General features: G+C 36.5%; 1 long non-coding RNA gene across 1 annotated transcript; it reads left to right on the forward strand.

Annotated features, from left to right (window-relative positions):
• The first annotated feature begins 30976 nt into the window (after positions 1 to 30976).
• On the forward strand, positions 30977 to 43707 carry LOC134477760 (uncharacterized). Its single transcript, XR_010049956.1, has 5 exons — positions 30977 to 31165; positions 32457 to 32576; positions 34254 to 34322; positions 37184 to 37289; positions 43482 to 43707. It is a non-coding gene; the product is annotated as an uncharacterized LOC134477760 (long non-coding RNA).
• Positions 43708 to 72089: the final 28382 nt, after the last annotated feature.

The following is a 72089-nucleotide window of genomic DNA, read 5'->3' on the forward strand; positions in this document are numbered from 1 at the left end:
GCCCTGCTATCTCTGTAAATCTTTACCTGTTTCAGCATCAGCTCTCAATCCAAATTTTCATCTAAATCATCAAATATTTGGGTAATATTCAAGGGACAGTTTTGGGAAAAAATTCTTCAATATTGAGCAATAAATCTTCTATTTATGAACTTCATTGATTCCAAAAGAAATTAATCACAATAGTTCCTGCAAGCAGCAAGTGTGAGCAGGGAGACAACCAGATCCACCTCTGCTTGCCAGCTAATGCCTTTGGATGGCTTTCTTTCTGCAAACAGCCAAGGGGCAAAGGGAGATGCAGCCAGATAAACCCCATTGGAGATCCTTGCTTTCTTTGAGCAGCCAGTACCCACTGGGAGAATCAGACAAACACACTCCTGCTTCTATTTGGGAGAGTCCCAGTACAGACACACAGGCCAAGAGAAGAAGCAGCCCCACACACATCCCTAGACACTGGGGTAGCACCAGCATAGCTGCAACACTCTGGAGAAGCCTGTTCACTGGGAACGTGCGGTCAGAGGGAACCCATTCCCCTTTAGAGGCAGCCAATGTGGGAAGTGCCTCAGAGCCCACAACTGGCTTGTTGGGAGGAATAAAGGAGACTGTCAAGATGAAGGAGCAATCTCAGACCTCCAGCCCACACAGAACAAGTCTGGGAGATATAGACATGGAAGAAAATGAAAGTTACACACCTAAAATCTCCAAAAGGATAGCAACTGAAATACATACACAACTTTGTGAGACTATAAAAGTAATCAGATCAGAAATAATGTCTCATGTTAATAGAAGAAATCAAAAGCTTCATGAAATGATTTCTGAGGATATCTAAAGAAGACAGATAAAAAATGAGGAACATAGGAAAATGTTGGAAACCTTGAATGAATAATATAGGAAGAAATTACCGTGCATGAAACAGATTCAACGAGATATCCGAGAAATTAAAAAGTCAATTGAAAGCTGGCAAAACTGCTTGAAAGAGGCTGAAGATAGACTTTCTGACTTTGAAGAGGATCACAGCTAGTGACTGTGAAAAGAAACCAGAAAATAACAATTCAATGGCTATAAGGTGATGCAAAGAAAAATAATTTAAGAGTGACAGAGATCAATAAAGAAGCAGGAGTCAAAACACATGACACAAAAAAGCTATTTACAGAAGTAAGAGCAGAAAACTTCTTAAACATGGGAAAAAGATCTGCCTACGCAAGGCATTTACAATGCCAGTTAGCCATAACCAAAGTAAATCTACACCTAGACGTATGATAATCAAGATCTTAGAAATTCATCAAAATAGCGGAATTAAAAGCTGTTAGAGAAAAAGAAAAATATCACCTATGAAGGAAAACCAATCAGAATCACAGCAGACTTGTCAACTGTGATCAAGAAGATTTTGGAGTAAAGTGTTTCAAATCCTGAAAGAAAATAACTTCCAACCCATATTATGTACCCTGAAAAACTATTTTTCAAAATTGATGGAAAAATAATATACTTCCATGATAAAGAACAACTGAAGGAATTCATGACCACCAAACCAACACTACAGAGAGGACATTCTAGAGACAGATAAACATGATCATGTTTCCAAAGAGAGCAGCAGAGGAGGATCACCAAACAGGACAAGACAGGCAATTGAATGAAGGGGAAAAGTGGAAGGCCAACAGCAGGAGGTTTGCATGGCAAAGATGAACCGATAAATGCTGGTTGTAACCATTAATGTAGATGGCCTCAATTCAACAGTAAAAATAAACACAGGAAGAATGGATCAAGAAACAACATCCATCAATATACTGTAAACAAGAAACACATATAACTCAAAAGGAAATTCAAAGACTGAAAATCAAAAGAGATAAAACAACGTTGTATGCAACAGGAGACCAGAAAAAAGTAAGGGTAACTTGCTCACCAACTGCAGAATGGGTAAGAAAGACATGGTATTTTCATACAATGGAAAGCTACCCAGCTATAAAGTAGGGTAATCTTGAGGCTCTTATAGATAAATGGATGCAACTGGAGATCATGTTCCTGGGCAAAATAGTTTAAGCTCATATGAGTGAACACCAAGTTATCTCCATAGCATAAAAAACTGAAGGATTTAGTGGGATCCAAAAAGCGCAATAGATATTATGAAAGTGATAGGGGAGAAAACGCCTAGGAGGGGATTGGTAATCACTGTTAATTTCTTATTGTCTTGTCTTTAACTCTTGTATTGTTTTCACAATTTTGCTAATTTGATTTTATTCTATCTTGTTTTGTTAGATTTTACTGTGTCTGATGGTATTACTATTTTGAACATAATAGGATGTATTATTGTAACCATCATTGGTTTCCTATTATCTTGTTTTGAATTCTATAATACTTTCATTCTTTTGTTTAAATTGGTTTTATTCTGTTTTGTTCTGTTTGACTTTAATATGTGTGATGGTATGGACAACTATTTTGAAGAAAATAAGAGACACTATGGTAGCCATTATTGATTTTCTATCCTCTTGTTTTGAAGTGTAAAATTCTTTCATTCTTTTGATTGGTTTTATTCTATTCTGTTTTGTTTGATTTTACTGTGTGCAATGGTATGGACAGCTATTTTGAAGAAAATGAGAGACATTGTTTTAGATATTGTAGATTTTCTATTGTTTTGAAGTCCTGTATTGCTTGCCTTGCTCTGTTTTGATTTGCTTCATTATGTTCTGTTTTGATTTACTCTCTTTAAAATAGAACTTAAAACATTAATCACCGTGAAAAAGAAGACCATGGGTCCCAAAGAGCTCCAAGATAAATTTCATTTTATTTTAACATGTGGAAAGTTCTGTCTCATATGCCCATCAGCATGGTGACCCAGCCCTCTGGTCTCTGCACAGTGGCTCCAAAGTCTACAAATGATGAGGTGATTAAGCCTCTTGGACCGAGGAGGACTCAGTCCTTAAACCACTTTTGGTTTTATTATTCTTTCCATTTGTCCCAGTCTCTCTCCCTTACCAGCTAGGCTGGCTATTCTTTGGTGATATAAAATTCTCAAAAATTGTGTTGGTCTTTTGTGCAATTCACAGCAACCCTCAGATAAGAGTCCTTTACAGATTTCCCCTGGATAACTCATTTCTGTTTTTGGCTTCTGCTGAGATGGCTGATGGGATTAATGATTTGCTTGCCTAATTTCTTTAGCAAATCACTGTCTAGTCACATCCTTGACATTCATTCCAAAGCAAACTTCCTAATTTTCTGCAATATGGCCAGTTTGAGATTTTTCCAAATCCTCAAGTATTTATTCTTTGTTGCTTAATGACCTCTTGTTCAATTCTCTATTCTTTCACACTTTAATATAAGCAGCAATCAGAAGCCAGGATATACTTTCAACATTACTTAGAAATCTCAGTTAAAAACTAAGGTTTGAGGGTCAGGGGTTTAGCTCAGCAGCTCAAGCACCTACCTGGCAAGCATGAGGTTGTGAGTTAAAAAAAAAAAAAAAACAAAAAAAAAACCCCAAAAAACAAAAAACAAACGAAAAACCAAAGTTTGAAATTAATAAGGCCTTTTCCCCCACAAAACAGATCTTCACTTTATAACAAGGGTCAAATTCTACTTGATAAAAAGAATCATTTTATAGCCAGTTTCTAGTAACATGTGATTTATTTCTATGAGAGATCTCACCAGAAGTACCACTAAAATCCACATTTATACAACTAGCCTCTAAGATTTTTCTATCATGTACTTCCAAACCTTTGTGTCTTTCCCCAAATCCAAAGCCACCTATTCATTATTAGTTGCTTTTTTACAGTAGCATTCTTTTCCCAGTAGAGAAATCTGCATTAATGTATCCATACCAAAGTACCACAAACTGGATGGCTTAAAAGTAGAAATTAGGTTCATAATACTAGAATCTAGAAGTTCAAAATCAAGGTGCAATATTGGCAGAATTGGTTCCTTTTGAAGATTTTAAGAGAGGCGTCTGTCCCAGATATTGTATCTTTAAAGATAGTCATCTCGATGCTTATGTGGCATTCTCCCAGTACATGTCCTGATGTCTAATTTTTATTCTTTTATGTTGAATTTGGAGCACATATTCTTAAATATGACCTCATAATAACTAATTACATTTGCAACGTCACTATTTTCAAATAAGATCACATTATGAGATGGCTAGATCTTCTTTTCAGTATACAAATTTTGCAGGAGACATAATTACAACTGCAACAATATTGATGACTGAAACTGTGGAGATAGTTTGTAAAAACCACCCAATAATTCAGGTTACCTTATCCAGATACGTGGCAGGATGGTCCATCTACTCCCTTTTGAATGGGAAGGTGGTAGCTTGTACTAGCCTATGAATTTTGAGGGATTTGTATAACTCTTTGACTGAACATATAATTTCTGATGCAAAAATACTCAAGATTTTTCTTTTCCTTTGGGTAAAGCAACCAGTATGTTGCAGAAAAGGGCTATATGGCTGCTTAGGTTCCTGAGTAACTTTTATAAGCAGAAGACCTCCACTCACATAAAATCAATACTTGGGTGAATGCAAAATAAAGCTTATGTGTTTTAAATTCCTGGGACTTATCAGTTATTTGTAAGTGCAATAGAAATTGACGCAGCCTCACTAATGCCAACTATTTATAGCCTATCATGGATCGTACAGTGAAGATTAGGTGTTTCATTAAAACATCAAACTCTTTTCAAGTGCCTTCTAGGAGTAAGAAGCTATTAAGCATTGATGATACAAAGATAATTCTTGCTTCTGCCTTCAAAGAATTTAGGAATAGTGAGTAAGGGAGAGAGAAAGGGACAGAGAAAGCGAGACACAGAAAGAGAGGGGAGAGGGCGAGTGAGAATAGGTAAGTATTTCAGCGTAGGTATAGTCTGATAAAGGCAAGCACAGATTACAGAAAAATGACATAAATAAGGTAGTGTAATGTATTTTTGGGAAAGTAAAAAAGGGGTAGTCAGCCACCTAACACTTCTAATGATACTCAGAGTGAACTAGGAAAGTCTCAGCCTTCTAAGTGCTGGGGTTACAGGTGTGTATCACCGTGCCTAGATCTTTTCCCCTCTGTAAGTCTATTGTTTCAGGTATTTGTTACAGTAATGAAATGCTGACTAATGTATCTCCCAATAAACATTTGCAACCAAATTTGTGCTTCAATCTCTGTTTTCTGGGGAAACTAAATTAAGATGTGTGCCAACACCAAAGATAGATGTATCAAAGATTTTTAAAGTTAAATCACAACTCTTAACAAATATAAAATGAACATATGTCAAATATTTTATTTAAGTTATTAATCAGGGAATCAGTAAGATATTATAACTGGTTCAACGGAGAATGAAAAGTGCTACAAAAAATTAGCTGTCATGAATACTGAACTAGATTTGTACTTCATACGGGAAAAACAGAGGGAAACCGTTCTTTCCCAGAGTAGAATTCATTTGTGTGCATTGACTGTATCCATTTGTAATGCTACTGGTTATCTATCATTTACAGAGTTTTAAATAAGTAAAAAATTGTGGGAAACAGCAATAATCTGGGGTGGCTGCTAGGCAGGACATTTGTTTGCTTAGTAATTTTCAAATACTTTTTCAATTTCTCACAGATAAGGTAGGAAGGATCAGCGGAAGAACTCCATTAGGAATGCATGCAAGAGCCAAATGGCAAATTGTGAGCACCTAACCTAATGGGGAAGAAAGATAAACTAAGGGCACTGCTGCAAGATAGAGAAGTACTTGCCCCTCGATTGGATGTGGGGAGCATGACATGCAGAACAGAAGATCATACCCTGTTTACAAGGGCAACTGAATGCTTCCACTGATTGAACCTTGGTGGTGGGTGGAAGAGGAGCTGTCAGTGACCAAATTTAGTATTGCAAACATCTTACTGCTTTCATCTAGAGGCAGACGTTAAAAAGGAGGAGGAGGCAGTATAGCTTAGTAGTTAAGAGCACGGGCCTGGAGTCAATCGAACAAGAATGAAATCATGATTTACCACTTCCTGGCTGCGTTAAGAAGTTATGTAGCCATTTGGAGGTGAAGTAGGTTGTTTTTTGCAAAGTTGATGTGAGGACTCAGTGACCTATTTTTTGTAAAGATCTTGTTTTATCTCTTAATACATAGGAGCTATTACTATGTAATCAGAATGAGAGCAGTAGTTTGGGCTCTGCCTTTAAGCACTGAAGGCCTGGAATTGTATTGCTACAGGAATAACTATAGTAAGCCCTCCAGGAGTATTTCTCTATCTATTAAACAGGGCACAGTTATTACCTGTGCTACCTTTGTCTTTGAATGTGTTTTAATTCTTATTAATTAAATGGAATTTATATAAACTTAGCAGTTACCTGAAAATAGGGTAAAGACACACCAGCAATATGCTTACTTTACTGTGGGTTGTTCACTTTCAATAGCTCATGGGAAAAAGCTATTAGCATTTTAAAATTCAAGTTGAAATGTCAGTAGAGAGCTGACTTAGTCATTACTGATAATACTCCTCTTTCTTCCATGCATCAGGATAGTGTGTAGTTTTGTGTTCAAAAGAGGTTAGATTTCATGAAATGATTATGTAAAAGAGATTCTTGATGCCTCTACAGGCTTTGGTAAAAGTGAATGCCTTTGAGGACCGGAGTGTTGCATGGTCCTATATGTGCCTTTCTTCACAAGGGTAACAGAGTTTCCCATGATTGTAAATTTGACTCATCTTACTGTTTTTATAAGAACTGCCAAGTCATGACCCTAGAAAAGGAGTTCTTGGATTTGGTGAACTGAGTAACGAAGATTATAATGGTACTGCTACTGGAACTGGTACTGGTGCTGGTACTGGTGTTGGTAATTGCGGCAGAGAATGATTACACCATGTCACTGTGTACACATACTCATTTTCACATGTCAAGCATGAACTGACAAGCATGAACTTGAATGTAAAAGAAAATGGAAAAGAGAAAGAAAGAGAAAATATTCTCTGGCTAGAAATAGGTTAATGATGGGCAGGTCTCCAGAGAATGTGTGACAAGTTATTCCTCAGCAATCCTTCTACCTCCAGAGGCAGGATGACACTAGAGTACACTCCAAGACCCAGATTTCTGATTCTCAAAAAAAAATCCAATGACCAGAATCGGCAGAGCCATTGGACCAAAAAGATATCAGAGATCTGAGAGAATCAGTGACTGCTGATCACCAAAAAAGGAAGGATTTTTCTAATGATTTAGTTTTGGGAAGATTAAGAATCTTCATGTGCCATGTTTTGAGTGTGTGTGTGTGTGTGTGTGTGTGTGTGTGTGTGTGTGTGTGTCTGTGTGCGTGAGTACATATGAACCAAAACAATAAGCAAAACAGAATTCTGAGTTCATCTAAACAAAATAGAGAAATGTGACATTCTTGGAGTCTTGAAGCTTGTAGTGAGAATCAAGTGAATCTATGAAGATGATAACAATGATAATGATCATAACAAAAAGAAGATAAGATTGGTTTGGGGATTATTTATATCAGGAAATTTTCATATACTTACAATAACTCCAGCATAGATACTATGTACAAATACCAGAAAGCAGGAAAGTTAGTAAGTTGTGCATGGCAGAGAAGCAAAAGATTTGCACACCCAGAACTAAAGCATAGGTTTCAAAGCTCATCTTTTAATGGCCATAGCAGCAACTTTCACATGCAATATAAAAAATAATGCTCTGGGGAAGAAAAACCAGATGCCTGGCATGCAGCAGGGATTTAGAAATTGAGAAAAGATACCTATGCAGAAAAAGTCCCTCCTTCAAGGACATTCAAAGAGGAGGAGAGGGTGAGATGCTTTTTTCTAACTAGCCAAAAGTCAAGTGGAGATGGACATCACTAGGGATAAGGAGTAGGCGTTTGTAATCCCAACAGAAGGGTGGTCTGGGAGAAAATGAGGGAATGGGCTGGAGTAAAGGAGGGTCTGAAGCAGAAGGTTGTTGGGAAAAACTCTGAAGCAGGATTATGTGTCTACCTCATGGTCTTCACAAAAGTCAACTTTACCGCCTTAACCACCTTGAAATTTCCTGGCACCTTAGGCTAGCTGAAAGTCTGCCAGACTGAAGTGTGGGAGAAGGTGGCAACTTCCAAGATGTAACATGAGAGCTCGGAAAAAAGTCAAAAGGTCATTGTCCCCAAGGGTGTGCCAAGTTAGAAGCAGGGTGTGCCAAAGAGAAAAAAGAGCTCCCTTGGTTGAGTTGAGTTGGAAGATTAGTGTACTGCATGTTTTTTCCTCCCTTTTCCTAGTGTGGGTCTGTTTGACTTCAAAAGGTAACTAGTGCTGGAAAGGAAAACTTTAAAAAAAGTAAAACCAGGAGTCTTAACACCTCATTGCATTGACAAGCAAAGCTAATGCTAAAAAGATGAAGTCCATAGCAGATGGTCTTGACCCAATATCTCTTGTTCCTTAAGTCAATATTTTTATTTTCCTTTTCACTAGGCAGATTTTCTATATCTTATCTATCTAATCTCTCAGGAGCCCCTTAGAATTGACAAGTTAAGTAGATGCTGCCAGTTCTACAGGAACCACAGTGAATTAGCCAGTCTCTCCTATTGCCAGGATATGGAAGACAGTTTAAGACAACCTTTATCATAAACTCACAAGCAAATTAAGAACGAAATTTTATTCCCATTTTGTGGATGGGTAATGTGAAGTTTAAGTAAATTTACGCTGAAGATTGTGAAGTAAATCAGATCAGGGGCCAGAATTCGAATACAATCTATCTGACTCTACAAATCCTCATTCTTCCCCGGGTGTTTCCCTTAGATCAGCAGGGAGGCTATTTCCCTTGGTGATTCTGCTTTACCTTCTCCAAAGTCTACTTGAATGAAGAGTAACCTAAAATTCTGAAACTCCATCCATGCTAAACACAGAAACACACACACATACACACCCACAGTAATCATGCAAGGCTATCCATGGTCTATAAAACAAATTTAACAGTTAAGTTTTCCTTAGCTGAATCACGAGATTAGAAAAACAAAATTGTACAATATTGCCATGAAAGAATGCTTCAGTCTCTGGATGGACAGCGTATCACATCCGGTGGAGGCGAAGGACAGGGCAGAGGAAGGGAGGGAGAACACTGCCTTTGAAAACATCGCACTTCTGAGCTTACTCCACAGGGGTGCCGAGCAAGATGAGAAACTGACCCTATATGTTCAGTGGGAAAATCAAAAAGTAGGCCAAGTGCACATTAGTTAATATTAAAGTGAGAGTCTCTGGAATTGTTTCTGCAAATCCCTCACTCACTGGTCTAATTAGGGAAAATGGAGGATCCCAATGTATCAGTAATTTCACACCAGTGTAAAGTGTTGGAGTTATATAAAAGTTTACCTCAATAATCCAGGCGTGGGGTTATGCTTGCCTCTGAAGAGTTTGTGAAGGAGGAGGGGACATGAGTGACTGAAGCTAACAAAGTCGCTCTCAAATATAAGAAATTAAAATTTGACCAATGATCAGTGTCAGAGTATGACACTCACAAATTCCATTTTCTGGTCGCTTTTAGCAGGCTCCGATCCAACATAGAACCCATGCTCAGTTGGTCAGAGGCATAAAGGTAAACAGGGATCATCTGTCATTTTTGGCTAGGTAGCCCAAGATGGAGGAAATGAATCTCGTCGCCATCCCTTTCTCCTTATTTAAAAAACACCAATGGAAACACAAGTGACAAGTGACTACAGGAAGCAGCATCACTCATCATCCTAGTGCCTTTGTCCTGGCTCGGTGCAGTAATTAAGCCACTTGCATGGCTCGTCACAGTTTATGCAATTCCTTCACCAGTACCCATCAATTACATTCTCATACAAAAACTGCTGGAATGACCAGAGACTTTCAGCTGGAAATGAAGAGACCGACTCGCAGACCAGCTCAGCAGCTTTCCCAGGATCACACAGTAAGAAGTTATGAAGCCAGAGTTAGAAACCGGGTCTTTTGATTTCTAAATCAGCTGCATTGCCCTTCTTTCCCTCTCGAACTGTCACCTGAATGCCAGTGTTGTCAGTTTTCCTATTAATCGTGTCTCTCCTCATGAATCTCTCTCTCTCCCAGCAAATGATAACACAGTACAATTTTTTTCCAATCCTAACTGAGTGATTTTCCAATAATTTTTAAATACTCATCAGTAAAACATTTCTACAAGGTTATTAAGTCCTTCACAAGCCTGTTAGAGGGCCACTTTACCAGCAGCCAAAAAATGCATTAATACATTCTTATGTGTGAAGTAGGTCAAAAATAATATGTACACCAGAGATAATGGAAACATGTTGACATTATTAAGGTTATAACACATTTGAAGTTACCTTAATTGTAATATCGAGCAAATTAAAGATTATCAAGTACAGTGTCCCTGAACATACGGGAGCAGCATCCTTCCCCATCTGACTAATTGCTGTGACACTTGAGATCTCAGTGTGATGTTTTCCTCCACATAAGAGCACAAGTGGAGGCCACAGCACCTCTTTAAATAAAAAGGCAGATGTGCTTAAATAAAAAATTAATTTATCTACGGAAGCCAGAGTCGCAGCCTCAGTCCTTGGGCTCTGCTATAAACATCTTCTGCCAGCTGAACAAAAGAGGTGACTGAGAGTTTTGCTCCTTTGAGCATGTGTCAGAGGGAGAGAGAGAGTGTGTTCTCACTGCCCTTCCTGTAAGTGAGCCCGTAGGCAACGGTGCCTCCAACACTACCACGATGAGGTGCAGGGATCCGCAGACTCTGGCTCTCAGGTAGTAAATATTTGAGGGTCTCTGTCACCACTACTCAGGTTTGCTGAGGAAATGAGGAGGCAGCTAAAAACAAGAGGCAAATGAATGGGCATAGATGTTATTTCACAAAAAGATAGTGGCTGAATCTGGCAGCTAGAAGCGCTGTAGATTGCCTGCTCTTGAAGTAGCAGAGGGAATGTTGGATGCAGGCCCTGGAGAGAGAGGCAAGTCTGTGGTGTAGCCTCTGACAACTCAGTGGTCTCCAAAATGATTGCTGTTTCTCACACTCTGAGATGATGAAATATTTTTGTAGAGCAGTTAGGGCCCAGAAGACAGTAAAATCAGTGATGACAGAACTAGTTGCATGGAGGTCCTGTCTTAGTTTGAGTTTTTCCCCCACAAAGATCTCAAGATAAGAGTTTAAATGCAAGTAGCTTATTTTGGAGATGATCCTGGAAAGCATGTGTGGGGACAGAGTAGAGAGTTAGCAAAGCAGAGACAGTTACTAAAGCACGTGCAGTGGGAAGTGGGAGTCTAACCTGATGGGAACTCAAACACCACACGGAAATGCTGCAGAATAGTCATGCAGAGGTGGCTGAAACTGGAGTACCCAGCATAGGACTCCCGTTCCACATTGGCTGAGGTTACTGGCCTTGTCCACACACTTGTGCAGAGTACTCCAGCAGGAAAAGGAAAAAACCACCTTAGGCAGAGAGGCATAAGAGCTGCCTGGGGTAGGACTTCCAGAGCACCCATGAAGTCCCAAGAGCGAGAATGAGGGAAATTGTCCTGTTGATGAGGCACAAGTCCGTGGTGGGGATTTTGTCAATTTAGAGATGAGTCATCAACTTTAAAGAGACTGTTGATTTGGGGGGCACTGGTAAATGTGTCAGTCTTTCAGTAGTATTGTGAAATGCTTATTTTTATGTAGTCTTTGCATTTTTACATCTTAGAAACTAATTCAAAATTTTCCACACACAATTCCCTGAGATCAAAAAACATGTCAAGGCTATCATGATGACAAGACCCATCCTACAACAATCTAAAAACAAAAGACCAAAGATCCAAAATGAATAAATGAATGCATATCAGTTTAGCTACCGCAGAACTATTTCCTTCAGACTTTGCAAATGTTCTGTTACTTATTTTTTTGAGCAGTTGGTCCCAATCTTACCAATCCAGTTACAAAGAACACAGAGAGATATTTTACATTTTCTCCAAATCATTTTCTTTTTACCATTTATTTTCTTTCCCCCTTGACTGTTCCTTACATCCTTTTCTTTCTCTATTTCTCTCTCTCTTTCTTTCTTTTCTTCCTCTCTCTTTCATTCTTTCTTTTTCCCCCTCTCTCTTTTCCTTTCTTCCTTCCTTCCATCCTTTCTGTTCCCTTCCTACCACTCCCCTTTCTTTCTTCTTCTCTCCTTCCTTCCTTCTTTTGTTGTTTTCTGGAAGCTCACAAACTGTTTGCTATCACTTACCTTCCCAATGTCTCTTATCTTGCTTCAAAATCTCTTTGTTTTTTCTACTTTATGGTCTCATCACCTTTTTTACTGGCATACCCTGCAGTTAATATTGTTGACTTCAGCCTATTTCAAACTTCAAGTGCATTACTCTCTCTAAAATGTTGGTCTGACAATATGAGTTTTCAATTGAAAACCAAGGGAGAGATTTTCATTGTTGAATAATAAGCCTGGGATGCATTATGGTTTGTCACAGGCAGCAGCATGTTTGGCACCATTGCTGCCCCTCTGCCATTATGAAGGGTCGTATCAAGCCAGCTGTTATCCGCCACATTCCTTTGCCCTGTGTCTTCAACCTGTTCTAGAACCAACAGGCCTTCAAGCTTCCTCTTGTTGAGGACATATGCACATGTGCCTCCCCTCAGGCTTTCTTGCTGCCAGAAAGGAGAAAGACTGGAGTGCTCTGTAGAACTGGAAGATAGATGATGCCTCCATTCCCCATTGGCTTATAGAATAGAATATCCCAAGTCAAGCTCAAAGAAATAGTTTTCTTCAAGTTTGGATGTGCCAGGTCCCCTTTCCACACCCCATACCTCTCCTAAATTAACCCTGTCCACCATGGCTTCTACTTTTAATAATAAACAAATAGGACAAAGATATCCTTCAATGCTTCTTTTTGGGGGTCCTCTAAAAAGATGGCTATTCCTTGAAGCTCAGGAGGTCTTCGTACTTGCAATATGCAACACCTGACAATTAGTTCTGTGACAGTCCCCAGATGAACCCAGGTGCTCAGACTTCGAGGCACCCAGTGTATCACTTGAATCTGTGAGTGTCTCCTCCTAATTTCCAGCGTCCACACATCAAATTAAGAAAAGCATTACAGTTACATAAATTTGATACAATAAATGTGTACAGAGAGAAAAATCTCTTTTATTTGCTTATATTCTAATAATAAAAGAGATTATTCAAACAAACCAAGTCAAAAGGAAATGCAGAATGCAGTCAGATATGTAGATTTATTAAGTTCTCTTAAGGTTTAAGAGAACTGTAGTCTGTTATTAAGGCTATAACTAGGGTCCCCAGGGTGCAGAGCACAGTCTAAAAAAGAGGAGACAGCTTAAAAGCATTTAAGACTTTAAGAACTGCATATGAGTGTGTACCCAGGGACATAGGCTTTCTCTCAAGGAGGCAGGCCTGAAGTCCTCTGCCCCTGAGCATGGGGCTCACTAGGTTTCAGGTTTCTCTAAGCATCTCCTACCTTAGAAGACTCAAAGCTGTATCTTAACCCATGGCTCCCTGCCCATTGTTTTGCTTTCCAAGGTTTCACTTTCTTATGGGCAGTGTGGTCTAAGAACATGAAGTACACAGTTCCAGAAATTAGTAATTTGCAAGTTTCCGATTGTGTGCCATCCTGAGTAGAATAATGAAATCTCATGCTGCTTCACTTGGGATGTGAATCATCCCTTTGTCCAGAATTATTCATCTGGTTTATGTTGTCTGCCTTTTAATCACGTGGTAGTCTTCTGGGCTGTCAAGTCCACTGTGGCGATATCAAAGTGCTGGTGGTCAAGGAACCAGCCTTTTACTTAATAATGGCCCCAAAGTACTACAAGAGCGGTGATGCTGCTAACTCAGTTATACCAAAATGAAGTCTTCATGAAGTGCTGAGTTTAAGAGAAAAAGTGAAAGTTGGTAGAATGAACCAGAAAACAATTCAGTAGGTGAGAGTCTACCAGGCGACCAGGCTCAGATAACCCATGGAAAGCAAGAACTCGTTTTAGATCCCTACAAAGTAGAGGGACCAAAAAATGTGACAAAATCCTTTGAAATATTTTATTTATTTCCTTAGAAAGTACCAGTAACCTCAGACTTACTGGGTTTCCTTAGTTTTGCTTTACAGTTCAAAATTGCTTTTATATTATTTTGAATTACATAGGGAAGCCCATATTTTTTCAGAATTTAGGGACTAAAAAATCTAAATGTATCCCTCTCTGTTTGTTTTTCTTTCAACAGTTTAATTCATCCACAAGTATTAAGCAACTACTGGGTGCGAAGACTTATGCTAAATGCTGGAAATTTAAAGAAAAATTTTGTTCATACTTTTCCTCTATATCTATTTCAATATTGTTCTTCAGCTTACTTTTCTTTTTCCTGTCCAATATTTCTAAGAAGACCTTCAGTCTGGTTTTCTTGGGAGTTCTAATCTCAAGAGTTGCTTATAGCCCTAAACTTTTGTCTTATAAAGAATTCAGCCCTATCTGGAGTCTGTTGGTACATGCCTGTAATCTCAGGTACTCAGGAAGCTGAAGCAGGAGGATCAAAAATTCAAGGTAAGCCTGGGTAACTTAGTGAGATCCTTCTGCAAAAGAAATACTAAAAAGACATCACCGAGTAGCAAAGTGCCCCTGGATTTGATCCCTAAGTGTCACAAAACAAAATAATCATCCAGCCCTAACTCAGCAGGTATTGAAAGTTTTTAACATATTGATAGTGAACCCAACCTATCCTAGATATGGAATACAGTTGTCATAGTGAAAATACTTGGAAACTCACTTTGACTCTCTGAAGTATTTATAGTAGTAAACCCAAACTTGTCTAAATTTTTACTTTTAATTTTCTTCCCAAGCATTATAACTGTTGCCTGTTACCACGGTGGTGTTTGCTCAGGTGCCTCCAGCAATGAAAGGTAAATGGGACCACAGTGCTCTTCAGCCAGCTTGTGAAAACTGTTTGCAGCTTCTTCAGCCTCGGTTGATTAATGGACCAAGCCCTTTGGTTGTTATTCTTGCTTAAAATGTGCAAGTGTTTTGATATGGAAAGTGGTTGATTTTGGTACAAGAGGAAGTAGCTCAGAGCAGTCCCTCGCCCCTTAATAATGTGACAGAAGACACCTGTGAGAAAGGGGCACTCAATCTTACTCTTTTTTTTCCTAACAAAGGGACCTGGGGGTATGAGCCTGGAGGTTCAGTCATTGGTTGACCACTGTGTGGAAGTCTGGTTGGTTTTACTCAATGATCCTGTGCCTTTTAACCTTAGCTCAGTTTCAACTGGTTCATTTATAAGTGTTAAAGAGCCAGGAGCCGGAAGGATGTACATTCAAACTATCCAAGGTTGGGGACAATAAGGCCCAAGTCATAGCCTAATGCTTTTTAAAAGTGAAATCCTGTACCCAACACTGATTAATGGAACACATACACGATAAAGTGGGGAAAAAGTAATAGGTGTTTATCTATAATTCCACTTATGGTAAAAGTTGGTAGCTTTGTGTTACAACTTTTATGCTCGTCAAATTTGCTGGTCTGAAGACATAGATAAGGAAAATGTGAAACTTATGTTGACAGGAGTTTTTTTTAAACTTTAAGTAAAGATTAAATTTTAGATATTGTTTTATGTGGTTGCTCCCTTGATAGTGAGAGGATGACTAACCTGGGAAAGTGCTAAGAGTGGGCATGGAAGAAAGAAATGAAACATTTTGAAGTGCTTGCTATGTGCTAGGAACCACCCTTTCATATTCTTCTAACCGATCTGCAGTCAAACTAACTCCCATTATCCTGATAGAAAACTGATACTGTTAGGAAGTAACTTAATCAGAGGCAGAATATCCATCACACTTCTCTGCATCACTATCACCTGCGCTGAGCCACAGGGACAATAGTGCTTCTGATATTTACTGCAGCACAACCAACAAAAAGCAACCTTACACCTAGAGTCTTTTTCCTCTCTTTTCCTTCTCCATCTTTCTTCTCCTGATGTATTATATTTAATACACACATTGCTGTTATAAATTCCTATCATAGACCAAGAACTCCCACTGTATTCTCTTTTTTTCTAATAGATGGTTAAGTAACTTATTTTGTTGGTGACCTTAAGTTGAAGGCCCAGCGGACAGGACAAGTCACATAGGATTTCATGAGCTAAGAAAAACTGTAATTACCGTATGTCTTTAGTACAGTATAGTGTGTATGTGTATTCATATACCAATGTATGTATAAATATGTGATCCTATATATATATTCATTTGGGAGATGTTACATGTCAACAGCTCCTTTTAGAATGGCATTGCTGTGCTAACATGCTTTCTCCAAAATTTAAGGTTTCTATCCTAACGTGCTTGGCAGGAAGGGTAATTTCGCATGCCATTAACAAAAATGTGTTGGTCAAGATCACAGAACTAGCAAATGGCAAAGCCAAAGACTGGAATTGAGGTCTGCCTTACTCTCTAAAGATATGCTCTTAACCTATTTTCTATGTTGATGATAAACTGGAAATGAACCAACTGTAACACACACATATGCAGATTTTTTTTTCTTCTGAAAAACATCCAAAAGCAGTATATTTTTCAGCTTTTCCTGGGGATGTCTCTAGACCTATACTATCCAATAAATAAGTAATATTTGTCTGTGTAAATTTGAATTTATTAAAAAGTGAAACTTTAAATGAAGTTGCAGCTTCTCAATCACACTAGCCAAGTGTTAACTCTTCAGTAGCCATGTCGGCTGGTGGCCAGGGTGCTGGGTGGTACAGATGTAGAATACGTCCACAAGTTCTACTGGACTGTACTGCTCTAATCCTGCCACCTGCCATTCTGTGTGCAGAGGACTAGTAGCAAAAGATCATGTAATGTATCCTCAGTAGGGTCCCTTATTTAAATACAGCTCCTTTCCTTATTAAGTATGCACCTGCTTTTGTTGGAAGAGTTTTAATTAATTCATGTGAATCTATTCATTTATCATTTTTCTTGAATAGTTACTCTTTGCTTGTAACTGTGCAAAATCAATTGAATAAAAAGCATAATACCTTTCCTATGAGTAGCACAGAGACAGATGTGGAATAAGACCATTTTTTTCATAGCCTGGAGAGGGTTGCACCAGAAGTGAATGTAATGGGAGTGGAACGCCAGTGGAACTGTGGTTGGTCCTCACTTCTCTGACAATTCAACACAACTGTCTTTCAGAAAAACACCTTCATGGAAGTTGCATAAATATCCATTGTAGTTGGTGAGATAGTCACTGTCCTCAGACTTGACTCTTCCCTTTCGTTGCTGCTGAAGATGGCACCAGGCACCCGCATGACACAGCAGTGAGCACTAGCTGTACAGCAGGTGGGCACTGTTCTTTTCCTATTTCTGTTTTACGCATAAGATATCACCTCAAAATCACTCTGAGACGTGGGAAGCCAGAAATGAACAGACTTAGATCAGGCGGCCTTCCCACTCGTCCCCAATAAATCATTTGAAATTAAGAGCACTTCCATTTGGAGCCAAGCAACATGGAAACACTAGAGGGCAAATGCTAGGGTACACGGGAGGAAGTAATAGCTGGCCCACAGGCAAGGTGCGGGTGCCGCATGGCTCTCCATTAAGATGCCACTTTTGTTATAAGGGAGAACAAGCAATCTTTATCTAGAGTCTGCATGTGTTGGCTTGTAGCTTTAAATAAATAATTTCTAACTCAGTGTTTCATTCTCCCTGGTCTAGTTAGAGTTGCAAAGGGGAAAATAAAATGGCAAAGTTGTACCATTGAATTACCCCAAGGAGTGTGCCTAATATTTGACTTGCAAGCGCTGATTAATACTGCATAGGTAATGCTTTTCGTGGAAGGCAGGAATAGTGGTCCACATGTTGTTTGGAGAAAGTTGAAGCCTGTTACACAGAAAAGAAATCTGAAGCATTCATCCTGGGGATCAAAGAGTCACTCAGAAGATATCTAAGGATTCGCAAACTCTTCCCTTGAGAGAAGGGAGCCTTGGGTAGCACGGAGAAGGGAATGATCCCCTTGTTTAGGAAAAGTCTCAGGTGGGAGTATTTCCTATAACACACCATGGTGTCAGCTTCACATTTTAGTTGCCACCAATTCTGAGTCTCATTTACATATAAAGCATCTGGAATAAGCAGAACTAATTTGAATTTTCTTTTTATAAAATGTTAGCTGGATTAAAGGATCAGATAGCTGGTTCCTCTACAAGATTCACTGGAGAGAAGTCAGATGGAGAATGAGAAAAAATCATTAGGCCAATCCCACACTGGTAACTGTTCCTGTGTACACTCAGTCTCTAAAAAGAGTATATGGATCTGGTGGCCCCTCCTCCCCCTATCCAGACTCCATTTTACAGTGCAGAACTCTGTAGCTGTAGCTGCACCTGTGATCACTCTTACCCAGATTCCTTTGTTCCTCTAATCTTTGACTACATCACCGAGATGTGGGTGCACCTAGAAGATGTCCCACTTTAAACATCTGCTGGGGTCATTGCAGTCTCTACCGGAGCCTGTGTTCTCCAGGGTTGCTTTCCACCCCAAGCTTGTGGCAAAGATAAGATCTGGCAAAACGACAAAATGGCACCACTCATGTGTAAAAAGGTGAAGTCATTTTGAAGATTTATTTTAAAATTCATAACAAAACACAGACACATAGCTGGAAGGAATTTTAGACATCACAATTCATTCCAACTCATACATTTAACAGAGACAAAAACGGAAATACAAAAAGGCCGAGACTTTGAAAAAGTCGTATGTATAGTTAATGACAGAGTCAGGCTTAGAATTCAAGGCTTCTTATGTAGAGTTCATGGTTTTGTCCCTTACATGTAGCTTTATTCAATTTTTATTCAACAAGTAGTTGTTCAGAAATGTTTCTGGGCTGAATGTGGTGGTGCCCAGTCACAATGCCAGAACCATGTGAGGCTGAGGCACAAGAAGATTGCAAGTTTCAGCCCAGCCTGGACACTTGGTAACTGTCTGTCTCAAAATAAAAGATGATGTTGTAACTCAGTGGGAAGGCTCTGGGGGTGGAGCGGGAGAGAGGAAGAGAGGGAGAGAGGCAATGTGGGGCTGAGTAGGACAGCGAAATGACTGACAGAAATAAAAACCAGAAAAATAAGACAAAGAAATAAAAATGCTATTGATACTTAGAAGTAAGAGATTAGGGATAGAGTTCTAGGGTTATAGAGAGCCTTTAAACACGGAAATTAGCTATTCATTGTGATAATGGGTGGTTTTAAAATACCGTTTCAATCCACGAGGCCAGGCTTTCTACTTCAAAAATTAACTTATTGGCCTGGAGTTTTGGAGGTGAGAACGGTTCTGCACACCTCTTGAATCTGCCCTTCCTTTCTGCCTCCTTCCTTGTGTTATGCTTCATGAATTCTCATGAGCATTTCTCTGGAACCATCTAAGAAACTGCCTCATGGAAGATTTCTTCTATTTTATTTGCTAAGCATTTTATTTTGAGTGGGTGTTAGAGTTTGTTAAGTGACTTACTTTGCTGTGTCTATTAAACTGATATAGTCAAATGGTTGGATTTTTTTGTTTGTTTGTTTTTTGGTCTGGTTGGTTGTTTTTGCTTTTTTAATGAGATGAGTTACACCGGTTGTTTGGGATGCTAAGTCATGAAGAATAAATTTTCACAGTTCTTTTTGTGAGCTGTTCTCCTCATTCCCTCCCTCTCTTCTTTGGCTCTCTCTCTTTCCTCTTCTTATTCTCACTTCCTTCCTTTTCCTCCTCTTTTTCTTCCTATTGTATCCTTTCAGACTGCTGCTCATACCATTAGCTTTCATATCATTCCTTAGCATTTCTCTCAAGAGCTTTTCATTATCATGGTTTCTTTCTCTCTATTGCTATTATCTACGTGGTATCAGGAAATGAATCACTTCACTCTTCACCTCTTACCTGGCCCAACGGAGGCAACTTACCAAACTGGTGAGACCTTGTCTCAAAAAGGTGGAGGGGCAAGGATGTAGCTCAGCGTGGAGGCCTCGGGTTCAATTAATTCCCAGCACCAGAAAGAACAAAAAATAAGCATAAAAACACCATGTGATTTGGAGAAATAACACTGAACTTTGACTTTTTCACCCATTTCAACATGGATGTTTTAATAGTGGTGAATCAGATGGCTTTTGATGCTAGAATGACAGAAGAGCCTCTGTTCATGGGAGCTGGCTCTTCGTGGTGGCCTGGGGTCTCTGTGCAGCTTCCTGCTGTACAGTTTTTCCCTTTGGGACTGCAAGTTAGAAGGGGAGACATTGAGGCTTGAGACAAATTTACAATGATTTTCCGATTCAAGTTCTTACATTAATAATGCTTATGAAATTTGTGAGGATTGGAAAACAGATTGGGAGATAAATCAAACTAGATCACACCGTAATTTCCTTGACTGCCCCTTTTATTCCTCTCCTCCCCTCCCCTCTCCTCCCCTCTCCTCCCCTCTCCTCTCCTCTCCTCTCCTCTCCTCTCCTCTCCTCTCCTCCCCTCCCCTCTCCTCCCCTCTCCTCCCCTCTCCTCTCTTTTCTTTCCTCTCCTCTCCTCTCCTTTCTTCCCCTCTCCTCTCCTCTCCTCTCTTCTCTCCCTCTCTCTCTCTCAGTTTTGGGGATTGAATACACAGCTTCATGCACACTAGGCAAGGGTTCTATCCCTGAATGATACCTTTCTTTCTTGATGATTTGATAGACTGGATTATTTTCTTCCAAATTTTAAATGACTCCATTATGTTTTGAGAGCAATAAATTCTGTGATTAAATTCTACTCTGACTTTTTTGTGGTTCATGGAACTTTATACTATTTTTAAGAATAACAAGCAGAAGCACACACACTTTAAAAATAAGTTCCTGTACTTAATTCGAAGTAATACATGCACATTACTAATGAGAACAGAAGGTCTTATAATGAAAAAGTAGGTGTTTCTACTCTACAATCTAAGAGGTAAGATTTCAAACAAATTTCTACACTTACTTATTGATTTTGTAATCTTAAATAGTACTCTTCTATTGCTATTTTGACTTGCTAAATTTAAATAATCTATTGATTCTCCTTTCTTAATTAACCACTAAAAAGAGATTATTTCCTAATGCCAGTGTCTAATAGCATCTTGTCTTAGTCTCAGTTCCCTAGGAAAAAATTCTGGAAACAAATCTGTATGCAGGAATGCTATTGGAGAGTGTTCTCAGGAGCATGTGCCACCTGCAAGGGTGTGAGACAGGCAAGATGGGGCACAGGGAGACATTTGCAGAAACGAAGCATCATCTCTGAAATTGAAATGGCCTTTTAGAGTTGCATTGAATGATAACAAGGAGACTGAGCATTTTTAGATTCACCTAGACCAGGAGTTTTCTGTGAGCTGCCTTTGAAGAAGAGGTCTATTGCTGGTTGGAGCAGCTACATTTGGCAGAAGAGAGTTCTTAAGGAGAATTCATGGTGAGTCATCTGAACGCAGCCCTGCTGTGCAGGAGTGAAATCCATGGACCTAAAGAGATGTCTGGATGGTACACCACAGCACTCATTTCAATGTTGTTGTTTTAATACACGAAGTCATAGTTAGAACATCCATTTCTTCTGCATACTTGACTTTCCTGTAGTTTCTAATTGACTTAATTTTTTGATGATAAAAAATGTACATACTCACTTTACCACAATATAATACAGTCTCATCTGAGATTAGGAAATCACATTTTCATTGGTGAAAAGTTACTCCTTATGAAACAGAAACCCCGGTAGTATTGATATCTGGCATGAAGTATCATTTCATCACTGAGCTCATTTTCATGAGAATGAAAATGGTTTCACTAATGGTTCAGTTTGAGGACTAATGTGGTTATTCCAAAACTGACTAATGCTTGCAAATAATCTTTTTAGCCAAGAAAGAAGAGACACACAGATCATGCCCATAGTTCACTTTCATTTCTTTTTTTTTTTTTTTTTTGTCTTTTTCCTTTTTATCGGTACCGGGAATCGAACTCACGACTGCCTGCTTGCAAGGCAGGCGCATATGCCGCTGAGCTAAATCCCCAGCCCCTTTCATTTCGTTCTTTATATTTTAAAGTATTAAGACAGACTCTCCCTAGTAGTTCAAGCAGTACTCTAACTTGTAATCCTCCTACCTCAGCCTCCCCGAGTACTAAGATTACGAGTGTACACCACCCTTCCTGGCCCAACTTTCTCAATTTTTAAAACATAGGTGGTCTTATTTTAAGGTGATTGAGACATCGTAAAGTCTTTGTAAGGCATATCAGAAAGGTAATTATTCCTACGTTTTAGATGAAGAAAATGAGAAATAGGGAGACTGTGAGACAAAAGTCAGGTCGAAATGAGTAACCAGTATTTCAATTACATTTTTGCTTTGTTTTTTAAAAAAACTATAGCCATAACTCATAATCTACTTTTTTAAAAAAGTAGATTAAAAACCAGCCCTGCTTAAAATCATTGAAAGCGAAGTCTCCTTGCTGAATAGCTTGTCAGTCCCCATCAAGGACTTCTGTATCTTGTTAAGTTAATCAGCATTCTTTGGGCACCCAACACCTGGCAGCTCATGTCTATTTTGCTTTCCTTCTTTATAAATATAGTAGTATTTTAACATGATTAATTAAAAAGCTGAAAATTCCATATTGATGTAAAGGATCAATAACTGTAAAAATTTTTTTCCTAATTTTTTAGCAGAAGTAACTGACAAAGACCAAGACACTTCAAACTAAAGTTAAAGTCCCTTACCCCAGTATCTATAGCCTCTACTTTGCACCATTTTATTCTCAGGTTCTGTAAAATTGTTTTTTTTTTTTTTTAGGTTCTGTATTTAGTGAGATCATATGGAACCTGTCTTTCTGTGCCCCACTTACTGCATTTAAGTATCTCCAAATCTACCCAGGTTGTTGCAAAGAACAGAATCCTATCCTTTTTAATGGTCAAGTAGAGTTCCATTGTATATGGACCCCATTTTCTTTATCCACCCATCAGCTGAGGGACAGTCAGGTTGCTCCCACTGCTCAAGCATTATGTGTGCCACAGCAATCAATGTGAGAGTGCAGGTGCTTCTTCCACACACTGATATGAATCAGTATGATGCCTTTGAACATGTACCCCATAGAGGGATTGCTAGATCATATGGTAGTTTTATACTAAATTTTTGAGCAAATTTCATACTGTTTTCCAAAGTAGCTATGTTAATTTACATTCTGCCCAACAGTGTATAAGAATTCTCTTTTCTCTATGTCCTCAGAAACACATTATCTTTAGTGGTTTTGATAGTAGGCATTTTTATTGGAGTAGGATGGCATTGCATTTTGGTTTTGATTTATATTTCCTTGATGGTTTGTGATGATGGGAATTTTTTTTCCATGTACCTATCAGTTAGTATGTCTTCTTCTGAAATGTGTCAGTGTAGATCTATTTACTATTTTTAATTGTTTTGCTTTATTATTTAAGTTTTAGGGTCTCTTCTATGTATTCTGGATATCAACTTGTTAGATGTATGCACCACAAGTAGCTTCTTCCATTCTGTAGATTGTCTCTGTATCGTGAGTGTTTCCTTGGCTATGCAGATTTCAGATTTATGTAATTGTGTTTATCTTTTGTTGTCTTGTCCAAAAAATCAGTGCCTATTCAACTATGAAGAATTTCTCTTATATTCTCCCAGAAGTTTCATACTTTCAGTTTATACATTTGTCTATAATTAATTGAGTTGATTTGGAACTGGCAAAGGATAGGGGTTTAGCTTCACTTGCTGCATGTGAGTATTTATTTTGACCAACACCATTTGTTGAAATGGCAGTCCTTTCTCCAATGCATGTTCTCACCACCTTGTCAGAAACCACTTGGCTATTGATATGTGGGTTTCTCCATGCTCTCTGTTTCTGTCTTTTCAGATTTAAAAAAAAAATATTGCCTTTGCCCTGCTTATTGTTTCCACCATTAATCTTAAGGAGTAAAGAGTAAATTGGAAAAATATTCATGAGCTATTTTTCCATATATCACTGTATTTATCTTTGCAGAAAAACATCTGAGCAGCTGTACATTAGACTACTTATTCCATATTTTGAGCTCTTCAATCTTCCATTTTATACTTTGAATGTCAATTTTGTGGGTATATATGCTTGTTATATGATCACTGAGGTACTCTAATTTATTGTCCCTGAGCTGTGAAAGACAATAATTGGGTAAGCTGGATAACTGTTTGTTTTGCTAAGTTTGCACAAACAATAGATGGTGACTGTCTCGTTCTAAAGTGAAACATGAGATCATTTTGACCAGTTTCACATGAATATTCAAAAATATTTCTTAGTCATGTGATTTGTCCAATTTAAATTTGACATTTTTCTTTGTATCATTCTACCTCTGCAACTTTCTCTTTCAAAAAGTAATAAAAATATTGCAGTTGGATTATGAAAATGGCTTTGTAGTTACAGATATTTGTCCCAGTTGGGTTTGACTGTTTTTCCTAATACTTAAGAAAGTTTGGTGCTCTCACCATGCATTTGATCATGAACAGAATTTAAAGAGGAAAAACAGAATGCTGTTAAGAAAATGTACTAGATTTTAAAGCCAAATCCGGCCATTGCCTTCTTATAGGATAGCCTTTCATGCTAATTTTATATTTGACATACTTCCAATTACCACAAGGTGGCAAAACTTGTAATTGACTTAGATCATTAAAATCTCATGAGATTTGGCTTTTGCTAGCCAAAGGCCTTAACATAAAAAAAGTGAATTTTGGTGGCCTTTTACTTTAAGGGATACTTCATGTCCTTGGATTGCTTCTTTTTTAAAGAAAAACAATAAAATCTATCATTAAAAGTTGATTCTTAACAAGGCACTACATCCTTTAAAATAGTTAATTGTTTATAGTGGATATTACTATAGAAATCAGATCTTCTGATTAACAAGTAAATTTACAAAATATTTCCAAAGGTTTTTTCATAAATCTGCTAAAATTCCATTTAGCTTTGGAAATCCCTCCAGATCTGGAAGTTATTCTGAAACCTCTAATATAATCCCCTTGAGCACGCTCTTAAGACCCTCAGCTTGCATTGGTACTTATCAAATGTATTTAAATATTTGGCAATAAAATTAAAATGTGAAAACTAATATAGCAATTGCCCTGAAACAGTGTTTTCCAAAGAGACTTTGATCATCCAGAAATAAATCTATGGAGACTTTTTGATATTTATATAAAAAGGTTGTGTTCTGAAATCGCTTCTTATAAAAATAGCCTAAGAATATAATAAAAATAATCTGTATAAATTAGCTATATTCCATCAGAAAAACAGGGAACAGGGAGAGTAAATTCGCCTTCAGGGCTATCTTCTATTTTTTGTAAAGTTGATGTAGAAAATTCATTTTACAAATCAAGGCTTTAATGGAGTATTTATTCACTTTACAAAATAACCTTCCATAGAATATTTTATTAAGTAACTGTTCTCAGTGCATTTAAAATATGATTCATTCCTGTAACCCCAGCACTCCAGAGGCTGAGGCAAAAGCATGTTGTAAGTTCGAGATCAGCCAGGGCAACAGAATCAGCCTACATTGTATAGCAAGACATTGCCTCAAAAAGACCAAAAAAAAAAAAAAATTCAATTAGCAGAAAAATAAAGTTCAACTTTTAAAGAATATAAATATTATATAAAAATAAGTACATATAATTATTTTAGGCAGTAATTTTCAATTAAACTGCTGCACACACATAGATGTATGCATATGTGCTATGTATAGATTTGTGGAAATAGTTATGTTTATGTTATTAGTCATCAGATAAAGTATATCTTTGATGTATTAATTTATGTGACTATAATATACATGTTAGTTATGACTGTACAACAGATAGTTTGTTTTTTTAAAAAAAAATAAAATTTAAGTGAAAATTTTTAATTTTAAAAATTAATTTTTATTACAGTGTTACTTCAGTATATGTAAAAATATAGATAGAATTATAAAATGCTTTTTAAAAATTTTATTTTTTTGGTACTGGGGATTGAACTCATGGCTTTGCACTTGCAAGAAAGGCACACAGGATGCTGAGCTAATAACTTCTGATATATTCTCTAAGGATAAACAATTGTTTTTTCATTGAATTGATTTGGTACCAGTATTTCTTCTATCTATTCAAACATGGTATAGATAGCTTGTTATGTCGCTTTATTTTGTGAATTTTTAAAATGATGTAGTATCAGGCATGTCCTCCGTAGCTTAATTTTGCCACTCAGCAAAGTGTCTGTTTTAGCTACTTTTCTCTTGTTGATGACACAAAATATCTGACACCCAAAATTAAAGGGGCAAAGGGTTTTTTTAGCTCATGTTTTGTGTAAGTTTCAGTCCGTAATCTGCTATAATCAAGGCAGGGTGGCAGAGGAGACAGACATTGCAGTGAAGAAATAGTTCATGTCAGGCAAAAGACAGCACAAACAAATGGGGGACAAGACAAACCTCTTTTGTTCCTAATACTGTGTGCAGGCTACTGGATTAGGGCAGTGCCAAGCTAATCAGTGGACTGCTTTATTAATCAAATACCATCATCCTAGCATTGGACACTCTACATGCAGCCTCCTCTGTAAAAGCCCCACCCATGACTGCATAAGGTTTTGGGGGGATGTCTAGACACAAGCCGTAGCAATGTCCTGATACTTCATTCACATCATTTATGTGAATTTGTTGTTTTTTGTCCAAATTATGCATAGAGCACATTGTACAGATACATCTTCTTTTTTCATTCTGATGAACCTTTTCACTATTAATTTTGTTATTCCTGCAGTGCTGCGAGAACCATCATGCTGTATGTCTTCATGCACAGATCTTCGTGTTGCCCAAGACTAAATAACAAGAAACATAGTCCATAGACAAAAGGAAATTCATTCATCTATTTCATTTTACAGTACTCAGATATCCTGTTAAAATGACTACAGATATTTATTTTCCACCAGCAATATCTAAAAAAGATACAGTCTGCTGAGAAAACAGAGTATCATGAGTAACATTTAAGAACTGCCATTCCTTCCCATTTTCATCACTTTTTAAGATTATGAAGTATTGTATTTATCCAGGCTTGAATTCTTTGATATTTGTCTGGCTTCTAGTGCAACTTTGAAATGTTTATCACTTGTGTGTATTTCTAGTTCTATAAATAATCTGATCGATATAGGCATTTTTCAGCTTGCCTATATTTCAGTTGGGTTTAGAAGTCTCTTTTAAAATAAACTTTAAGAGTTTTAAGATATATTCTGAGTTTTAGTCCTTCTCAGTTATAAACAATGCAAACATATCCAAATTAATGCTATGTGAATTTTTCTTGGTATCACTTGTCTTACTGGCATTTTCTTCAAGTATAAAATATTTTGGCCTTTTTCATGTATTATTCTTTAAGAAGATATGACCTATCCCAAATTTCTAAAAACACTTTGCCTACATTCCTTTGAATAGATTTTAAAATGCCTTAGCAAATTTAGAGCTTTAATTCACTTTAGATTTTATTATATTTATTTAAAGATAAATGACAGAAATCTAGAATCATAACAGCACCTTTTTCGCTGCATATAAAACATACATTTCTTTGTGTGTGATAGGTCTATATCTGGGATTTTTACTTTTTTTCTGCTAATGGATGTTTTTATACATCTATCTCACCCTTTTGTAATTACCACAATTTTAAAAGAAATCAGAGCTTCTGGAGAAAAACCTTGTTCCAGAGCTAGGACAGCAAAAGTATAAAGCGAGTCAAGCATATCTTGGGCCAGAAAGTAGTATTACAAAATTATGGAGTCATGTCCAAGAGACCAAGGAGATGGCCTGAAGGAGCTTGTGCCAGCCAAATTTGCACCAATTTTTAGTTCAAAATAAGTGACAGTTGCAACATATTACATCCTCTTGACTACAGTTAGAATACATCTTTTAATGTAGCTATGAATCGATATGGGAAAAGGAAGCCCTTAAAAAACAGTGCCATTTGTTGTTAAATTATTTGCAATGTGAATCTCATTTTTTCCTTAATTCAAGATTTCTTAGAAGTTGTGATTTTAAATTACCAGTTAAATAGATAAGAATGGTGATATGTGTTTGTGGTAATAATGGTAGAGATTTGTGCTATTTACAATTAATCTCTGATTTTTAAAAATTAGAGTTAATACAGTTATCTCAAAGAATTTGTAATTTTTTTGAAGGCACTGAGATACCGTGTGTAGAAAAATTTTACAAAATAAATTCTGTTAATTTTTCCTGTGTTAGATACAACCCCCTCATTTAAATACATATTCTTTTATTTAAAACATGAAGTTTTACTAAACTACACATATAGCTCTCTGTACATATAATATCTACAAAAGTGATAGAAATTATTTTTCTTGCAGCATGAGAAGTCTAGGGTAGCAGTCATACTCTATGATGTCATTTCTCAATTTTTTAAAAGTCCCATCTATTGTTACACTATTCCCATATATCGTTACACTATTTTTAGTAGGTATCTTTCTTCTTTATGGCCACCTCTTGTTCATGAGAAAGTTGTTTTGATTTTTCATTTATGGTCCCATTCTGTCCACGAAGAGAGAAGAGTGGCACTTTGGTAGTCATACTGGAAAGACTGAGTACACAGAGATATACCCAGTAGTCATCTGCATATATGTCATTGGTCAGCGCTGTGACAAGTAGCTGCTCCTATAACTGGTGTAGAACTAAAGAGAGAGCTGATTTGTAGAAAGATGGCTTGGATGATCATGCAGCTTTGTGGAGGACGAAATGAAGTCTTTCAGGAGAGTGTGTAAACAACAAACAACTTAGGGCCTAGGAGCAATGCCAATTATGAAAGATGAGCAGAGGAAAAGAAGTCTGCAAAGGAAATAAAAATCAGCCAGCCAAGGAGATTGGGAAGCAACAGGAGACTTTAGAATCATAGTTCAGCAAGTATTTCAAGAACGGCCATGAATCAAAGATAACAAGAACTGCAGAAAATGTGAGATCATACACTTTTTTTATAATATCCAAAATCGTGTGATTTTTCCTCTTTTCTTCTAGTTGTGACATGCTATAGCTAAGAAATCACTTCTCCAAGGTCCTGCTATCAGGGCCCCTAATACATGATTGGTCTTCTGTTAAGCTATCAGTAGGCTTAATTCACTTCGTTTTCATCATTTTTCAGGAAATCTAAAGAAAAAATCCTAACAAAATTTTTAAGGAAGAAGTCTAAATTCACTGCTCAGAATGATATTTTCTGTGAGCCATGTTTTCCAGAACAACCAATTCCTTGGGACATATCTAAGGATCAGTCTCCCCAGGGCCAAGCAGAAGGGATAATTTCTTTGCAACATTCTGTTTTCTTCTAAAACACTCAGTTCAACACAAAACAACAGAGAAAAAAAAAAAAAAGAAGAAGAAAGAAAAAAAGAGGGGGGAAAAAGCCCTTATCTACACAGTTGAGATGAATAGACTTGATTGGGCTTGCACACAGCAGGCAGGTGATGGCCACTGCCTATCTATTTCAGGACTAAACTTCAGTCTGGCCACAGGTGTTTTTCCTTTTTTGGATCTGCGGCCCTGCCATCATTAAGTTTGCCTGAGGCAGCAGACAGCATCTGAGAGACCAAAAGATAGGGGGAGGCAGGGTGCAGAGACAATCCAGCTGACATTTTAAGCAGGAAATGCAACCATCTGAATGTAAAGAAGATAAACCCTGTCTCTACACAGATTGTTCACTCAGGGGAAATTGAGGTAAAATATGACAGAGTTTAGAGAAGACGAACACTGTGTGTGCTTTTGCGATCACCCTTGCTCCTGACACCTTAATGGTCTCTTTACTGAGAAAGACTGAAAAAAGAGGAAAGTGAAGTTTAAAGTTTTACAGTTTTCTGTCCTGAATTTGATAATTATTTAAAAATATGTACTAAATCTATCAACATAAATATAAAACAGATACAGATAGGATATGGACTTTGAGGAGATTCTCCTTAATATAGGTAGACTGTGTTGCTGTCTGTGAAGTATATTGCTCGAAAATTCTTTAAACTATGATATTTGAGAAAATTCTTTAAAATTCTTGACTTGTATCCCTAGTAATTTCTCACTTATCAACTGTTCTGAATTTCTTTCACAAGGGTCAAATATTTCAAATTTGAGTTTGGGCTTCACACCCAAGTTCCCTTAGAAAGTGAATATATTTAATTTACCTGTGAATATAAATGAAGCCATAGCTTGAGATCATGATTTTACAAGAAGGGTGCTACGTAGAAAGAACAGAAAGGGGAAAGTGATCAATGTGTAGGCAGTGTTGCTGAGACTTTGTACATGGGTTTGGATTTTTTTTTTACGCTGATGAGTATATAAACTACCCTGGAGTGTATATTAGTAAATATATGCAAAATGCAGATTGTACTTCTGCATATGAAAAATTTCAAATCATAAGAGGAAAAATTATGTAAAATAAAATGAACATCGTTGCTTACATAATTTCTAAACATAGCTTAAAAGTACAGATTCATAGATTTTTAAAATATAGGGATCATCGGGAAAGTTAATGGTTTCATATGCTTGTTTTTCTTTTTGCTTTTTAAACAGAGTAGAAGGATTTTTCCCCAGTTGTTGAAAGCTGATTTCTATAAAAGATTATAGAATCTTTTATTTAAAATGATCTTAAATTTTCATGAAAGCCCAGTCACTTATTTTGTAATCAAAATGTATTTTTAAGAAAATTCTTTAAAAATTATGCATTGTGCCATTCCTGTAGTTGTAGGGAGGAAAATGATGCCTTATATTAGAACAAATACTTTTTAAACATCAGCCCAGAAAATCAGCAGCATTGCCAGAGTTAGAGATGAGAGATTTATCTTGTAGGTCCTATTCTAATATGCTGGATATTCTTGTCTTTCAGTTATCACACAAAACCATCCTTGTAGCTCCAGAGAAAAAATTGATTTTTTTTTCATTAAGTGAGCCAAAGACATTTTGGCAACCACTTTCTAAATTACTACAAAGGCTATTATTTCTCAGTCTCCTACTTCCACCCTATTCACAATGGTGAGTCAGTTTCAAATCATGAACTCATTCCTCTCAGAAAAGGAGTAGGTGATATTTACATGACTGTCTCCTTTACAGGGATAATGCTTCCAGGGGGACTTCAGAAGTGCGAATTGTGTAATCTGCTGAGATACTGCTCAAGGTTCTCCATATTTGGAATCTGGGAATGGTTTCCTCAAGCTAGAATTACTTAAGAATGCTCCAGGGGTGACCTGACTGCTGTTGGGCTACAGAAACTGTGGTGAATTGTATCTGGACTTGCATGTAAATCACTGCTTGGAGGTACTAATGATGATAAACAGTCATTAACTTTGAGTTTCATCCCAGAATCTGAGTCCTGGGCTAATGGATAATAGAGAAGGATTAGACAGTTTGCATGTGCATTCCAACGGGCACACGGAGTCTTAGCTTATTAGGAGAAAATGCTCTGTTCTTGATGTTTATCACTATGATACTTTCAAGGGTCAACAGATGCAGACAATTTTTTGAGTTTTAAATGCTCCTGTGCATATATGAATCATAAAATATAGTTTTTTGGGGATAGATTAAGAATAAAGCTACAATGAAAGAAATCATGATTATAAATCAGCTCCCTTTCATCACTGGCATATTAGGGAAACAGAAGTAATGTCTCTTTTTCTAGCTCTTCGTTAATTATTTTACAAAGTATAATCTTTATTATGGTATTTTTTAGTGGTGCTAATATAAAGCCTCAATGTTATGAAGAAATCAATCATGTTTATTCAACAGACATGGTTGTAGCCTAACTTGCTGAAGGAAGGAGGACTGTAGGGAGGGCACAGAGTGAGAGCAAAGGGCCTGCCTGCCTTTGAGGGCACTGAGGTGTCCAGGAGCCACAGACATAAGCAGTTAGAAGCAGAGGAAGGAGACGGGTCACAAGACAGTGTAAATCAGAGAAGGTTTCCTTGTAGAACTGATGCAAAACTAGGACTTCAAAGGACTGATAAAGTTTGAATATGAAGAGATAAGACACCAAGAATTCTAGGAGATAGTGTAAGGAACTAAAAGAGTAAGTAAGATACAAAGTCTGAAATACGTTTTGAGAAAGTGAAAAACACTACTCACAAGAAAAGATCAACTGGGATGAGATCAATGAGAAATAAAGGAAGGGAAAACAAAATAAATATGTATGTACACATATTTACACAAATACATATATATATATATATATATGTTCATTGAAGGGTGCTTACATTTGTTGATTAATCTTGCATGCATATATCTTGTAATCTGAGCAACTACTCTGAAGACAATACACAATATATTCACCATTGTTCACTTGTTATTATCCTGTTTTGAAACTCTGTATTGTTCCTATTTTTGCTCACTTTTCTCTCTTTAAAATAAAAGAAATTGAATTAAAAGAATTCTAGAAGAAGAAACTAATGCAATCAAAAGCTTAGAAAATTAGGTAGAAAGACTGACGGCCACATGCTGGAAATAAGAAAGTTCATTTCAACTGAATTTTTATTAATGAATTCATAATTTGATTGTTTGAGTGCTTAGCAAAATGTATCTTGTTGCAAGAATACTTTCACTGCTTTATGTATAGGATTTATTACTGCCTTTGGAGGAGATCGCAAGTGGTTATGGGAAAGACCAAAGACCATGAGGGTGATTGATATCAGTGCAGCTGCGGAAACCCGTCATGACAAAGGAGAAAACTGCTCAGGTGGGCATCTCACAGAGACTCTAGAAATAAGTATGTTGAGTGGGTAAAAAACTCTACTACCGGGCAGTGGTTGGATAACATTTTTGACTTCTGGATTTTATCATCAATGTTCATTTCAGGAAGTTTTGTTTTGTTTTTATTATATCCCTCAGATTATTTTTCACACTAATTTATACTATTTTCAAGATTCAGCAACCAGTGCTACCTGCTGAATGAAGCATTCTTTCCTCTATAGTTTTTGGCAAGTGTTTGTCTTATCCTTTATTAGATACCAACATAAATAATCTTTTTTAAGCCTATTTATTCTAATCCACCGCATCCCACCCAGGAAGTATTTTGAAGTAATACTGGTGGTTGGTAGAGAAAGGAATAAAGAATTACTGATTAAATGCATACATTTTAAAATTGCAGGTCTGTTTGCTGTTTTACTATGAACCATACATATGTTTGTTCTATTTTCCTTTGTGTCATTAATTATTGATTTGATTGCTTAATTCTTCTTAAGAAAGTACATATCTGCACAGTCTGCAACGTTGGCCATCCCACCTATGATTTGGGGCTTTAAAATTAGTATTCTGAGTGTGTGACCCAACTCCAATACTTTAGTCAGCAAGAACCAAACAAAAGTGACGATCTACTTACCAGACTTGGAATTTTGCTGTATATGGGAGGGGCAGATTGGACCCTCATTGTCCTAGAAATTGGGATTTTAATGGTGTTTTGTTTACTATTCCAGAATCACATCTGAGATTTCCACCGATGATTTTGAATCTTTCTTTTTATGAAATTCCCTTGCACACCTCATCTTCCCTGTATTTAGTTTTTGTGACCACTGTGATTCTTGGCATCCTCCTGACTCTTAATAATGCTGACTGTCTACAATTTCTTCCTCCATTTTTTTGAGTATCTTTTTTATAGAAGCCTATAAACTACCTCATTAATCAGATAGTGTAAAATCCAATTAGAGGCATTAGAATCCAGAAATACAAGTGTTAAGGAATGTATTTCTTGATTGACAAGGAAGCCAAATAGACCTATCTATTTAGAATCTTAGCAACAATTAGCTGCCGTAGTTTCATTTATTGTGACATAAAAAATCTGGTTTACTGAGAGCTCTATTGAAGAAGATTTCTATGATATGCACCATGAGAAAATATCTTCAAACTGAAATGATTGTTTTGCTGTAATAAATTGAACCATATGTACACTATGTTATTCAATCTTTTTTCTTCAAGGCATAAATTGATATTAAAGAACATTTAAGTCATAACACATGGTTATCCAGGCATGAACGAGGCAATAACCCATATAAGTTGTCAAGGTGAAGCCAAAGCATTTATTAGAGGTTTGTGTTGTTTTTGAAAAGTGCATGGTTGGATAAACATGGATTAGTGCTATTATGCTGCTACGATGACTCAAGTGTGTTTTTACAGTGTCAGTAATTTTTATGTTTAAAAATCACTGGTGCAGTATATTAGCTATAATTTATGTTTATCATCTTGTGTACTCTAATAGGTTTCAACAAACCATTTAACACTTCAGCTTGTGCATATACATTACTTAATAGGTATTTATCTTTAAAAAAGAGATACTTAACGGGACTTTCAAAGCTTGCAACTGCATGCTAAGAGAGAATACTGCAGTATGTCACATTAACTTTCTTTTTCCTGTTTGCAGTTAACTTTGAACAGTCTGGCCACTTACTTCTTTGTTTGATGCACCTCAGAACAACATGAGAAGACTAAAGTACGTAAAGTCCTTGTCAGCAAGAATGACACCAACTTCTCCCAGCACTGAGTGTCCGTCACACTTGCTAAGTAGGGTGGCTGCATGATATAGCCAGCACAGCTAAAAATGTGACAAAGGTCCAGCGATCAGTCACCACATTGTGGTGTCCTTTCAGTTTATTTAAGAGTAACTGTATCTATGAGGCTTCTCACACATGGTGTGACCTGGGTTTCTTTCTTCGGCAAGGCTTGGAGAGAAATGTAGGGGTGAGTACAGAGGAGGAGGAGTGGGCAGGGAGTCAGATGGGACTTCCTAGTCACAGGAGGTTTCTTGCAGCAACACAAGAGGAGAACTTCATTTATCACAACACTATCGATTCTCCCAAATAGTGCTATGCTTTATTGTTTATGCTGCAATGATGACCTATTTCTCTTTTGGATATTCTACATAGATGAATTACTGGAGTTTAGTCTTTTTGTAAAGGAGATTGATTCATTTTTAAAACATACTCAGAATAGGGAATGTGGTGGTAAGATTTATGTCTTTTTTTAAACTATATTTTGACTTACTGACAAGGATGACAAAGATGGAATTGGAGGGAAAACACTGAGGAAACTAGTCACTGCTAAATAAATGATGTCACTTTACTCATTTTGTGAGATAGACAGGTAAGGGTTTGTTTGGAATCCTGAAATTATGAATATACTGATACACTCAGTAATAAATATTTAGAAAGAGACTATAAATTCTCTGAAGTCAATCAAGCACATGAGTTGCCTAGGTTAGCAAACAAGATAGATTTATTATTCACTAGAGACAAATTGACCAAGATGGACTGTTTAGTATCATGAACTAACTTTTCCCCTGTGAAACCAGTCATGTCACTTTGATACCTTAATACAAACTGTCCTTTACAACTTGATAATCTTTTCAGAATTGACAACTTCCACCAACTGAACCAAAATTGTTTCTTAATTTCAAACTTCACTACTTTCATGATACTATCAAAATTTTATGCAAAATATTTTGGACAATTCATATGAAAATGAATATAATTGTGTTTCCCATGAAGAGAATTAGAGGCAAAACTCATTAGCATTCTGCTTGAATATTTTCAATTTCAAAAGAATCAAGAAAGACAATGATCTAGCCAAAAATGTCGGATAGAACTTTCTGCAGTAATGTAGAACTTTCTGAAAGATTGCATCTTTTTATATTTGAGCTATCTAAGACAATAGTCAATAGTCACATACAATTGAATACTTGACAAGTGGCTAATATGACTGAAATTGTATGTATTTTTAATATTAAAAATCGCTCATCACTAATAATTACCGTATCAGATAGTGCCAGGAGATCAGCCTTGTAAAACAAAGTCCTGAAGAACTATTTACTTGTGGGATCAGTACTGGATTGAAAAAACAGAATTGATGATTGTGGGAAGACAACCACAAGTGCCATCTTTTAAAAGTCACTCGAGGACAAATAAGAAAGCATAAGAAAGAAGAAGGAACCCATATAGATTTTTCAAACCTGCATCATGAGAGATTTAATTGTAAGAGCAAGATGTCGATAATTGAAAACTAATGGCAGTCTATGTGAGTAAAGACCAAGTTACAACAAAACAGATGAAAATTTGTTTAAGCTTATATTTAGAGAGCAGAGTGTATACCTAGTAAGGAAGTATTGATGCACGTAAGTATCTTTGCTATTCATATTTATCTTTTGCTCTAAATAAGGATTTTTGTAAGTAGAAAGTAAATATGTATGCACACATATTTATAGATAATGTATATTATATAAATATATATCTGTATTTATACAGTGATAGCTTGGTTCACAAACTTAATTTGTTCTACAATTTTGGGAAAGATATTTGGAAAAAAAGACCACAGTCCTGTTTGTCACCTGATGTAGAATTTGCAAAATAAAACAAAAACAAAAAACCTCAAATTTTGTCAAATGCTTCTGTTTGCAAACAATGTAGTTTTAGTTCTGAAAGTACATATTTCTATATATGTGATTACCATATACGGTAAATGTTTAAATTTTTAAAATTATACTGCAGTAAAAGAGACATTTTCATTAATCCTCAAAATACGTTCTCTCTTGAATCGCACTTACCCTGCCCTTCTGCTGCTTTCTGCAGCAGTTCTAGAAGTCCTGTTTCTTCCTGTCTTTATCAATGTAATGAAAAATATTAGAATACTGCTGCAAAGTCCCATCCAAAGGAAAGGAAAGTTACTCAAAGCTTCGTGGTGTGTTCCCAGCTCCCTTACTGACCAGATCTGGCACCATGTGACAACGGGCTCTTCTCAGAGGTCAGAATGACTGTGCAGGGTAAATGGTTGAATTGATTCTGGATATTAAGGTAGTCCTGACAGTGCAACTCAAAGCTTTTACCAAAGAAATCCCCTAGCATTGCTTCAGAAGGTGACAGGAACAGTGAGATAAGAGGGTTCAAGGCACGGACGGGGAAGGGTTTTGATGGCGATTAATAGAAACTTGTTTTTTGCTGTAATTATTTTTCTCTCAGCTCAGAAAATGGTAATTCCATTCCTGGGTACCCAAACTTGAACTACAGGACCTTACCTACTTTCTCACTTTTCTCTCATCTCCAGTACATAATTAATCACAAATCCTCTCTTATCTTTTATACAGAACTCATATTGATCCTCTTAAAATTCTTTAAGGGTTTGTGGAGTGAAATGTCTACCATATGCAGATACTGAAGACCAAATTCCCAATATATGAAGGGAACTGGAAGAGAGGCTTATGGCAGATAATTAGATCATGAGGCTGAAACTCTGGAACACGAACTAGATTCCTGAAAAGAAAAGATGCGAGTTTGTGTCAGCTCTGTCTCTGCTCTCCTTTAGGCGAGGATACAAGGAAAAGATGTCCTTCTGCGAAGCAGGAAGACAGCCTTCTCCAGACACTGGACCTGCCAACATCCTGACTCTGGACTTCTCAGCTTCCGCAACTGTGAGTAACAAATTCTGTTATTTAAGTTGCCCACCATCGGGGATTTTGTTTAGCAGAGCAAACCAACTAGGACAAAGGGATTCTCGACTCAAGTTAGTGCTCAAATTCAATAGCACATTGTCCATGCCACTTTTTCACCTGTCCCTTTATCTTTCAAATCCTGAAAGATGTTGAGTTACATATTTTCTGTTCTTACCGAGGCCTCACACCCCCTTATCTGGCTTTTCATATTTGTATGTACAGTATATAATGTTTCTATGATTTCCTCCCCATTTCTGTCTTTAATACTCACTTCAGGATCTCTTTCTCTTCAATTCTTCTCCATCACGTCCCACATCCCCCTAGAAAGAAAACAAGTAATCTGACAGTCTTATTCTATCCTCTGACTCTAGTAGTTATGACACTGATTATGATTTTCTGTTTCCTTACTTCCCAATGGACTGGAACTGTGTGGAATAAGAAGGTGACTTGCTTGTCCTTACATGTCCACTACCCAGTGGTGGCTGACACTCAGCAGGGAGTTCTGGATGTCGCATGAATGAATGGAGATGTGGCCATGTTCAAGGTGTACATAGCTGCTGGGGCCTTGCCGTGGCTGGCATGTTCCTCCAGAAACTACCATAGGTTAAGTGTCCACAAGTTGGAAAACTTAAATACTCCTCTATTTTATATTTATCTAATGACCTAATGCTTTATTTCTGAAGAATTTTTAGCCTGCCATATAATTAAGAAGGAGTACTTTAAGGCCACTCATTTAATGTTTAATAATCCTAAATAAATGAATTAATAAAAAGAATTTGGGGGCTGATACTTTATATAAATATTGTTACTTTTCAATGTTTTTGATATCTGTGGTATTTTCAGAATTTTAAAATATTTTCTCATGTCATACCTATTTCCTAATTCTTAATAATTGTTCATGTGTATAACTAGTGTGCATAATTTTTTTTCTTTTGCTTAAAAATACCTTCAGAATTGTGTTAAGCCTCAGATCTTATAAAAGAAAGCAAAAGTATTCACTTTCTCTAATGTGCAAAATGTATATATTATTTGGAAAAAGACTAAAAGTTAGCTTTTGTTATAAATATGGGCACATTAATTAACCTCCCTCTATCTCCATATCCTTACTACAAAATCAAAAAGTAGGATTAGATTGTCCCAAGGCCCCTGAAAACTCTAAATTCTATTATCTACTTAAGCTTAATGTGTAGTTGGCTATTTTGTTCCCACCTATGGCATACATGGTTTTGCGCTGGGGTCCTATAGGTATAACATTAGGAAAACACCTGGTCTCCTTCTTTGAATCAGTAGGTAATGTACTTACATAGGGAAAAGAAGAAAGGGAGGACCTTAGGTTAAAGGATGAGAGGACATTAGATTAAAGGGCAGCAAGACGTATTGGTGATTCTGGTGGAAAAATATTAACTATGGTCAGTATAACAGGTATATTAGTCTTTAATAAATAGCTTAATTTATTAACTCACTAGGAATTTATTTAAGTATATGACTCAAGAGCTAAGTTAGCAATACAAATGAAAAAATTAACAAAGTCTATGCCTTCTAATGATTATACAAAATAGTTGGTAAGACAGAGAGGCATAAAGAAGTTCAAAACAGTCATCTGGAAAGGCTAATGGAAAGGAAGAATATGAAGTGGTGGGCTGAATATGGTCAGATGCAGAAATAATACATGGAGATAGGGAGTGAGGTGGGGATGCATCAGTATTTGGAATAAATTTCAAGCATGTAATAAAGTATGAACATGAGCTCTAAGAAGAAATGTAATTTCAGATGTTGGACTTTTTCATGGCTAAAATTTTCCAGGCAGGTGCAGTGGGTGAGGGCCACAGAGGGGATAATAGAAGACTGTGCTCAGCACATACTGTCTCTAGCTGAGAAAGAATGTTGCTACTCTCCTCCAGCAGACTCTTAGGTTGGAGAAGGCAGAGCCACCATTACACAAGGCTCATCCCACACCCACTATAAAAAGTGGCCATTCAAACATATGAGAAGGCTGTGATAGACAGCAGAGACGAATGTAAGGAGATGCTGCCCGACTTGATATCACAGCTAGAAGAAGCAAGATATGGTGGCAAGGCTATGTGATTCAGCGTTCTCATAGATTTTATTATATTCTAGTGTAATTACTCTAAATATTATTACTGCATTAGACTGCAGTTTTTCTTACAGTATTCTTAAAATACCTTCATTGGGATCAATACAGTATTCAAAACTTTTAATTTTCTCAAATTATAAGTATGCACAAAATTAGAGAAGATACTGCCATGTTCAGAATATAATGTCCACGCATAATGGTTACCAACAACTTTAGCATTCTTGTTTAATCCACCTTTTCATTCTTCAAATCCCAGGTATCTCATTCATTTACCTCTGAGAGAAAAAGACCTTTTGGGATAGAGATTTAGCTCCATGGCCTACGTACCTGCCTGGGAAGCATAAGGTCCTGAGTTTGATTCCCAATACCAAATTACAGTTTTTAATATTATCACACTGAAAAATATTACACTAGTTCCTTATAACCATTGATCAGTCTGTTTAGCATTTCTAAATTATTCTAAAAGACTGTCACTTGTAGTTTTCAGTCTTTTTGTTCAAGTCAGGATCTAAGCATGTTCCACACATTTAAAATCATTTTATGATCTCCTCAAAAATTAATTTGCAACAGACTGACTTACTGTAAAGAAACTGTGACACCCTCAATGACAAAGGCCTGAAAAGTGGGCTGTGGTTATGATTCTTTGTCATGCTTTCATTTTGGAGTCAACCTGGGTTCAAATTCAGGCTCTGCTCATTTTTGTTCTGTGATCTTGAGTTTAATCTTTGGTTAAGTTCCTCCATCTGTAAAATGAAGATGAAGAAGAAGCTGTCTCATGGAATCTTTCCTAGGATCAAATTAAAGTGTCTAATGTTAGAGGATTTAGAATAGTGTCTACTACAGGCAAGCCTTGCGTAAAGGTCTGTTAAATAAACAAACAAACATAAATACATAAAATCAGGTTGTACCTGTGACACACTAAAAGTGAATGAATTGTCCAGGGATGGAAGGAAGATCTGTTCTTAGTCCAGAAATTATGGCCACAGTACATTTTCCCACAGAATCGTGCAGATGACACACATGCGGTCACACACACATAAGAATTGCACAATTTTGTATTAGAAACAATACACACGGAATTTATAAACCAGATTATTATGGAAAGATTATTAAGCAGATTCCTTGAGCTCCGACTTTGTTGTGGGTGTGATGATCAAAGAGAGACTGGAGGAGGCTGAAGATTGGCAGGAGGTGAACATCTAGGTATTCATTACTCTGGTTCCATCCCTGCCAGCCCAGGAGTTGGCAGTGATGATTCCTCAACTGAAGACAGCAGTGCTTATTAGGCAATCCTTTCAACTAGAAGGTTCTAGAAATTGCTCCCTGTACTCTCTCTTTCAGATCTACAGGTACAGTCTCCCCATAATTATTGTCTAGCTTTAAGGTTCTTCCTTTATTCCCTGTTGACTTTCCATAATAGTCTCTTCATTAAATTTATACCACTGACACATCTGAGTATGCCATTTGTGTTTTTCCTGGATGTTGACTGGTATAGTTTAATAACAGGTAAGATAGGAAATTTGTCTATATGATGCCTTGATGGATAACAGCTACATTTAGAGAGATCTTACTCTGTGAGAGGCACTCTACTTCCAGATGTATATTCCAAGTTCGTTTAATTCTTACAATTATTCTACAGATTACAAAACGAAGGCTTCAAGAGGTTGGTTACTCCAAACTGTGCATTTAGTGAGGAGAGTTATTTAAATGTCAAAAGAGCATGTCCTTGTGGTATAGAGTACAGGCTCCAAAGTCTGACTGTCTAGATCTAAATTTTTGTGCCACTTTTATACTCTTGATTTTAGGTACATTTCAAGGGATCAATTTCTTCAATTAAAAAAGGGATAAAAATAGCACTTACTTCACAGGGTGGTTGTGAGGATGAAATGTGTTAATTTATGTAACACATTTAGAGAACTTGGCTTATAGGAAATGCCAATATATGTTTGTTCTTATCTATGAATCCAAAGCCCAAGTACTCCACTGTACTCCCTCCTATCAAAGAGAATGTACTATTTACTCACAGTGTAATGCCCTATCCCCAGGTTCAAATCTTTGGCATGATGCTCTATGTTTTGCACAGTGGAACAGTCTTTCATTTAGAAATGAGGCGCTTGTGTTATAAAAAGTAAAATAGTTTTTTTTTTTTCACTGTCAGAAATGCAAGTGTCAACAGTGTCACGGAAGTCATGGAATCGCTTGTTTTTATTGAATGAATAGAACTCATATAACATCTTAAATATCATGAGGTTTATGATTCTTTTATTTGTAAAGTATGTGTAAGAGAAATGAGAGGTTTGGCTTACAGTCTTTGTGTTGTTTTATTATACTTAAAAGAGGGATTTTTGTGGGCACTCATATGGTTAATATGTAAATAAACTTTTGCCTTAGATGACAAGTAAAGTGAATTTCAAATTGTAAGACCCTTTTTATTGTCCCAGAAAAAATAAACTTGTACAAACTTCATAAATAACCATGTACTCTGATCCTTTAAAGTCATAAGACTTTAGAGAAAAGAGCCAGTGAGAGAGTAAAATGGAAAAATATGGGAAGAGTTGAGTCAAACAATCTCAGGCATTTTAGATGTTTCTGATTTCTTGTGTTATATAAAAATATTTTGACCATGTAACAAAGTTATAAATGTATAAACCTATAATTTGTATTTCTTCATCTTGATCCAAGATAACACAGATAAAAACAATTTTTAAAAAATGCTAAATATTGTATTATAGGCATTACAGGGAGCTTTAGTAGACATAGCCCCACAATACTCTTTATTATATTCTCTGCATAAAAGTCAGAAAAACCTTGTTGTACAGAGGATTACAGAAAATACTACCAGTGTTTCATTACTATAATGAGCTTTATCAAGTCTTTTAACTTTTATGTATCTTGAACAAGTAATAGACATTTTAAAAGAATTACCATTTTTGTTTTTGTTCTTTCTGACTTATATACTTTTTTATTAATATATTTAATTATGTGCTTATCAATCACCTGACACTCAGTGTGTTGCATGCTTGGTCAGCACTGGGAATGAAAAGGCAAACAAGACTTACAGCTGTCCTCAAAATGCTCACAGTCCAGGAAGAGATCATGCTGCCAAACAATAAGCACACAACCCAAAGTTTTTATAACTGAAATTTCATAGTCAGCATATACAAAGCCAAAGAGATATACCTATACAAATTTTCCTCTTCTGGAAAATGTAAGGCTTAAAGAATCACTAAAACACAGAGGAGACCTGAAGGGAAATTTGAAGTATAGCAAAATATGTATACAGATGATAGTGCCAGGCAGGCTATTAGAGACATGGGGTTGGGGTTCAGGAAAAAACCCTGGCCCAAAAACTGGTGAGTCCACAGCATCTAGGCAGAAGGTAAAGGGATGCAGGGATGCAGAAGAGATTTCCAGGGACAACATGTTACAGAAGCACAAAGGACAATTGTTTCAACAGAGTTTAAGACAGCCTCACTCCATCAGAGATACTAAGATAAAAATGTAGTTTATGTAGCCTGAGTATGGTTCATATCCTTCTCTGAAAGCCATTTGTAAAAGGTATCTTCACTTTAAGGAAGCGAAAGAAAGTTCAGAAGAGGAAAAAGAAGCCGATATGAATTTTTGTCTTCTCTAAATAAGATGAAAAGGTGGAGACTTGGCCTTAAATTCGAAACATTTTTTTTTTTGTATCCCTACGAAAAACATGTGCCAAAAACTCGGGAAGAAATTCTGATTACAGCATATTCTTGTCTCCAAGAGGCAATAAGAGGTTTGTGAACTTAAAAGTGGGTTTGAGGCTCACTTTTAGAGAGTGATTTATAAACATATAGATTAAGTTTCCTGGTAAAATTAGGTTAGGAACCAAGGATGAAAGAGTTTACTGAGAATGCTGATGCCAAACTGTCTTGAAAAACAGAAGAGTGTTATTTACGCACCTAAATATGCCTCTGGGTTTGACTCCTCATATTATTATAGATAGTTATTGAAGAGTTGTGTAACACGTAATCAAGTGTCTGAGTACAATAGCTTTGATGAACTGTCTCTGAGTTTGATTCCTCTGATCTAATCTCCCACAGGTCTCTGCTGGCAGCTACTCTTACACCCAGATACATGAACTGGGACCACGGAGGTTTGCAGTGGGATAGTGAAGAAGTCTGTGTAGATGTCCAGATACCTTTCCATGCTGAGTAACCATCCATCTTGGTGACGTTGGGCAAATCCTAAAGTCCTGGTGATATTCATGAGCTTTGATGTTCTCATCTGTAAAATGAAAAATAAAGATTGAACATGATAATCTAAGTATCATCGGGATGGAGAATTTGTCTTGCTTTTGACCAATTCTCACCTAGAGCAAACATTCTATCATTATTCATTTAATGACCTGAAGTTACATTAAGTATGTAAGATTATCCAGCATCAAAAGATATTTAGTAGTTATTTGTGCCTTTTGAAAATTACTATTTTGACAGCATCTTCCCACCTCTTATGCTGAGGTATCTCACCATTTGCCTACATATGTTAAAGATGTCTATGAAAGAAACACAATTGGTCTACTTCCTTACACTTAGGAGACTCTGCCCATCCAAGAGAAAGCATCACTGGATGAAATATTGTTACAACCAATATTTCAGAGTTTTGCTAGTGGTTTGCAAATATTGTTAATGAGATCATTGTAGGACTAAAACCGTAACAAGTGTCAAGTCCAAAAATGTTGAGAAATACTGCCTTTAACGGTTTTCTTCATTTTTAAGCTTTTCTAAGCTTTTATTATTCATATGTGAATCATGATTCTCCAGGAGGGAAAGAATAGTTTCCCAACCCAACTTGAGTGGAGGATTCTTTCCTAACAGAACATCCCATTGTACTGAGATAATTCCTTGTGAAATGTGGATTTAATCATTAGCTAAAAGAGTATACACAGAGCAAAAGGATTTATTTTATAGGGCAGTAAAATGCTTTTTTAGGTCAGGGAAGGCTTATTTAGAAATGAGATGTGGAGTTCACATAACCCAAGACAGTCATCGAGGAAATTTCATTCCAATGAAGCAGTTAGGTGAGTGAAAACAAATGAACATAAAATAAGTATATAATAACACCTTGGGAAAATTAAACATTTCTCCATTTAACATCTGTCACATAGATAATCGTAGCAACTAGATTGATTATGGAAGAGGAAACTGTAAGTTTAAAGGGAAGCAGCTGAGTTTGCTTATATCACCTGCAAAGGGACTACTTTCTTTGGCAGATTGATATTGCACAAAGGTTTGGGGCTTCATTAAAGACTTATGGTTGAGTGGTGCAGCAGTATGTTACAGAATGTGTATGTGTGTGTGAGTGTGTGTGTGTGTTATCAGATAATATAGTGCATGATGCTATTATAAAAGAAACTGCTATTATGCATTCTGGATTATGCTGCACTTCAATTGACATCTTCATACAACAATTGTTCACTATCATGTCATATCTGTAACAAGGACAATATTATTACATGAATTATAAGATGATATATGATTGGCATCAATTGAGAACTTTTTTCTTGTGCAATTCTGTAATATTTTAAAAATTATGTGTTTTTGTATTTTCTGAAAAACCTGGTTATAGATCATGGAAGAATTCAAAAACAAATATAAAACATAAACAAAGCCAAATAACACAACAGAATTCTTAAGTTAATCTATGTCAAGGGGCCTTCACACCTGCAAATAATAATGTCTTCTTTACAAGTAAACTTCCTGCTGAAAGCAGGTCAGAGATAACAGCTGTATTAACTTGGAGTGGTTTTGGTGGGGGGAGGGGTTGTTAGTTTTTAAACAATTAGTTTTATGTTCTTTTAAATAATTGCTTCATTATATTTTGTACATCTGTGCAAGGGTCTGATGATGACATTTGGTAAATTTCCAAAAGCTGTAAAACTGGATAACACCAGTAAGCAACAGTATAACTCACCTGTAGGTTAGAAAAAAGGCTTTGTGGAACAGCTCCCCCCTAAAAAATTCCTTAAACAAAAGAACCAATTCTGTTCTGTGAGGAAACGGTTCTGCATCAGGTGAAGCTATCAGACACAGTATTCTCTTTAAGAAGACAGGCTGTAGGTAGCTCAGAAGAGACCAACAAAAATGATAAAAGGTTTGGAAAACAAGACCTGGGAGACAAGGTTAAGAACATGGGAACACTCATTCAAGTGGAAAGAGGCTGAGGGGAGATATAACTGTCTAGCTACAAGTTAAATGATGTTACAATAACAGACATTGATTATTATTATTAGCAGAAGAGGGCAGTTAGAACAAAAGAGCTGTACCCACTTTACTTCATATCAGAAACAATTCTTTAGCACAATAAACATTCATATAATGGAGTTAGCTGCTATAAGAATCTAAAGTTTAGTTGCTGTGGAATCCAAAGGAAATCCTTGAGAATAACTTGAAGCACTTTGTCAGTTTGTGTTCTGGAAAATGGCTTGTAACTCAGTCCTTTTGTAATAAATAATCAGGTGAATCCTTCCTTGCTCCTGTACTTTTGATTGGTTGAGGAAGGAAATGTGTATAAGGACTTCACAGATCCACAAATTACTCCCAAGGGATAAGCACCAAAATTCAGTGTAGGGCTGTGGATCCATCCCAGGGGTGGAAACTTTACATAATTTATGCAAGATCTTGGATTTGACTAAAAGCAGTGAAAAAAATACATATTCAAACCACACATGATTGATATTTCCATTTAAACATAATTAATAAACACAAGAATTTTTGCATTCATTCTTTGAACCACTAGGTAATGAAACTTTAAAAACTTGAAGTTATCAAAAGAATGTAGAGCTGTCCTATGATTCACAAAGTGGGTAAAAGAAACAGGATAAAACCCAGAAATGCATCCTTACTTATATACAGTAATGTACATTCTTTATTATAGAGAATTTACATATGATAAGAAAGTGGGAAGGTAAAATAAATTTTATTTTAAAATGTATTATGAGGGAAGGATGAATAATTTAAAATTTATCTAAAGGAGTTTTTTGGATAAAAATAAGGTCAATAGTTACACATGACACCAAAAGCAAGTCTTGCTTGATTAAAACAATGATTCTTAACAGCAAATAATGAGAGATAATAGAAGAGTGTTGTCTCGCAATATTCTCAAATTTTTGTCTGGTTTGGTTTTGTTTTCAAACTATACATGTTTTTCCACCCAGTGGATTTGCTATACACACTAAAAGTTACAGTCTCATCCCTGGTAAACTAAGATTAGCATAATGTAGTGGCTTTTCCACTCAGTAATTAATTTGTTGACCATTTACTATTTGATCAAGTATTATGTTAAGCAGTAGGAATAAGCATAAATAAGTGGTAAATCAGATAGGTTGGTAAAAGAGTATAAGCCCAATGGAAAACAAAAGTAAAGCACTATATGACACGTACATGTGCATGATGGGAAACCCAGTTTAAAAACTGGATGTCCAAAATAGAACCTTTTAAAATGGTGACATATGAGCAAAGATATGAAGGATTTGGAGGACTTATGGAGAACTGAGAAAATCCAGTTCCTAAGACAGGAGATTAATAAAGAGATCTAATTGCTACAAAAGCATCTTTGCCCTATCTTCCTCTTTTAGACAGAATCATATTAATTTCCTTCAACTGCTGTATTCCAGTTGACCTTGGAAGTTAGTCATTAATAAAGAATTCATTAATACTCAAAGAGCTCTATATTTGAAAAGCTAAAATCTAGAGCAAAAATTATCTAAGTGTTTGCATATAACTATGTAAATATATATATAAACTTTTACACATGTACATATATATACACACACTATACTTTTATTTTTCTCAAAGTTTACTTAGAATGACATTTGTAATTATATGCTATTAGTCCTTTGCACTATTTTTGAAAACAGATCTTGACAAATGAAAATTTAAGCCTGTATACAGTGATTCCATATCAAAGTTTAAAATATTTTCCAAACAACCATTTAGAACCAACCACACTAAGTAAGGTACCATCAGCTTTAACACAAGAAATCCTGGCAAACAATTATTTTCATTGCAGCACTGACAATTACGTAAATGTGTCTGAAACAGCAATGGGCACCTAATTATGACATCTAGTTATGTTCATTTATGTATACATCTCTTTGAACAACATTTTATTTATAAAAACCACTCATTCAAGGATAAGATAAAGTAAGGACATAAGGATCATCTATATATGAATACTTCATCTTTGCCATATGAACAGAAGTTTGTCTCTTTGACCTGAATTATCTGGTATATATGTTACTCACATATACCTTTATTTTTTCTCTGCTCTTAGGAAGGTGAACAGACATTAATGTGGCCCTGGCTAAAAAAACTGCTGATGCGTTTTCTTTTTCTAACCAAAGGGCTATCTCATCTGATCTTGTTTGGGAGGTGGACGAACTCCAGCTTGCCTCAATCCTTCTGCCTCATCCTCCCATGTACTGGAATTATAGGCATAAACAAACACCTTCAGCTGCAGCTCAACTTGTATTATTTAAGCAAAAAATCAACAAAAGTAGTTCTTTGTACTTAGCGTGAGCAATTATTCTGCATTTAAAATACAGAGAACAACTCAAGAGTACACATCACCATTCCACCACAGACTGGTTTTCTGCCATTTAGGTGTATTCCTTTATTTAACCAACTTGCCCTCTTTCCTTTCTTTCCTTCCATGTTCTCTGACGTCTTCCTTCCACTTTTGTTCCACCTCCTTTCCCTTCTTTGTCTTCTAAAACTGGCGGCAGTTATCACATATCTCAGGTCAGTTCCCTGGACACAGAGCCTCAAGAGAATTGTCGAATTAAGTGATTTGTGGAGGGGCTGCTCTCAGGCAAACAGAGGAAAGAAAGCAATGTGTGTCTGTGGAAGGAACTAAGGGGGTGTTCGCTGGAGTCCTAGCCAGAACACGGGCAGCCTGTGAGGGCCGTTCAGAGACAAGGAAGGTGCTGATGACTTGGGCATTTGTCCAGGTGTAGTGGGAGCAGAGGCCCAGGCCCTGGAAACCCCTGGGACCAGCAGATTCTCACTGGACCGGGTCGCCCAGGATGCCCCTCCTTCCCTGCCCCAGGCCTGGCACGTACAGAAACAGGGACTGCCAGGGACCTGGACGAGGTACACACAGTACTCTGAAGACTCCACAAATGATAGGTTTGTATATTATTTTGATTTTCTTTAGAACTTAAAAGATTGTCCATCCTAGCACAAAAACGTATTTCAAATTTGAGCAATTTGAAATTAAACTTTTAGTTGGGGATTTAGCTAGTGGCATGAGCACCAGGCTTGGCAAGCACAAGGTCGTGAGTTCCATTCCCAGTACCAAAAACAAAAACAAAAACAAAAACAAAACAAACAAACAAAAAAAAACAGTGAGATTAGGCTTCTAACAACCTCTTTTCTCATTCATGAAGTGATGGACAATTCTAAAACTTTGTTGGTAAAATAAAGAAAATGTGCTCCCAACAGTCCTAAAACTTTCAATTTCAAGTGGCCTTTCTTTCTTTCTTTCTTTCTTTCTTTCTTTCTTTCTTTCTTTCTTTCTTTCTTTCTTTCTTTTTCTTTCTTTCTCTCTTTCTCTCTTTTTCTTTCTTTCTTTCTTTCTTTCTTTCTTTCTTTCTTTCTTTCTTTCTTTCTCTCTCTCTCTCTCTTTCTTTCTTTTAGAATCTCTGCCCTATTCTACTAATCCAAAACATTTAATTTTGAATTAAATGTAGTTTAATTCAAAATTGTAGTTGAAAAATCCCTAGAAGCACTGAAGGATCAACTCGGAGCTGAGTGACACCTCTGGACACTTGAAAAATCAAAGTGTTGTCTATACACCAGTATATCACATGAGAACTTCTTAGAAATGCAAACACCAGTTCTCACACCTTAAAACAAAACATTTGAACAAATATCCACAGGAAACTCATGCACACATTAAACTGAGAAACACTAAGACATAGTAAGTTGCTGAAATAAACTCTTCAGGTTTTGACACCTTCTGCTGACAAGGTTATGGAGCTTATAGTTAAAAAATTGAATTTAATAAAATCTCCAAGAACAGGTGGAACTGAACCATTTTCTGAACAGGGTGAAGCAATTGACTACTTTGAGTGGTACTCCCCAAATCACTCATCGCTTTAATAAACAAATCATCCCGGAGTTTTTAATCTTCTTAACAGAGCTGTGAAAAAAGGTGGGTGAGTAATCAGCCTCTGTAACCCACCATGCATCTCTTCCCATTCCCATTTTGGCAAGTCAGTTGAAGTCATTTAAGAAAACTATTCAACAGCTTCTACTTAAACCTTAGAAAATCTTACTTTGATGGGTTATCCAGAAAGGAGGAAACCAAATTGAGTTTTGACTGCCAAAGAGGGAAGGAGTGAATCATTTTCATCCCATGGTTGCCAAATCATCAATCATTTTAAATTAGTTCTCCCTTTCACTGACACCTGGGAAGTACCCAAGCACACATAAGAAAATGTCTTGAAGAAAAATCTAGGATGTAAGAGCCATCATTTGTACTTGTAAGGGCTACCACTTCAAGAAGCTAATATTCCACACCCATTGCTTGGGTTCAGGTTTGCCAATCAAATTGGAGCTCTGTAGTATTTAATATTTGGCAAGACTCTTTGGAACCCTGTAGGCCCGAGGGCACTCATATATTCCACACGATTCTTTTCAAAATATTATCAGCTTCTAAAAAGATGCAAATATGTGTGAGAGCTATAAATTCTTCTGTTTTAAATATCATGCTGTCCCTTTGGGAGAATCTCATGGGCATAGATAATTACTTCTATATGGGGAATAATGAATCAAAACATTTTTTGATTCATATCTACACTCTTCTGGCAGGTCTCTGGCACAAATCACATGCAAATGAATGAAATGCGTTTTGAATTTTACTAGCACAGCTATACTGTACTTCAAACTCCAAAATATATGCAACATGGAGTAAAATAGAATATTTCTACCCCACACATTCTTGTCTAAAAAGATCATATAGAAAACCTAGAATGGCCAATTTCTGTTTTACTGGATAAAGATGATCAGGGACAAGGCTTCCTGCCATTTAACAACCTGGGACAAGATTTGTTGGAGGTGAAAGTAGAATATTAGTGCTCTTAAAAACTTCTAAAGTCCCTGTAGGTTTTTGTGTATCACATGCTACTTTTTGATTTTCCATTGTCTTATTCAACCAACAATCTTTGTTGTATCACTATGAAGTGACAGGCACTTGATTGGTTTTCTGGGCAACTCAAATGGATTTAATAACATTAACATTTAATGGGTGAGATATGCACTCAAATCAATATATATATATATATATATATATATATATATATATTGGACAAAGCACCAGTGGACAAAGCACCACTGGTATAAAGAGAGGATCTAACTACCTACCATATCACAGATAGCTTCTGTGGATGGTATTTAAGAATCAGCATTCTCTAAAAAGGTAAGAAGAGGAAAACTTCTTAGAATGAAAGCTGTATTTGAAATTTAACAAACTTATACTGATTGCAAACTTACTATGTGCAATAGCTTTTCTGAACACCAGATATATAAATACACACACATATGTATGTATGTATGTTTGTGTTAATCCACAAGGATTAAAATTTTAACACATGAGATTTCTATTAGACAAAATGGAATCTTAAAACATTAATTAAAATGAATATGAAAAAAAAAAACAAAGAAATGGCATTGAAAAGAATCTGCTCCCTGACGAAGTAGTGAAAGAAAAAGAATGTTCTCTAAGGAGAAAATATTCTTGAGGGAATATGCTTACAAAGTTTCCTGCTGAACATATTTTAGCATTTTAGACTTAGTTTCTTTTTAAGGGTCTGCATAAAAACAGGTTTGTTATTTAGATTTTCATTATATGAAAAGAACAAGATTTTGAATCAAGCAAAAATTGATTGGTCATACAAACTCTACCACTTAATGTATGTGTCATTTGAGATGAATCCCCTGGACTACTTACGACTGAGTTTTCTCATCAAACATTAAGAAAGTAAACCTTACAGTCCTAAGAAGTTTAATTGAGAAAACTTAAGTTGACAGTCACAGTTGGGAGAAGATATGCTTCATCTCAGTCAGTTCTGTTTCAAACATTTGTTTCAAGATTTCATTGCATTCTTGGACAACTTTTGAGCTTTGGAATCTGAGAAGCTGGCTGCAGGAAATGTTCTAACTAGCAGTTTACAGCAGCTTAGCTGGAAATACTGTAGAGGCAAATGAAGGAGGAAGTAACATGTGGAAGCCCGTCTCTTCTTACTCTGCTCCTTCCACATAGTATATTAAACTAGACACACACACACACACACACACACACACACACACACACACACACAATCAGTTTTTCTTTCGTCATTCACACCATAGTAAAAACTATGGTGTGAAAAGTAACAAGATAGAGTGTGCATGAGAGCATTTGGAAAATGATAGCTCTTTAAATACAAGGCATTGTTATTATTTCCAAAACAGTATGCCTGGGCTAAACTGTACTGGCTCTGGGAAGTGTGCATCTTTTAAACAGAGGTCACAAGACTGAACCCCTACTTGACTTGAACTGCTGAAGCTTCCATTATCCTCTTCACTGATTCGGAGAGGCAAGCACAAATAAAACCCAAATTACTGTCTCCAACAACAAGAAATCTTTAAATGTGCATCATTTGGCAGTGGCATTATCTTAAGACGATTATCCAGTGTATGAATGTTTATTGCCTTGCTCTTAGATGCACAATGTAAGATTAACAATCACAGTGTTTTTTGTATAAATGCAATATTTCTGCTATTGTGTTTGTGGATTTCAGCTAGATAATAATTGATTCCATGACAGGGATTGGCTAATTTGCCAACAGTATAGTATAAAACACATTTATACAGTCAATTACACCCAAGTGCATGGCCTATTTGCTTTATAATTTCATAAACTTGCCAGCAATTTAAATAAAAAAGTTCCATTAAATTATCATATCATGTGATGGAATGATATTGCCAAGTATATTAAACCATGTGTGTTCAGCCAGAATTAATTAAATATTATTACTTTTTTCTTATTAACACATTGAACTTACCCTTCCTACTCTCTCCTCGAAATAGAAGCCTATTAGTGAACAAAGTAAACTTAAGGGCAAAGTTTAAACATTTTCCTGAGGGTGTTTCATTAAGAACTCTGGTTCTTTTGTTTAAACATTTGCTCTTGGTAAATGTACTTGTATTGTGAAAATATTTTATGTTCTTAGATATGAATACTGGAAAAGTTTAAAGAATTCCTTTACTTGAATTATTCTGCAATTAAAAAAGAAAGAAGTATGTCTTTATCTTAGAGAAAATCAAGGAATAAGCTATTTCTGAATTATCTCAGTAATATTTGTTTATGGTTTTATTATTTGTGATGCCATGAATCTATTTAATCTTACTAAAAAAAGTATACAAAGCTAGATCATTTAACACTTTGAAAATGAATAAAATAAAATATTTTCCAGTACAGAAGATACCTGTTTCATAGGAAATAAATTAAGCAGCCCCCCAAGGGACTCACAGTTCAATAACTCTACAGTGAATAATAAAAATTAAACTCTTAATATTGCCCCATTTTATTTTATTAAAAGCAAAATACAGAGAGGAATGTCTCCCTGACATATACTAATTATTGTAATGAGATGCTCACAGTCACACATCAACTTTGACTTCTACTCTCAATCCTGTTATCTGTCCATCTTCCAGCTTAGGCTTCTGTATACTTAACTCATTTGGACTCATCAGGAAATCTCTTTTACTTTATTTTTTTAACTTTAACTTTGATATTTTGATTTGTGTCTAATTACTGTACATTATTCCTTTCATTTTATAGCTAAGATGCATGTATTTTTATAGAGCTTTTTTATCACAAGTCCCATGGAGATTAAGTGAAGGTGTTGAAAGGACTTAGAGAATTTGTAGGTGGCGGAGGGCAAGCAGAAAAGACAAAACCCAGAATCCTTGCACCACTGAGTAGCAGGGTCCACGACAGGAACCAGCCCACGGTGACAGCTGGGGTCCAGGCCTCATGGTGTTGATAACTGTATCTCACATACTGTGCCCTAAAAGTCAGTCTTAGAGTTAGGGCCCTCGTTGGCTTTGAGTTATGGTCTAGGTCCCAATGTCCTGGGGGAAAGAGTGCCAGTGGAGACAAGAAGCTGTAAGAAATAACTGGTTTGTCTGACCTCGTTGGAGGGAGAGTGTGACTGTCTTCAGGCAAAGCTCACACAGCAGAGAGGTCCCTTACTGAGGAGACCAAGGAGAAAGGAGAAGAGTAAGGGCTTGAGTGTTGCCACCCAACACTGTAGAAAGGTTATGCAAACAGACAACTGTTAAAATCTGCCACTTGTGAAAACACTAAACCCTAGAGAAGTTAATAAAAATTTAAAAAGTGAAAATGCCTTTATAACTGGCCTACCGGAGATTAGCAACATTGTTGGTTTTAACTTTCTAATCTTTTAAATATATCTATATAAATATATCTTTCTATATTATATCATGTAAATTATTCTGTCACTGAAGCAAAAGTATTAACTTTTCTGCCACTTCTATATATAGAGATTTTCATCCAATTTATTTTTATGGCTTTCTAGTATTTCATTATATGGTTTTTTATAATATGACCAATTTTCTATTCATGAGTAGAGAGACTGTGTTTCATTTTCCTGTTCTTATGAACATCTTTACACATTAATCTTTGCCTTCCTCCCCAATTATTTCTTCAGGAATAATTCTCAGAAGTACAACTTTTAGGCCAAAGGGTATATTCATTTGAGTGATAATGCCCAATCGCCCTCCAGAAAAACCATGACAATTTACACCCCACAAACAGTACGTGAGATACAGTTATCAACACCATCAACTTCACCATTTTTCTTTCTGATCACCAGAAAGGTGTGAAAAAAAACCGTTGCACTTAAACATTTATAATTACTAGCACTTACCTTAATAAGACAGCGCTTAGAATTGGGTAAGCATAACTCTTTAACAACAGTCTACCCAGACTCAGCAGAAAGAAAAAAAGCTACTGCAGATATTTAATTATTATAGTCAAAAAACATACCTTGAATAACAGTGTAGACAGGAGTCATTCACAGACTGCATATTTTAACTTGTTTCCTGTGTACTTTGTTAAATACAACATTACTTATCGTATGTAGGTGACTTGAAATTTATGTAATTGTATACAACAAATCTATGAGTCAACCAGATTTCTACTTATTTACAGTGAAAAAATAAGGATAAAGAGATGATGCCAAGAGAATTCAGGTTTGGGTGATCATATTTTCCCCTTCACAATGATTACTTAGAAATCGCCTTATTTCACCAATCACTTAGAAAAATTCTCACATTTAGGAAATCCTTGCCTTTGAATCTTTATTGACATGATCGTGAAAACGAAAAGTATTTCTAAAGCAATTTCAGAAATCAGGGAACTAACTCTCTTAACAAAAGAAGACTGTGTTGATGCCAAATCTGAAAATGTGAAGATTTTGCTTATTTTAGTGAATGGTGTTTTTGAATAAAGCAAAATCTATAATCTTAGTAAATATTACACACTATTATTAAAGAAGCAAAAAAGAATTGTGCTGGAGTTAATTAAGGCTTTAAGAAATGCCTGCTTTTATTGGCAAAAAATTTTTTGTTGCAACAAGAAAACTAAAAATTAAGAGGATGGTTGGCAGCAATATTGATATGCTAATGGATAAACATGCTAATTTAGAAAAAACTAATCAGCAAAGACATTACTAATGGAAATGTACAGGAAAATGGCTAATGCTGTATGCAAACCTGGTATCCACAAAATTAAGAAGAAACCAGTTTTGTTTTCATAATTGTAACTTGAGAGTCGTATCTTCTCTATCTAAGCTTTGCTACAGAAAGATACTGGCAAACTCACTGGATGCCAGGGACACTAATTTGTACATTCATGCACACATTCATACACACATGCATGCACACACACTTACGTATAAATATATGCAATTATTTTATCCACCTATATCCACTCAGAATTTAAGGCTTTTATTTTCTTAGTCTATGTGATGTAGGCGGTACCAATCTTTGGATGAATGGAAGTAATTGTTTCCAGGCACAACAAATTCTGAAGCAGGCATAAAGTAGAAACTTCATTGTCAAAATTAACAGGTAAATAGAATTTTTCTGCATATATATATATATATCTTCTGGGTAATTCTTTTCCTTTTCTTAATTCACTGACAGACATTAAAACACCTACATGTTCTAGGATAGTAATTTCAATGAGCTAAGGTGAAATTCACTAGGAATAATATATGAGATGGAAGAAGGAGGTTGATGCACACTGGATGTCTAAGTTTAAGAGACACGGATAATATTCAGTTTCACTGGAAAAATGCTAGGCCACAATGCATCTCTTGTATTACCAGTCTGAAATGAAATCTTTCCAAATTGCATGCTATTGAATCAGATTTAATGTCATTCAACTACAGAGTTTTCTTTTCCCACCATAGTCTTCTTTGGCTAATACCTAAGTCCGAGGGCTTCATGGGCACTCGTGGATGTGTATCATTGAAAGTGGTCCATGAAGATGATCAGGCCTCCAAGATGTGATTTGTGATTGAGACAGATAATAAATACAGGGCCCCATTTTGAAATGTCTCTAAACTTTTAATCTTGGTTTGTTTCTGACTTGCACTGCTACACTGACCAACCTATAGAGCCATTACTTAGTTTGATGTGGTTATAATTACTTATTTTGACTTATCATATATTCCTTGGTATCTCTAATTTAAGTCAGGATCTTAGAGTCTACTGTTCTAAAGATATGGGTTCTTGCCACTCAGAAGAACTAAATTTCTCAAAGCTGTGATTTGTTTGCCTTGAAATTACATCTTTTTAGAAGCTTCCAGCCTTAATATTGTCAATTTCTGTTTACATTTTCACAGATGCAAACATGCTCTATGGATAATATGGATCAGTGTTTTGGAAGCTACTTTGGAAAAGGTATTGATCAATAAATGAAAATTTTATTTCAACACATCAGCTATCATGATGATTTGTATTTTCAGTTTAGAAGTCCAAACATCTTATTGATAAAAAGTTACTTGAGAGACTAATAAAAAAAAGGTAGCTTGGTTCAGACAAATATATTCCTGCTATTGGAGTTGAAAACAAAATGTAAATAAGAACCCAGTTAGTAGATGGAAAAATGATCACTCCTCAATTTTTTGCTTTATTCCATTCTATAGACACCATAGCTATGAAAGGCTCTCTTGTGGAATGTGAAGTTATTTGAGGATATATTTCCAACTTGTGTTTTCCAATGTAAAGGAAAAAATCCTCATTCTGATGACAGTGGATGAGTTACACTTACTTTACCACCACCATTAAGAGTTAGCATCTCAGAACAAATCACTTGTTAACTTTTGTCATTTATATGATCAATACAAATCTCAAAGCCAACAGTCAATAATTAAAAGAACTATATTTTCTACTTCAGCTGAGTGGAAGGAGATATTTAGTATTAAGAATTAAATATAGTTTGTGTTAGGTTTAAAGTGAGTGGAGATAGGTTTTGAGTTTTTCAGAACTAAAAAAAAAAATTATCACTCAAACACAGAAACAAGGAATAAAGTAATTTGGCACTCATAGGAAGAAACAGTGACCAACTGACAGGAAGAACAAGTAAGAAAAAGAAATGCAAATGATCACTTCTTGCATCAAAATCAAGAACACTCAACCAAGAGGTGAGATGTGAGGAAAAAATTAGAACCAGAGTAAGTAAGGTCCAGGAAAAAGGAGGCAAAACTTCAGAAACACTTGAGCTTTGCCTCAGTGTGGGCCTCCTTACAAATAGAGGCCAAAAGAATTGTACACGTGTCCTTTATTTGGGAAAGAATCCCAGGAAGCAGAGATAAGAGATTAGAAAAAATAAGATGAGTAACTAAGAAAAGTAATAACTGCACATTATCGAACTGGTTATTTTTGTGATTAACTGGAGCTCCACCAGCCGGAGAAATGTAAAGAACTGAAATTGCATCAGAATTGTTCCTTTAAAGACCAGTCATCCACCAACATCTATTTACCTCTTATAGATTGGCGGGCTTTCTTGGTGATATTAACTGTGCTCATGCCCAGGGAGTTTCTGGGGACTTTCTGAGAGTGATTTTTCTTTTCAGGTAATTCTAGGACAGAAAAGCAGAAAGATCCTGCCTTGACTGGCTGAGTTGGGAAGGCCACTGTCATGGACACAACTGTGCACCACAGCTACACACAATATGAGCTCTGTTGAGGATATGGGTCCATAGGGAACAGCAAGAATCTGATGCAACTCGTACACACAAACATAGGTCTTACTTTCATAGAACGGCAGATTTGTGGCATGTGATAAAGTGTATTAACTAACCCAGGAATTAACATGAAGAAAGCCTCCTAACGCAATAGAGCCGTGAGTCAATGCCATCTTAATGCTGTATTCCCAAGTGGTTTTGTATTTAGATGACAAACTGCAAGCTTGATAGTGTGCATTTCCTGTTGTCTCACATGTGATGGTGGAAACTTTCCATGCTTTCCTAATTTGAACAAGAAAGTCAGATAATCTCTCAGGAGCTTGTCAATTTTCAGTTCTTGAAAAATCAGTTTGCATATAGCAGAAAATTTCCCTTGTTCTTCCTCTGTAACTTGACACATGTCATTTACATTTGCAGCTTTCTCATGTGCCCTTTTTGTGACTTGGATTTTGGTTGTCTGGTTCACTGCAGGGTCTTACTGTTACAAAGATCCCAACCCACAGAACCACCCACTAAATAAATGTCAGAAGGCTTCGTCTTTTCCTCTTCTTTGGAATTATCCATGGGACAGATCACATCTCCAACTTGGTCCAAGCTTAAGTTCATCTAGGGTTTGTTTACTTCTACAATTATTTTTCCTCAATGCATTTTGAGAAATCTTACTCAAGCCTTCTCAGAAGCATGTCCTCCATATTCATCTATTGTATTCTAGCATTCATGAAAACGTTCTCTTAAAACCTTTCTATTAATCCTAATCTGTGGCTGGGCCTTTTGTAGGGTCATCATTTTACAGTTATTCAATGGAACCATCTAACTGTAACTCATGTAGGTGCAGAGCTCCTACGGTTCTCCATACATTGCCTCACCAAATTTGTCAGAGTTGGACATATTTTTCCAATTTTTTGTATTTTTCTATTTGCTTTTATCCAAAATATAATGTAACATATTTTGTTGGGCTCTTATATAAAACATGCATTGAAGGTTATTTTTCTTCTCTAATAGGTTCATTGTTGCACCTCCTAAATGTATAACTATTCTGATTTAGTACTAAAATATTTTATAGTAACTCTTTTCAAATGAGACTTCAAGACACAGAAAAGGTATATATGCAAATGAGAGGAAGAAAAACAAAAGAGGTATACAATCCAGAGAGGAGAAGAGAAAAATATTAAGCTGGACATAAGATCAATGCAGTTGTAATAAAGGGACAAAGCTGGCTGAGCACTGTAGTATCTCTACACCTAGATAATGTGACAACTAATCTATTTCCTGCGGTAGTCAGAAAACTTCTACTAAGTTTTAAGGGAAACAGTTGAGGGGCATTTAAATACTGCTGAGTATGTGAGACCTAACACAGGTTATAGAGGATGAGGTCAGTGATGTCCTGCCAACCACTCCACAGGGAAAACAAAGTCTTCCCTTCGTAATTCTTCTTTGCAGTGACATTGACAAAAGCTGAGGCCTGAGCATTAATTCAGTGTGGCGTGGTGATGAGTATGTTCACTGCCCAATAATCAATAGTGCCCCTTTGCTCTTCACTTACATGTAGAATTAGAAGTGTTGTGTAACATCGGTGCTTTTAAACCAAAGCAGGATGTGCTCACATAAAAAACAAGAAATAGCTAAAGTTTAAATTTCATACCTGCTGATGTCTCCCCACACCACCATTTAACTGAATTTAATATGTGCCCACTTTTCATACTGTCTTCAGTTTTCCTCCCTTTCCTTGGCTCCTCACACACAGAGCTTCATTTGAGAAATAAAGAGCAAGGCAGAAAACGTTCCACACTGGTAGGATAGAAACACTAAAGGTTAATGCAGTCATATGTAGATAAAATCACATAGTTTTTGTGTTTATGTGAATTACAACCAGGTACTTCTACCGTGCTCAGGTGAGCTACTTGCTTCTCTGCAATAAGGTGTAAATTCTATTCTTAGAAAAGCTTGTAAACCATCTATTTCCATAGATTTTAGGGACCTTAAAAAAATCCAATAATTAAGCAAGACCAATAATTGGCAAGCACAAATTAATTTCCTTTATTCGCACTATATATTGTTTCCATCTTCTAGTCTATTATTCAAAAAGTCTTTCTGTTCACTAACAAAGTTTTTAATAGAATCAACAGGTAGAGATGATTGTAAAAATGCACTCAGTATTGTGATAAGCAGATAACAACATGGGCTTTAGACATCAGTTGCTAATTATGCCTTCTTTGGTCTCTCATTGTATAATTTAAACCGATTTAAACCTGTTTTCTCACATGTAGAGGATTTTCAATAAGATTAGGTGAATAATGAACAAGGTGCTATGAATAGCACCTATATACACAAAGTGCTCATGTGAAGGCTTTTCAGTGCTGACTTTTGAGATTGTTGATGAGAGGAGTCCCGAGCTTTGGAACCCTAACTAGCTGTGACAGCGGCTATGCATTCCCATGACAAAATCTGAAGAAGGTTCTCCACTGCCATACAGGTTCCTCGGGTGAAGCCCCAGTTCCTCCTGGAAGAAGATTTCTTTTCAACAGCTTCGCTGAGACCAAAGTTTTTGAAATGAGCAATTTCCAATAAGGCTACTATTTCTTTCTAAGTAAAAGAGATCTCCAAATGGCCCTGTGAAAGTACTAGGCACAGCTGACAAGTATTTTTCAGAAATACGATTTCATATGACCCCCTAAGAAGGCTCTGTGCGGTATGTTTTATATGATCACTCATTTCATAAAGGAAACAAAATGGAGGCACAGAGTAATTTAAGACTTGAACAAGGAAACACAAGTGTAAAGTGTATCTAGGATTATAACATGGGTCTTTGGATTGGGAAATTTCTATCTCTGTCATTTCTCTATGGAACATCTCTATTGAGTAATACTCTTAGGCTAATGTGAATTGTACAATGCACCATCATATTGGAGTAGCTGGCATACCTGAATAACTTTCAGTGAAGTTGTTCTATTCCTAAAGTATGCATTTATTAGGTGAAAAGTTTTTGATGGTTTAAATTTTTATGGCCCCCTTTTCCTTTGTTTTTACTTAGCATTAGACTTGGTAAAATAAACCTCACACTAATAAAAAGACTGGAAAGTTAAGGGATCCAGAATCGAAAGAATATCTTTTTCTCCTTCTGCTCTTCCTGCAATCCTTTTCCCGTTTCCTGTCTTCTCGCTCTCTCTACCTCTCTGTGTTTCATTCCTCCTCATTCTGGTCTATTTTATCCCATCCTGCCCCAATCAAGCCAGTCTTTCTTCTCTCTCTCTTCCATCTTTCCTCCTCTTTTCTTTTCTCTTCTCTCCTTCCAATCTTCCCTCTCTGCCATCTCTCTCTTAAACATACATGAACACATGCACATGCACACACCCTTACTTTTTCTTCAGATATTTTAGAGAAAATGCTCTAAAAATGCTTAAGGTTACAACAAGTGAATAAATGTTTCTTTCACCAGGAACTTTAGCTTTTCCTTTGAAGTTTAATTTAGTTCCTGAATGTTAAAGATGATATATTTGATATCTGTAAATCTGTCTGTACTCGTCTGTGCATGTGAATATATATACATGAGCAAAAATGAAAAAAAAGAAAAAAAAATCCCCCAAACTTCTGCTTTGACTGCAAGATTAGAGGTTCTAACTTCTTGATTATTCCTTAACAAGAACATTTTGGAGAAATCAGTATCTTTTGTCCTCTTTCCACATAGATTACTGCAGTTTGCAGACAGCACTTTTTACATATTATGTAAATAGAAAGTTACATTAACAACACTGTAGGTAACGCAGGAACATTTTTTAAATTTCTTTTTTTCTCATAGAAAGAGCTTCTGATTAAGAGCTGTGAATGCTGTTCATGTTTAATTCCTTGCTGACTCTCCAAGTGCTGTCTGGGAAGCCTTAAAGACTTGTAGTAAAACCATTAGTGAAACTATTTGCATTTGGTCCCACCCATCCTGACAGGATCTCAGGATGGTGCAACAGGAGGTGTGGAGTCAAATACATTCTGTCTGAGTTATGAAGGTGAGAGTCAAGACTGCGCTAAGGAATAGGTGATCAAAATAAAATCTAGCATCCACAGGTATTATGTTTATAAGAGTGTTGGGAACTGAGGACAGAGTGGGGAAAAGCAGAGTTTTAAAACACTTTAAGCCAAAGGAATAAAGTTTTACTCTAACAGAGAGCAGAAGGATGTATGAAGGGAAGACCTTGATGGTCCTAACAGGGCATTTCAAATTACATATAACGTACACTTAGTGCTTTGTTAACATATGTTAGAATTTTGAAAAATTAGAATAATTAAATGTTGTTCAATAGCTGATTAGAACATTTAATAGATAACAGAGAGACATATAAAGGTATTACAACATTCTCCTGCAAGGACAATGCAGTAATAGTTACTAAAGGTTTTGCTTTTGAGAGTGAGTGAGTTAAACAAAGCATTCTATTTGGAAATTACCTCAGTGCCCCCAGGCCTGAATCACCTGAAATTCTAGAGATGAGGTCTTGCTTCAATCCAGGCTTTCTCAAAGTCGCTGGAATCCATGAAAGTGGATAGTCAACCAGTTTATCTCAGAATGTGACTTCCACCTTAACACAGAGAAGAAAGTTACTTTGTTGATTCCAGCACATGTATCTAATTGTAATTTATATAGTTACACAAAATTATATGGCTGCATCAGTTTATGAGCCCGTCTCACTTAAAAAGTCACTAAAATTTCTCTCCTTGAACAAATACACTTTATAATGTGTCTACACTATCAACATTGAGTGGATTCCTCCATGTTCTTTTGGAAATGTTTGTTGTGATAGAGCATGACACAATTTACTTATTATTGTGGCAGTAGGAGTTTAATGCGATTGAAAGCCATCAAAAGACATAGCGTCTGAATGTCAAACATGACTTGTATCTGTAATTCCAGACAACGATTTGGATGCCTGTTGATGTTCTTCCTCGCCTACAATGATTTTTTTTTTTCCTCCATTTCCACTAAGTGGCACTGTGTTATTTGCATTTTTTCTGTTCAGGTCAAAATATCCGAACATTTGGAATGCTGGTATAAAAACCAGTTTAAAGCTTTGTTATAAATTTCTACTAAATAGGTTAGGCTGAAGGAAAAAAGCAGCAATTAAATTTTTATAGGGAAAAAATCTTCCAGGAATCTCATTCTATTCTGTATTTAATTCTTTCCCACTTTTTTCTTTCCAATTCCATTAGCCTCCAAATAAGCACAGCACATTATATATGTTGAAGGAAGTTTTATTTAGACTTATAAGGGCTGATCTATTCCCATACTGTTTAAATTAATGTTCAAAAAAGAATTCAAGCTACATTCTAACATTTGGACTATGTAAGAAGGAAACAGATTTTTTGGGGAAAAAAAAGATGTTGTTTTAGCTAGGCAGAATGGGCTGCAGGGACACAGACACGTGCAGACTGAATTTCTAAATGTGTGTATTATCTGATAAGATCTAGGCTGCTCATGCGTCAATTCAAAACCTAAATGAGTCCATGAGCAGAGTTTTTTTTCCGTATTTTTCTGCCATTCTTTTCCTTCTTTTATTCTTCCTTTTCATCTCATATTTTCCTTCTTAATTTTTCTCAACGCATCTTTCTCTTCCTCCTTTTCCTCTAGCAGAATGGGATTCACTTTTATCTCAGCCACCTGCAGCCTATGGCTTGGAAATACTCTGAGTTTTCACCTAACTGATTACTTTTCAGTCCAAATTAGCTCCAGAAATGCAGGGTGACTTTGAAAAAGGAAACTGGAATCTCTTGAAATAGAATGGCCTCAATTTGCATCAGGTGTAATGTTTTGAGAATTAAATTCTGATTACCCTCTCCAAATACAGCACACCACCAGCAGACAAAATGCTTTGTTAGGTTGGCGTCTATACATACAATCATTCCACATCAGAAAATAGTCACAGAAAAAGAAGTTACTGACTTTGTGTGTGAGTGGCTGTCTTCAGCTTTAATACAATACATTTTTTTTTGTTTCAAATGTAGCAAAATTACTGCCAGATAAAAAAAGCATAATGCAACTTTCAGGAAGGTTTTAAAGACAAAATTCCGTATGTATATGCTTGTGTGTGTGTGTGTGTGTGTGTGTGTGTGTGTGTGTGTGCAGGGGGTGGAGAAACTCTGTTAGAAACTAATGAATTACATTTCAATTAGGCAGCTTTTAGCAGCAGTTACTTTCTTTGGTGTGTTGGCTTCTATTTGTAGCACGTATGGTAATACATTTTTCTCATAAATGAAGTGTATTTTTAATGAGAAAAAGAAAAGAAATTAGTGAGCCAGAAAAACGTCAAAGTCTACCTTTATAAAAAAAAAGTCACCTTCTAGAGAATAACATCATACTTTCTCTGAAACCAGCTAATATTGAAGAGCAGGCAAATTTGCAGGTGCCCTCAGGCCAGTGGATACAAAGAACAGGAAACACTGCACAGGCACCTGCCCTATGCTCCCGTCACTCAGGAAAGAGGATTTCTCTGATGCCATGGTGTGGGCCCAAAGGCTAGGGAGGTGGTGATGGTAAGCCAAGGCATGTTCCTTGGTACATTAGCTCGTTAGGATGGTCTTCAAATAGAAGCCTATTTGGGACATTTGTATTTCTTTACTATAGTTTTATGATGATGGCTCAAAAACCATTAATGGATCCAAAGCTGTTTAATTTTGCTCACATTCGCTTGCCTTTACATCCCTTTTGGCCAATCACATGTATTGCAGCCCGAATGAAGTGATTCTACAGAAAGAGGAGGCTTGGTTTTACTGACATGACCAAGAGCCTCCCAGCTATCACTGGCTTTTCTCAGTGAGGATTTCTTTCTCATCTGTGTAGGATCTGTGTCCACAATGGCCTGAAAGGTGAGCAAGAGATCCTTGGCACCACCTAAGACCAAACCTGAAGCAAGAGCCGACCCGTGAAGCAAACAAGAGAGAAAACAGACACCTGTGGGAAGTCCCATCTGAACGTTGACTCTGCATGCTCTGGACAGAGATATCCCACAGTGCTCTTGAGCACACCTCATGGTGCCTAACTAAACCCGTGGTTACATCCAAAGAAATGGGTACAGGGAGTGTAATCTGAATCCCTACCCCAAGGGCAGAGATCTAAAAATAATTTGAGGACATCATTAATAGCCACCCGTATCTAATGCATTTCAGAATACATTTTAAGATGTTCTGTACACTTCTACATGCTACATGTGGTGATTATCACTGTGGCTGTTTTTTCTAACATCAAGGAGTGTTGCACTTCAGAAAAGGGGGGACACACTGACAATTCTACAAAAATACGTGTCTGTACATTGTACCTTGTAACAACCCACACATACTAGTAGGGCAAAGGTTATGATAAGCCATATTTTCTTTGAAGGAAACTGGGAGACATGTGAAATAATCTAATATTCAAATGGTCCCTATGGATCACAAGGAAATGCCGAGATACTAAACATGTGATCAGATTCAAAATCAGAGATGTTGAACGAGCAACCCGTATCATTGCAGTTCAACATTATTTTGAATTCTACCAGATTTATCCAGAACTTGACCCCAAGTGTTGGAGAGGTTATTTTTTTTTTACTAGTATCTATTTGCAGTACATAATAATTACACTCCTTGTGCAGAGCTGGTACAGGGACACAGGTCACTAGGGGAAAACAATGAAAGATGAAACTCACTAGCAAACATGGGGCGGAACATACGCCAAGGGGTGCAATTTGTTTCTTGAATATCTTGAAAGTTTCTGGCCACCAGAAGCAACAAACAATGAATCACTGATGGTAACATTGGACAGAACACTTCAAATTATAATTTCATCCTCCAAAAAACAATTAAAATTATAAGAAAAAAGTCTGCCCTTTCTATTTGCTGTTGAACTCCTGTTGAGCAAAATATATTGATATCTCCCTGAGAAAGACGGATGGAGGCAGGCACCACATGACATTGTATGGCTCTGTTTTGGTTTGTCCGTGTAGGTGGGGGACCCGGCTGTGGGAGAGGGCAGGCAACACAGACATCAGCAAGCCACAGCCTCTTTCTATTACCCACCTCACGTCCTGCCTCATCTCCGTCTCCCCTGGCCCCCAAAGCCACCATAACTATGCTTGCGAGGCTTACATTTCCCCAACCACACATTTGAGGCATTATCTCCTATCTGTGGTATTATGTGCTGTAATCCCACAGCTAAATGTGGTAACCCAAATTTCACAGAGACGCTGTAGCAGGCTTGCTGAGATAACCCTTCTCGCTATGTGCCGTGCCAGGTCGCACAGAGCCTGTAGGCTTGGAGAGCTATGGATGCTTTGTGTAGCTTCATCCTACGCACCCTATAGCTTACCCATCCTTCCAGAGATCACAGGAACCCTAAATAGCAAATATGGCATCCTAACTAGAACACCACCTGTTTTGTGCAAGTGTACATGGGCTTCTGCCACCCGGCTGCTTCTCTCTCTCTCTCTCTCTCTCTCTCTCTCTCTCTCTCTCTCTCTCTCCTCTCTCTCTGTCCTTGTCTCTTTGTCTCTCTCCCTCTCTCTCAGTAGAAAAGAAACAAACTTTAGAGTCCGTCTCTGTTGTGTGACTGCCTAAATAGAAATAGAATCGGTACTTTGTACCTCAATGGCTAGGCCAATAGTACCACCACGATCTACACAGCAGTGACCTACATATATCTTTCACATATGTTGCTTTGAACATTTTACATATGCTTGCAGGTGCTTGGATCCTAAGCAATAAAAATCGTTGTTTGACAAGCCTCTTTGTTCCACATTTCAGAAAATCTTTGTGGCTTTTCGTTGTCAAAAAAGATATATTCTTTTTCCTCTTTCTGTCTCCGTGTGTGTGTGTCTCTCTCACACTTTGTGGTGTGAGATTGCTTAGAAACATGCACGGTTTGACACATGCTTTTACCTGAAAATGTATCTACTCCTGCTGCTTTATTGGACCCTCTAATTACCTGCAAAAAATAATAATAAATTGGGCAGGTGTTTGCTCTTCCAGTTGATTAATTGACAATGATTTCTCTACAATTGATGGCAGAAAGCTGGGAAGCAGAGGGTTGGGGATCATCAGCTTGAGAGGAAAATTTACAAAAGGCTTAAATTGCCAGCAAACTATATGTTTTTCATTCCAGGCTTAGTCCCAGTGTTGAGCACTGTCACATATATAATTCTCTGTTTTACACTCATGCAACTCTGGAGCTGATAAAGTGAGTTTAAATCTGTTTTTTCCCTAAGTGAAAAGATCGACCAGATCAGTCACTATTAGGTGTGGATGGAAGTGCATTATAGCAGGAACAATGAAGTCTGATGGAAACTTGACCGTGCTTTTTCACTGTGTCAGTGATGTTTTGCTTTTCAATTTACCAGCAACAGAGCAGCAGCAGCCAGCCTGAGACAGTCTCTGAGGATCGTGTCTCCCAAACACTAGCACAGTGAAGTTAGGCGACTGTGTAGTAATATTTGTTAAAGCTTCAAACAAGGGCACATATTTTCACACTAGTGAGTAAATAAACATGTACACAAAAAACAAGAATATCTGACCTTCAGAAATAGATAAGTGAAACTAAAGCCTTTTCTTCATCTTTGACTGATTCTCAAATTTTCCTGGTTTTACATGGATTCTGGTGATATACAGAAGACATAAATATTTTCATTTTAATTAAGAATCCTGGGCATAAATCTTAATTTCAAATGAATAGGTTTTTTTTAAAAAATGAAAGTAGATTGGCTAATAGAATTTTTCATGAAGAAAGAATGAGGTGAACTATGTAAAATAAGTTAGATTCAAGGTTTGGCTGGAGTTCAGGCCGTATTTTTATGTTGATCCTTAGAACTCACTCATTCACTCTATTTTTATTTTACAGCTGGCCTTGTAAGCATGAATAATGTAGATACACAAATAGCAGAGAAAGTGACTGTAGCCAGGAGGTAGTGAGAAAGAGAAAAGAGTGTATATTTCCAAACAGGAGAGACATCTCCATGCTTTTAAAAGACAATAACTAAGATGACTTACTAGCAACCTTACCCTTTGAAGGATCCCTTGAAACATTTTTCCTTAAACACAGATGCTATAGCAGTTATAAGGAATTATGGATATTTTTATGATTTGTTTCACTGACTAAATTTAGAAGAAGGAAATAATGACATTCTAGAGTCAAGTCCCTAAAAACATGAAAATGACAATTCATCTCATCTTTTAAAAATTCCTCAACATGTCGTTGAAATTCAGTGTATTAAAGAAACAATTCAGAAAACCTAGTAGATCATTTAACAAAGTAACAAATATGTGAATTCTGACTTAAAGGTTTGCATAGGGAAATTATAATGTTTTTTTATTAAAATGAGATTAAAGAATAGAGATTTAAAACCATTGTGTATTTTCAACAACGAGCTTTGAATCTCTTCTCCTTCTCTGAGATTCCTAGCCTTGATTAAAAAATGACCTTATATTACGTTTGATTTTCTGATTTGCCAAGCAATTAAAGGACTTGATTCTTCTAACTTGTTCTTTCACTAGAAAGAATTAAAAATATATAGAAATAAAGAAATCCAGAAATTCTTTTCGGAGAATTTATGAATTCCTCCCTTGTTCCTAGGGAAACCGAATAACCAACAAACAAACAAACAAAAACTTCCCACACAATAGCCTTACTAAAAGATGTGCATCATCCATTTCTTTTTGGTTCTGAAAATTAAGATTGAATGTTTCTGCCTGTTTTTATCATAACTGTAAAATCCACCCTCGCTGTTGCTTTACCTTATTAAGCAAAACAGAGAGCTATTTGCTGTAAGCCTGAATGGTCCAAAGGCACCAGGCTCCTGTAGCTGGCTCTCCTAGTGATTTAAGAATTAAGACTTTTCTAAGAAAACGGCATCAATGTCTGCATTCTAACAGTTAATAAACTTATTGCAGTTTGTACAGGTGCACTAATGTAACTGTCCTGAGATCACACACACACACACACACACACACACTCACACACAGTGGCACTAACCGCTTTCCTAAGATGGCACAAAAAATAAACGTTAAAAAGAAAAAGGGTGGAGAGAGAGCACTTCAAAAGTTCTTGCAGATAATAAAGGTTTCTTTTTCCTATAATTCTCCATTTTCCCAGTTCTACCTAAGCACCTTGATTGTTTTATGGATTAAACTATGTACTGGATACCTAGCCGGATAGGCTGTGAGCAGGGGAAGATACAAAGCAGACGAGCATATCCCAGCTGTAAAATTACACACTCTACCATAAGCGAGCGATCCAGATTACCTACTTCATCTCCTTCTACCAAAATATTGCATTTCCCCTCTCCATAAAGATGTTTTATATTGGCAGAGAGGTGCCATAACTCACGGAGTTTCCGCTGCTTACCTGCTCTCTGTGTCCTCTAACTCCCACTCTATCAGGAGAGCATATGCCGTATCTCCGTCATGAATTATTATTTGACGGTTCCACATTAGAATTTGTATTTGGAAGGCAGTTTCCCCGCCCTTTCTAAGGAAGATACCTGTTCTTTCTCAGAAGGTCCATATTGTTTAATGACTTTCATATTGTAAAGCAGCTCCTTAGGTGTTGCATCCAGGAATTTGGTCTCCTAAATTCTCAATTAGCAAAGCTATCATGAATTTATATAGGTATCTAAGGTGCTATACCTCCTCGTTTTGAAGGAAACATTTGTATACACCGTGTTCAAGGAGATTCACTTTTCAATGAGCAAACTCAACTGGAACTGTTTCAGGTGACAGTGATGAAAATCTCACTGGCACAGATCAAGGGGAGAGGAAAATCCACCTTAGCTTGCACTGTCTTGTACTTTTCTCTCTACTGCTAAGTTCATAAGGTAAAGAATAATAAAACACATTTTGTTTTAGTCTTTGTGATTCTGATGCTCAGCAAAGGGATTCCAAACTACTCTCCTGTGAGTAGGATTTTCTTTCAAATGAATATTTTTTGGTTATCTCCCCTGGTTGTTCACAAGAGCTGTCTAAATCCAACTCACAAAAACTGAATAGGAACTCTTCTTTAATGCATGTTTGGCAGATGCCTTTTTATCTTAAAATAAGCCATTGTGGGAGAGTTTCACTGCAGAAATCAACAAATTGGAAACTTTCTTGGGAGAAAAAGTGCTTATTTTTAAACAATTGCCAGCACACCACTGCCTCCTACCTCATAAATGAGATATTGTACAGCTGCTGAAGGAACCGTGCATGACACTTTACATGGAAATGCCTAGATTCTGGCTGTGGAGGCAACACATTTAGGAAATCAGTAGAAAAGGTGTCCAGTTAGTGGTGTGACTTACCATTTAAGAGAGCTTGGCTCAGTTTGCACTTTTCTACCCACTAACTGAATCGCCTTTTTAACTCATTCACTACCCTGAACCTCAATTTGGCCCATTTTAAAATGGAAATAGTGAAAGTTACCTTTGTCAAATTAATTAAGAAAACAAATTAACATACTTAATATTTGACATGTTAAGGGTTCAATATATTTAGTCATTTTTTTTGTTTGTTTGTTTTTGAGACAGTCTTGCTTTGTAGTTCAGGATGGCCTTGAACTCACTATGTAGCCCAGATTTTAGCCATTTTTATTAAATGTAATCTAATCTTATTTTAGTTCTAGGAACTTACTTGCTTAGTTCCAACCACACAAATCTTGTTTACTGTCCTCCAGCTGTTTTTTGCCTCTGAGCTCTTGCATCTGCTGTTCCCTTGCATGAAGAAGATCTCTCCTCTGGAGCTTTGCATGGTTGATGCTTTCTCATTTTTCTGGCCTCAGTTCAGATTTACCTTTATAAAGAGAACTTTTTTGGTCCACACATCCACTCCTTCCACAACTGGTGACAATGTAATGTATTCCTATAGAACTTATCATCAAAAGAATTTCTGCTGCATGTACTTGTTTATAGACTCTCTCTTACTGAATTGTAAATTCACACAAGCCACAAGGTTACACTTTTTCACCAGTTTCTTAGCACCAGGTATAATGCCTGGTGCATGGTAGGCACGCAATAACTATCAATGCATGATGACGGTAACTTTAGAGCCAAAAAGTTAATGTAACACTTAGGTGGAGCAACTCTCCAATCCTATTTTTAGTCCAATTAAGTGTTGTTTTTGATAATAGAATAGAAATATTTATGGATCCACAGGAGGTAGAGAAGTTCATTAATGCTCTGGATAAATAACAGAATTAGCGTTGGAAAATCTATTGACGTTTTTAATCAGGAAATTGTGAAAACAACTGGATATAGCTGATTTTGCAAGGCATAGAAAGATTGGATTCAGAATAACTTGATTGGGTATATTTGACGAGATTTTTCTTTCCCTACACATCGCCAGAAGTTTATTTATTTCTATGATCTTAGCATAATGATTGGAAGTAAGAAAGTGGAATATAAATTCCCAATCATTAGCCATTTTGATTATTATAATTTGGGATGGAACAGAAGATATAAACTGAACTAGCTTTCTTGGTATGCAAGATGGGGCAAAGGCACCCACTTCATCTTACTTGTTTAAACATACGAAGGGGGTGGGAGAGCACTGGAAGAAGACAAAATAAATCAGGTAGAAAAACATCTTTTAAATTTTCTATGGCCCCAAGTAATGAAATAAACATTAGTATGTGAAAATACATTATAAAGAACATGAGGGATTTGGAGAACTTAAAAATATTATAAAAGTGAAGGACTTTAATTAATTAGAAATATTTGCTACCCATTATACAGTAAGATTAAGAAGAATGTTATGAAAGAAGAAACAATTTTAGGATAAATATGCATTTCTTGCTTTCCTGAGTGAAAGATATTTTTGTAAGTGGAAAAGAGACTGCAAATGCTAAAGTATGTGAGAGTAGAACTCTTTATTTTATATCTGTTTATTTTTCAGATTAGCTAAAATAGAGCATGAGATAATACACATAATGTTGGTAGGATTTTCAATTAAACTGTAAACAAATAGATAATTGGATTAAACTTTTAAAAAAATACAGAAAAATCTCAAGTATTACTGAAGGAAAATTAAAAACCAGGTAATTAATGCTGATATATATATATGTGTGTTCTTGTGTGTACTTGAGAAATCACCTATCTCACCAATCTTACTTTAGTTGTCATTACTTATACATAGCATATACTATATAGAGATATGTATATACACACACAAAATATAATTATCAACATTTTGAGGCAAACAGTTCAGTATGCAGTTACCTACAATCATACAGTCTTCTCTTTATATTCATTGCTTCAGATTCTTAAAAATATAAAATGCTCCTGACTTCCTCTGTCACATACTATTCAATTGTACTTAATGAAGTATAAAATGGGACAAATTAGTATATTCCACATAAAATACAGATTTCTGATTATCATACATGTGATCTATTGTTTTTTAAACATGTAAGCAC

Source organism: Cavia porcellus, unplaced genomic scaffold (assembly GCF_034190915.1).
Source record: "Cavia porcellus strain 051 isolate PalLab524CR breed Dunkin Hartley unplaced genomic scaffold, mCavPor4.1 scaffold_10, whole genome shotgun sequence".
NCBI classification, from domain to species: Eukaryota; Metazoa; Chordata; class Mammalia; order Rodentia; family Caviidae; genus Cavia; species Cavia porcellus.